Source organism: Syngnathoides biaculeatus, chromosome 4 (genome assembly GCF_019802595.1).
Source record: "Syngnathoides biaculeatus isolate LvHL_M chromosome 4, ASM1980259v1, whole genome shotgun sequence".
In the NCBI taxonomy this organism is placed as follows: Eukaryota; Metazoa; Chordata; class Actinopteri; order Syngnathiformes; family Syngnathidae; genus Syngnathoides; species Syngnathoides biaculeatus.
In genome coordinates this window covers 31,157,379-31,229,467 of record NC_084643.1, presented here as the reverse complement: position 1 = coordinate 31,229,467, position 72,089 = coordinate 31,157,379, and the positions used below count along the sequence as shown (strand labels likewise).

Genomic DNA, 72,089 nt, shown 5'->3' with positions numbered 1-72,089 from the left:
AAAAGAGGGAGGCAGGTTTGACACACTCTATGAAAAATGCTACCATCCTTTCAGCCAACTAAGGGCTTTTGACGAAATCGCTTTCATCATTCATCATAGAGCACGTCAGTCTTCTCAAGTAGGTCTGCCCCCGCCCTGATGATACAAGTGCTTTTTAACACAACAGCAGTGTGAATAGTGAAATGTGTCAGAAGCGCCGATAGTGATGGGACAAGCCCTTGCCAAGTACTGTATGTGGCCAGTGAAGATAGCTCACTGTAATTAAGCTCCACTTTCCCTCTGATCTCGTCTGTCTTTTATGATATAGTCCTTACCGTCTCCTTCATTCCTGTCATCCCGCTAAGGAGGTATCTTGAATAAATAAGCCACGGTTCTTAGTAAAGGGGCATTAATTGGCCTGTTTTTTTATGAAACCAGCGTGTTCTCCCTGACCTTTCACAGAGATAGCTAGTAGCCTGAAGGCAGACGCCTACAGAGAGACAAGAGTGAGAGTTTTAGCTGGGACAAGGTCTTTTCTGTGTCAAGACAAGTCTGACCACTTCACATCATCGCAAAACTAACTACCACATCACCGTCATCGAGTAGATTTTGTAAAGCCGAGCACAAATTAAATAATTAACCTTTTCTAAACACTGGGTGACCTCCACCAATCCATATAAATGACTCTGAACCAGATTGAATTGAATCGTGCACTATGCAGCTCAGTGACTGCTTTGTGTAAATTAAGAGAGACGAACATTTTCCAGAACCTTAATAGTGCCCTTGTTCTCTCAAGCTCCCAGATGTGTGAAGAGAATGCTAAATGAACACAGTCAAACAAACACGTCTCATAATTCTTTTGTCGACCGTGACGCAGGTGCCGCGTCATTCTAGCTGTGGTTACACAATGCCAAAACAACAAATCCAATGGTGGCATAAGAGTTTTGCCCATTCACGTAAGAGGTAGAAATGCCAATTCTAGTAACTAACAGAGAATACAGTATACGTCAGAATAGATCGCGCAAACCAGTTAGAAGTGTGCTGCTCTTTTTAACTTTGGATTCCCAAGAGTACAGGAATAAATGCCACAAGATTACAGAGGCTGAACATGACAATAATGCTATGAAACTGCTACATTATGATGTACAGTATGTCTGAAATTGCTTTGCTTTATTTCTCCATAACTGCATAATTCAAACCATGCTACATTGTGTTATTGAACAAAATAATTAATAGTGATCCACATTGAGTGGTACTGGGCACACTTTCTTCACAATTCTGAGGTTCAGGGTTTCAATTTCAGTTCTGGTCTTCCCATGGAGAGTTTGCATGTTCCCCCCGTGGTCGTTCGGGTTTTCTCCAGGTACTTGGGATTCCTTATATTTTACAAAAATATGTACTGTAGCTTTAATGCAGACACTAGATAGATATGAATGCAAGTATTTTTCTTCTGAATGTTCTCAGGCCCTTGAATCAATCGGCGCTGAACTGTTTTGGTTGTCTTAGAAGGTGTTTCGCCTCTCATCCGAGCAAAATATAGCACGCAGGCTGGATTGACCATTTTGAATGTCATCACTCTTATGAGATTTAAAATGACATTAAGATACATTGGGGGGAGCGCTCTGTCCACAAACATTTGGATGCAATCCCCCTCGGTGTTATTCCAATCTGTTGTAATAATGACTGCAGAGGCATCTAAAGGCCAAAAGTGTCTGTTTGTTTGTTTGTTATTTCTTGAAGGTTAAATGATTGAATTTCTTTGAAGGGATGAGAGGCAAGCATTGCAAGTGGAGGATTGCTGGTGATTTTAGTTGCTCAAACTTGGGCTCAAAGGAATGCTTTTTCCCTGTGCGTTGCAGGTAGACAGCTGAACTTTAACCCAATTGGCTGGCAACCAGTCCAGGGTTTACCCCGCCTCTCATCCAAAGTCAGTTCGAATAGGCTCAAACTTAATCATTACCCTTTATGAGGAGTATCAGCAAATAAAATAAATGGATTGCTATTTTGATGAGTTCTAAATTATTGCTTTTATTCTGAAGTTTTCTGTCATGTCACCAAATAATAACATTAACTTTAGTTGTTAGACTGTTTGGACAATGTTTTACAAAAGCTTTAGGCACATTTAATGATTCCCTTTTACTCATATTTTTGTTTGATATTCCTTTGGCTCTTGGAAGTCTTACATTCAATGTTATTAATTCATGAAGATGAGAAATTTATGAGTCCTTATTTAACAGTGCGTGGTCCGTCGCGTTTGAACACACTACCCCCAACGCATTAAGGCACATCTAGCAGAACAATTTGTGCATTTGTCAAATAAAAATGTCATTGTGCAGCTTCAGGTCGTGACAAAGCTCATGTTGACAACCGTAAAACTGGGTTGAGGAAGGCTCTTCCCGTTTCTTACATCATGACCATTCTCAAATATTTAGGGGGGTAATACGATCTCCGTGGTAGATAAAGCCGATTATACACTCTGAATGGAATTTGACAATATGCCTCGCTATAGGGTAATCTGCACCGCTAACCACAATTCAGCTAGCCTCCCCGTTTGAAAAAGCTTCTCCATTCCGACTAGAGCCTCAAAAACAAGTCCAAACTGTGGCTAGACGTACAGAGTAGTTTGGTTAAAAGCAGATGTCTCGATGCAGCTGCTACAAAGGAAACAGCTCGCTCAATTCCACCTGTGGAATTTACACAGTATTAAGGTGGTTTATGATTTACTGGTGAATTCCAGACTGCTCATTGTTCACACGCTGCGTGGAGGCAGATTTAACTGCAGTTCAGAATCAGATTGGATTACAGGTTTGTCTTTTTTTCCCCCCGTTCTCTTGTGATATTAATGTTGGCAAAACCTTCTCAAGGAGTGCAGTGATGCAGTCCTTTCTCCCCATACAATAAGATTTGTTTCATTTCTAGCAACAATTACTGGCTTGAGCAGGGGTGTCAAACATACGGCCCGCGGGCCGGATCCGGCCCGTCTGGTGGTTTGGTACGGCCCGGGGAAGAAAGCTGCATTGTATAAAAAAATATGAATTTTCTTTAAAATTTGTCGTTCTTGTATTATCCGCTAGGGGGCACAGTGTTTAAGTACGTGCAGACAACATGAAAGCAACACTGCGGCGGAACTAGGACCGCCTTGACCTGGTAAAATTGAACGTCTGTACAGCGTCTATTGGCGACAATTGCATTATCTACTTTTCCGTTTGCCTCGCACCCTCATCAGCAAAATGTCTTTGTCAAAAAGGAGAAAAGTAGACACAGAGAGTCGGACTTTTCAAGAAAAATGGGTGGTGAATGGGAAACCCGTGTGCCTGGTGTGCCAGCAGCAAGTTTCGGTGCTTAAAGAATACAATATTCGGCACCATTACGAAACTCAGCATGGTGAAAAATACAACAGTTTGCATGGAGACTTGAGAAAACAGAAGGTAAATGAAATGATGGCGCGTCTGAAGAAACAGCAATCTGTTTTCACCGAGAGCCGAGAAGCCAGTGATGCTGCGGTGAAAGCCAGCTACCTAATTGCGAGCCAAATAGCAATGGCATCAAAGCCGTACAGTGATGGAGAGTTCATCAAAAACTGCTTGCTGACGGCTGCTGAAATTGTGTGTCCTGAGAAGCGACATGCTTTCGCCAATATAAGCTCGACAAGAAATACCGTGGCAGACAGGATTTCGGAACTCTCTGCAGATTTGGACCACCAACTAAAACGCAAAGTGGGGTCATTTGTGGCATTTTCTGTTGCGATCGATGAGAGTACTGATATCACGGACGTCGCTCAACTGGCCATATTCATTCGTGGAGTTGACAAGACTTTGAATGTCACAGAGGAGTTTCTCGAGCTGGTGCCGACGATCGACACCACAACAGCTGAGGACATTTTCAGCTCCGTCGTCGGAGCGCTGGACAGAGTCGGAGCGGACTGGTCACGCGCCGTAAGCCTGGCTACTGATGGTGCGCCGTCAATGATCGGTAAAAAGGCAGGTGTTGTGACAAAGTTCAGAGATAACGTACAAGCCGCAAATGGGGGAGGTAATTTTTAGATATTTCATTTTTTTTGCATCAGGAGGCATTATGCAGCAAATCGCTAAGAATGGATCACGTCATGGAGGTGGTTGTCCGAACTGTTAATTTCATCCGAGCCAGAGGTCTCAATCATCGTCAATTTGACAGCTTTCTCAGTGACTGTAACATTATCCATGGTGTGGCTCATCACACGAACGTACGATGGTTAAGCAGAGGTGCTGTGCTAAAGCGCTTCTTTGATTTACGTGATGAAATCGGACAATTCATGGAGAAAAAAGGTAAACCTGTTAAGGAATTACAGCGCCATCTGTGGCCGCAGGACCTTGCGTTTATGGTTGACATCACTGAGCACTTGAATATTCTTAACAAAATGTTGCAGCGACGCAAAAAAAATCGTAACACAGTATTATGATAGCATACGTGCATTCAAGTTAAAGTTCGGGTTATGGGAGACGCAGGTGGCAAGCGGTGACCCTGCTCATTTTCCCTGTTTAAGAGATATGTGCGCAGCAAGCGTTAATTCTGACGTGAAACGGTACAAAGAGAAGATTTCAGGGCTGTTGATGGAGTTTGAGAAAAGATTTCAGGTTTTTAGCAAACTCGAAACAGATTTTGCAGTTTTTCGCTCACCATTCACAGTCACAGCTTCTGATTTGCCCGTCGCCATGCAACTTGAAATCATTGATTTGCAGTGTGATGTAGAACTGAAGGACAGATTTGCCTCTGTAAGCTTGGACACATTTTACAAGTACCTCCTACCAGGCTATCCCGCATTGACAGCACTAGCTGCTAAAACATTGTCCATGTTTGGGACAACCTCCCTTTGTGAGCAAGTTTTCTCACTAATGAACATTAATAAAACAAAGCTGCGCTCAAAGCTCACACGTAAGCATTTGAATGAGATTCTGAAATTGGCTGCTTCTCAGCACATGATGCCTCATATTGATGCACTTGTGCAGGATAAACGATGTCAAGTTTCAAGGGCAAATTCCAAGCAAGACGAATAATTGCTGTGAAAGTTATTCATTTGTTCAAATTGCTTTCCAGATGTTGAAAAACAGTGTTTTTAAGTTCCACAAGGCTGGTACTAAATGTTTTTGGAACATTGTTACTATTTCTGTGATCAGTTTTATGTACAACACACTTAAATATATGTTTAACTGTTTAAAAGTGTTGTTAAAATTGCACATACTTTATTTATGTTCTTATGTTATTTTCTTGTTCATAATATATTGTTCATAATGTAAAAGGAAAATTTTGTTTATAAACATTTTGATAATTTACTCATTCTTTGCACTAATTATTAGTATTAGTGACTAATACGAAGGAAAAAAGTGGGCTTATTGTTAGTTTTATGTAATTTTGCAATGAGTTTACTGGTCCGGCCCGCTTGATCTCAAATTAAGCTGTATTCGGCCCGCAGACCAAAGGGAGTTTGACACCCCTGGTCTAGAGTCATCAAGTCACAAGAGCTGTAATGTGATACTGTGGAGAGATGCTTACCTTACGAACTATCTGTCAATGGATCATTTATCATTTACTCGTATTTATTTTAAAAATGTAATTCCTAGCCACGTTACTGATTTTGGTATGTCAGATCATATAATGAGATCTGGATACTACCTGGATGTATATCCCGAATAGTATCAAGCTATGACATCAACTGTGTGTGACAGGCTCCATATGTATTGCACTGAGATATGCTGTCTGATGCAATGTTTTGTGTTAGAATTCAAATGCTGTCTGCTGCGGAATCTTACCAGAGAGATATTGAGATTGTGCGAAAATACACAAATCTATCTCGCTAAGATTTTTTTTCCCCCTTAAGCTTACCAAAGAGGATAAGACATTAAGATTGCGCTCCATGAGCATCAAGATTGCACTCTGACGGACAGTAAAGGAAGGCGGCTACATGACGATTAACCCACAAAAACATGGCATGTCTTGAAGACTAAAATTAATCTGCACGTCTGGTTTTTCGACAACTCTTCTTCTTCTTGGGAAATACTGTCTCACAGACAACATGAAGCAGTGTGCAACTATATCTTGAATTAAACTTGGATTTTTTTCTCCATCCATCACAGTCGGTTTTCTTTGTCATCTACCGGACATCAATGACCATTTCAATCAAAAACAACATTCTGAAGCACATATCCTGTTCTAGGAAGTAGGGTGCTAGAGACTCTCTCAACTGAGGTCGGCCAAAACGAGGACCACAAGTCGTCTACATCCTTTATTGGTTGCCAGTTACTCTCAGGGCACATACAATTGGCTATACATGCTGTATCAGGACTGGTGTCATAAAACACCCATCCATCCATCCATCCATTTCCTTTGCCGCTTATCTTCACGAGGGTCACTGGGAGTGGTGGAGCCTATCCCAGCTGTCAATGGGCAGGAGGCGGGGTACATCCTGAACTGGCTTCCAGCCAATCCCAGGGCAAATAGAGACAAACAGTCGCACTCGTAATCACACTTAGGGGGAATTTATAATGTTCAATTAATGTTGCATGTTTTGGGGATGTGGAAGGAAACCAGAGTGCCCGGAGAAAACCCACACAGCCACTGGGAGAACATGCAAACTCCACACAGGCAGGGCCGGGATCGTATCCAGGACCTCAGAACTGTGAGGCCAACGCTTTACCAGCTGAACCACCATGCTGCCAAAATCCATCCATCCATCCATTATCCAAACTGCTTATCCTCACAAGGGTCACGGGAGAGCCGCAGCCTATCCCAGCTAGCTTCGGGCGAAAGGCGTACAACACCCTGAACTGATCGCCAGTCAGACGCAGGGTAGATATCAACTGCATCACTGAGTGGGAATCGATCCCACGCTGCCCACACCAAAGTCAGGCGTGTGTACCGCTACACAATCAGTTATTTTGAAAGAAAACATGTAAACTAAAAAAAATTACTAGAAAACACTTGCGGGTTGATTTACTACTCATTTGACCTGTCCCCCGCCATGCTTTACCCAATGCAGTTTTTATCTCATGTCGCTCTACCAGAAACCTCTTTCATACTAGCCTAAACTGGCATTTGCGCAGCCCTTTCCTGGTGGCTGTTCTGTGTGTAGTGAACCAATGTGGTTCAGGGATTTCAGTCAACAGGTAATTTTACCGCCTTTCGAAACATGGAACACCCTCAGTGTGTAAGCGTAGTTTGAAGTTTAACACCCGAGATTCACCGCCCACGCCCAGCATCCTTGTGTGGAAAGCAACCCTCTCTGTCACTCTGACATCGGCAAACATAATTATTCAAGAGCGTGACAACAACTACTGTGTGAAAATGGCATTATCCAGTTTTGTCTGAAATCGACAGCTCTCAATAAATGTATACTATTAAGGCCTCTTAAACTCCCACAACCACACTGCCGACAGTGTCCGCATTGCATCACACAACCAATAATTGGGTCATTTGGCCCCTCTGGGTCACTTGACGTTCACCCGCTGCACTTAGAATCTTGTAGTGATCATCTTTTGCGATTGGTCCATTTTAGTCACACGTTGTGATGCAATACTCAGCCTTCCCCTTGGTTTCACATGCCACTAACCCCGCCGCCTCCCTGATCAACTTTGCAGCAAAGTTAGACATATCATCTGGTTATCTAGGTCCTTTTGTTCTAGCATACACTGTTCCAAGGTCGCCATTGTTGTTGCTTTGTTCCTTGTAAAAATGGCTTCTAAAAATGGCCCAAAAAGGTAGAGGAAATTGCACCCTCTGGTGTCGTCGCCATTGCCAGCCGTAGCGACACCCCTGATTTGGAAGGAAACTGCAGTAAATTTTCCAAACTCTGTGCGTAAGTTGTGCTCGAGTATAAAGGCAAACTGTCTGAGGGATAGCCACAGAGACCTCAGCGTGGTTGTTGCCCGAGCGAGTATAAGGAGGCCTTTACACCACACTTTCACACATTTTCTAGTGAAGGGTGTGTGAAAAAGGATAAGGTTTCCTACATTTTACGATATAAGTAATAGCAAATCTGAGCTTTGATTCACTGAGACAAAATTTTCAATTTTGTGTTGACATGTATATGTTATGATCCACAGTACTCAGAATAAAATTACAATAAATGAAACCAATGCCATAATTTCCCATGTATAATGTCTTTTTTTTCTTCCCATAAGATTTTAAAATTCAACAGTATGCATTTTACATAGGTATAGGAGATAATGAAAAAGACTCATTTTATAAATGTCTAATATGCCTCCACCCTCCTATAGGTTATGAAAACCATGTCACTTACACATTCATTCCAATATGACAGGGGTACATACGTATGGCTGCATATATGTGTAAACATGCTCATAAGTTTACATACAAAGGCAGAATCTGTGATTTTTTTTTTCCGTTTTAAATGTGACTGACTGGCAACCAGTCAGTCCGCTTTTCGTTCAAAGGCTGCTGGGACAAGCGATGTTGAAAATGGATGGATGGATGGACTAACCAACAACCATTATACATTTCTTTTTGGTTGTATTGTGTCTAACGATAATGCTTTTCTGAAACGCTTGATTTGATTCCTGTTAAAAGAGATTTAATTGTGTTTCATCTAGTTCTTGATGTTTTCTTAAAAGAAAAGCGAAAGGCGGAAATGAGTGATTTGTGATTGATGCCACCCCTTTCAAAAATGGGTACAGTCCATGAATCATGCCAAAACATATCACTGTATGTGTCCCTTAAACCTGCCATCTCTAGGCCTAAAAAAAAAACACCTACAACGATCACAATAGAACAGGGGTGCCCACTTTTTTACTCCAAGATCTACTTTTCAAGCAGCCAGACTCTCGCGATCTACTGAGATCATAAAAAGAAAGCCTGCTTGCTAAAACGCGAGTTTATGTGCGTGCGATTGAAGTATCTGCCACACCTGAATCAAGCGATGAGATGGATGATAGGCTAATGTCTTTTTTTTTTTTTTTGGCACACCATCACGCGATCGATCAAAACTGCCGCGTCGATCACAATCAACACATAGAGCACTCCTCCTATAGAAGATGCAACAGACAGGCATCTTTTGAAGTTTTTGCCTCAGCTAAAACTAGCTCTAGGCTATTACAAATTAAGTGGCAGTTGAGGGGCTGATCAAAAAATGAAATCATTATATTAATAAATAGGCCAGCACTGTGGATCAGCTAGTAAAGCGTTGGGCTCATAGTTCTGAAGACCTGGGTTCAATCCCGGCTGCCCCTGTGTGGAGTTTGTATGTTCTCCCTGTGCTTGCGTGGGTTTTCTCCAGGTACTCCAGTTTCCTCCCACATCCCAAAACCATGCAACATTAATTGGACACTCTAAATTGTCCCTTGGTGTAATTGTGAATGCGGCTGTTTGTCTCTATGTGCCCTACGATTGGCTGGCAACCAGTTCAGGATGTACCCTGCCTCCTGCCCGTTGACAGCTGGGATAGGTTCCAGCACTCCCTGCGACCCTCGTGAGGATAAGCGGCAAAGAAAATAGATTGATGGATATAAATAATCAGAATTATAGTAATAATTAAATTTTGAGGGGATTTCAGCCAATGCATTTGGACTCTTAGCACACAATTTTGCAGATTGTATAGCAGCCCAAATGTTGATCTATTTGTGAAATTACACCCAATTTCTGTTCCAAAACTTTAGAGCTTATGTCAGGAAAATATTTATTTAATAGTCCTCCTCATTATTTGCAAGACTTTTGTGAAACCTGTAGATTCACCCGATAACCTCAAGATCCATTTCCACAGATTAAGCCAAAAGGGTCATTCATCCCCTTCCTACCATCTCAAATTTGAGTAATATGTTTATTCAGCTTGAGCTGCTTTTCCATTACCTGAATTTCATTTTCTATGTATTATTTGCATCACTGTACTTGCATTGCACGCACGTACCTTCATTTTAGAAAAGTCAAAGGTAGATTTCTCTCCATCTATCACATTCGTCGGTGTTCTTTGTCATCTGTCAGACATAAATGACCATTTCAATGAAAAACAATTTTGTATAGCACGTATCCTGTTTTGGGAACGAGGGTGCCAGTGCCTATCTCAATTGAGCTCAGTCAAAACAGGGACGACTAGTCGTCTACAGCCTTTACTGGTTGTCAGTTACTCACAAGCCACATACAGTTGGATTTACATGCTGTGCCAGAAAGGTTCCAGGACCTCCACACATTAAGCCAAAAAGGGTCATTCATCCACTTCCTACCATCTCAAAATTTAGGGGTTAATATGAAACATTTAGGGGCCATCTGGAAGCCCACATTTGATTTCTAAAAGATTACTAGAGAATGAAATTGCCGTTTTTAGGAAGAGGCCCACCATATTAAGAATGCAGTTGTGTCGCGCCTCCCCCTACTCAACTAAAACAACTTCAAACGGAAAGAGACTTAAAGCCACTGTGACTCAAGCAGTGAAACCACCTCTATTCATTGTTCCGCAAATGTTACTTCTTGGCCTAAGCAAAACATTCAATACTTTTTTTTTTTTTTTTTTTAACATCCACAGTTGAATCATAAGTGTCACTCCTGCTATTTTTTTCCATCTCAAAATCACAACCCTGGCATATCGTGCTGCTGTTTTAACTAGACTAATTTACATTTTTATTTTCCAGTTTAGGATCCTTTATGATACTCTGGTAATGGGAAAACAGCAAGAAGTAGAAATGACATGAAAACAAAACAAATGAGAGATTACAATTGTCTGTTTGTGATTAAAGCCAATTATAGCTGAACAAACAAATATAATAACATCCTTATGTAATATGTTTATTCAGCTTGAGCTGCTTTTCCATTACCTGAATTTCATTTTCTATGCATTATTTGCATCATTGTACTTGTGTTGCACGCACGTGCCTTCATTTTAGATAAGTCACCATGGAAATTATCTTGAATTTCAATGCTACAGTTTGGAATCTAGACTCCAAATCATAAATATATCCCAAGTTTTAATGAGTTGATAATTGAAGTGATTTGCAATCATTCCACACGCTTCCGACGTAGCGAGCATGACGATAGTGTGCGCGCTGAAAAAGGCAGCAGCAGGGAAGTCGTGCTTGACATCTGCTATCGGCGCCCGTATCGCCTGATAGACAAGAACAAATCCTATCCGCGTGAGACAGATGCACAAAGCCACGTTCATCCGAGCATCACTCTTTGGCTTCCTCGCTCTCTCACTCTCTCTGTGTGCGGCTCTGACATGAAGAAGGAAGCGAGAGAATCAAGGTCAGCCCGTTGCACACGTGACTTTGCAGGAGAATGAATCTCCAAAGATTTTCGCTCAACTCAGTGACAGACTCAAGGAACGGAGCCTTGTCAAGCCAACTGATGTATGACTGTTGAAGATGCATGCTTTCATGGATCCTCCTGCCATCCCCTTGTCCCCCACCCCCCTGACACCGCCATCCTTAAAGCGAACGATGGGCGACTAGGTGTTTAATTCATGAGCCCAAAGTCTGCCGTCCATGTTGTTGCTGTTTGAGCGTAACGGAACCTCATCAAGACGTCAAATAAAATGAGGAGACAGAGCGTGAGGGAGTGTGGGGGGACCTGAGTGAATCACCATAATTACAGTCTTAATGCAAACAGGTCCACATTGTCTTTATTCCAATGAGTTAATGAGATGGCAGACTGGGGAAACTAACAATAAGTATAACAATTCCATCACGGCTGGTGTGGTTCTGCAGGCCACAGACAAAAACGACCTGTCACCCGATCCTAAGGCGACTGGTTTCCGACCCCGTGCAATAATTAATATCCGACTCTAATGAGCAAGAGGCGCCAACGCGGTGTGAACATTTTCTCCTGCACATTTCGAAATAGGGTGAGAATAAAAAAAAAAACTAAATCAGCAATAGGTGTTGCCCAGAGAGGACTGGAAGGCAGGGTTGTGATTGCCAGCTTCTAAACAAAGGGCTGCAAAAATGTGGCAGTTAGTGAATGAATTATTTCTTGAATGAGTTTTTATTGTATTTTTGCATAAGACAAATAAATCGGTTTTATTCTGCCGAGACTATTCTCCAGGTAGAAAAAAAGTGCAGAGGTTTTGCTGATATGAAAAGAATGAGAACTCATTTGAAATCACGACATGTTAAATGAGAGTCAGCACACAACTGCCACCATTTCGAGCGCTTCTGATTCACCATAAATGAAGTTCAGATGTTCAAGCAGACTGTTCCAGACTATTTTTACTCACCGCAGAAGCCTGGAATTTTTGTCTTCATCCTGGCTATTATTTCAAACTCCTAATATTTCCCTCCACCTTGTCTCTGGCCTCAGTTCCAGCAGAAGAAAGCGCTTTTGGTGATAATCAGTTGTGTTTAAGCCATTGGGCCAAACCGCCTCTTTAAATCACAGCCATAAGGTTCAACCTTGGATTCATCGGACCAAAATAATTTTTCCTAAAAACGTAGGAAAATGTGTTTGTAGACAATGAAGCTGGAACTGGGACCTTAGAGACCTTGGAGGGAAATATGAGCGGTTTGAAATAGTTATATCTATAGTATATAACTATAATAGTTATAGTCATTATGAACACTTCCAAATCCCAATCAGTGTTAGCACAAAACCTTCAGGCTTCTGCTAGGAAGAAAAAAAAAATGGAAGAAAAAGCCTTTACAGTAGCTAAAATGCAATTGGAGTTAAGTTATGCAATTCTTACCAATCTATTAAAAGTCTACAGTGACCTTTGGTGACATTTTTTTTGGGTGGTGTGCTGTGCGATTTTCTACACCAAATGTTGTGTTTGGCTTGGCTCGATCAATGTTGGGAAACGCTGCAGTGTGGCAATAATAGCTTGAATGTCAAAGTGTTTTTTTTTTTCTCCATGGAGCATAGCTGCAAGACTGAGTACTATAGAAGCAATTTGCTCAGTGTGAAAAAGCAGACCCGGAATACAACTCTTCTTCTGTGCCGTCTGTCGCCAAACATCACACGGATCCAACGTACATTACGCAAGCGCATATTGTAGGCCACGGCTGACGCACAACCCACTGAAAGGTGACAGCGCTTCATCCGCTCTCGGAGCGACCTTACCCCCATCCACCCTTCCGTTCGCCATCTGCCGGCCCCCCCGCCGTGAGCCGATCCAGCCAGGCCGAGCGGCTCGCCGACATATTTCTGACCTAGCCGTTTAACGTAAACTTGAGGGATTATCTCGCTGCGATTGATTTCTTCTGGGCCTAATCCCACCTGGCTGTCACTTCTGTCGACGACAGTAATCTCACCACCTGTACATCGTCCATACGATGACCCAATAGGATGCTGTGCCAGAGTGCATCATCCTACAAGAGATGTATGGCGAGTCAAGCTGGCACTGAGTAAAGGATTAAAATATTCATATGCATTCTACGACATGACGTCCCTTAATAGATTCAAGACAACACTGCTCTGTCTTTAAAAATATAAAAATGCTGAATTTCAATTTGCAGTCTGAGAGTCATTAAATACCTTCTCAAGACAGATACTGTGCACTGGTGACGCTGGTAAAATGTGTTTCTTTCATTTTTTTTCCACTTGGCTACACAGGCACCCCCCACCGCCTTGTGTTGACCAGTTGCCTCGATGTCCCAGAAAAGCACCCCATAAATGGAGTGTTGTGATAACACAAAATAGAATCCCCCCCACGCAGATGTGCCAGTGATGATTGTGCTTCAGAGGGCACCACAAATGATTGGCATGCCAGCTGTCTCTTTTTTGATTGATTTTCCTCGTGCGCGTTGGTTTCTTGAATATCAAAATAAAGCCACACAATGAGACCCGAGACTGCTGCCCCCTGTGGATCCTATTTACTATGCACTACTGTCAAGTCACAATGACTTTTATTAACAAATATGACAAAAAGTGACTGATTGAAAAAATTACAAACCCCTTTACATGATGTAATTTTATGTTTAAGATTTTTTAAGTTAAACTCATATTGTTGAACAAATATTTGACACTTTCCACTCTTTTTTTTTACATCCATTTGTTTATTTGACATTCATGCTCAGATTCACTTTCAACAAATTGTTAGGTAAGTGCATTTTCTTCCCTCTTCCATCCACTTCTGATCAAAACTGACAATCATTTTCTTTGCCGTGGACGTGATTAAATTGTGAACGTTTTCTAAACGTAGTTTGTGTCTCGCGGGTGCTGAACTGTGTTTTCCTGCACCGGTAGGGGGCGGCGAAGAGCTAAGGATTGGCCACTTGTGTTGACACCACATCAAACTCACTTCAGCTTCAGACCACTGCCGACCATATATCCAGATTCATCAGAATGAGTCTTTATGGTGCCGTAAGGCAAAGAACTATCATATAAAATGCATCCAACTATATATATTTTTACGTTATACGCTGACACAGCCCTAATACTAACAAGTGATAGAATATATACCTATTACATAGAAAAGAAGGAACACATATGAAGCCTCAGACTCAGCACGTGCTGCAGGTCCCAGCGTGCGTTGCCTGGCTGGCCGCTCGGCTCTTTGTGGGCTCCTCTCGCGTGCAGGTGCGTGCCTGCCTTGTGTCCGACCCACATCAATTCTCCTCACGTCAACTTCCCATGCAAGCCAGCCAGGCAGCCAAAGAGACCCACCCGGTGCACATAAAACATTCATCGGCGTGCATGCAGCACAGCGCAGCAAGACATGTCTGAGTGAATAAGCAATTAAGTATCACATCCAGTCCGAAAAAAAATCTACGTTGAAAAAAACAAATGAAAAGGGGGAAAAAAGTCTTCTTCCGTTAGGGATTATGGATCTATAAATAACTTTAGGGCTCATGCGAAGCCATGCAGGCAGAAATCGCAGTTCAGAATGCAACTTTTATGTTTCTTTGCCGTGGAAATTGTTTGAGATGATCGGATGGACATTTTAGTAGCGTGATGCGGACACATGAAACATTTATTTCGGAATTCTCTTCATCTTGCTCGCTCTCTTTTTCTCCTCCCACCTCCTACTTCGCAGCCGCCCCCCCCCCCCACCCACCACCATCACCACACACACTGGCGCGCACCATCCATGCGCATCCTAACACTTCTCCCATCTTTTTACTTGAGAACTCCAGACAGGATTGGACAAAAGGACGTGATTTAAAAAAAACAAAACAAAACATGGATTCAATCTTATTTTGCCTGACCCGCTGATTCCCCCCATCCCCCTCCTGTTTTTTTTTTTTTTTTTTTATGCGTGAGTGGACCCTCGGCTCTTCCTCGGAGCTGTTTTCCCGCCCTACATATTTCGGCGTCGACTGGTGTCTCGATCCGAGCGCGCCGATCCCAAAGTGGATGATTGTGACTGACTCACTGCCTTCAAGTCGCCCCCATGACTGAGCTCGGGTGCAGGCACGCACCGGGCTGCCCACTCGGGAAGACCCGCGGCTAAAGTTTGCAGGCGTCGCAGACTGGCCATCCCCTCGCATTTGTAACCTCCGGATTTGCCAATTATCTCCTCTTTGCGTGGATATCTGTGCGCAAACTGCTTGGAATTACCCGGCTTTTCTAACGCCGATAACGCCCCGTCTTAAACCATGAAGACCTTTATTGCTGATGGTAAGTAAGACACGGCAGAGAGTGGAAAGTTTGCACGTAATGCAGACTTGATTGATTATTGGGCACTGATCGAATCATTAAAAAATGTGCGATTCAGATGGATTTCGATCGATCCTGCGTGTTTCATCAGGAATGTGCGTATGTGCAAATGAAGATTCAAGGATAAACTTAGAATGCAGTGAAAACATTTGCTATTTGGAACGTTCTTTTTTTCCTTCTTTGTTTTAGTTGTGCATGCATTCTGAGTGATTGCGCAACTTAACCAGGGCAGGCACCTGGACGCTTTTGCCTCCTCCCTCCTTCCTCTCCCCCACCCACCCCTTGTTGAAGTTTGCAGACGCTCCACTTGGCGGCTCAGTAGTACCGCGCTCTGCACGAGCATCGACACCCCGCCCGATAATTGGTGATTTGTGAGCCAGCGTCCCACTGTCGAGTGCATCCAGTAGAGTGACAACAAATTGGGTCTTGCGAGCTTTCGCCAGGGCTGGACATGGAGCAATTCTAATGAGCACAGGATTGCTCTTCCCCAACTCAGTCCCACCGGAAATGGGCAAAAATCTCATTTCTTGGCAGACAGAAGCAGGGGTCATTGAAAAGAGGTGCATGCTGGGAGCACGATGCACCTGCGGTGTGTAGTTGTTGTCGTTTTTTCCTGTGCACTACAAAATGAATAACAACTCATTTTTGTTCCATAAACTGCACGTTGGTGCAAATAGAACTGCCCGTTGAGAAACAAGGAACCCAACTTTCAAGTCATTATTATTATTATCACCATTATTATTGACTTGCAAAAAATAATAATAATAATAATTGACATACAAGTACTCTATGGTAGGAAGGCACTCTACTCAATTAAATTCAAGTTTGGCAGAGAATCAAAATTTTCCCCTGCCAGTGAATATGCTGTCAAACTAGCATAACATAAACTTACAAGTTGTGTATTTATGTATGTGTATTAAACCGCATCACAAACCTTTGTTGCACAAAAGTTTGCACAAGATGTAAAATGCCATAGACAGGCTAACAAATAGCATTGATGTTGTAATGTCATAACCCTTGAGGCAACAGAGTATAAATGGTGGCGCAACACTTGTAGACAAAATAATGACAGGCATTTTTTGTTTTCCTCTGTGAAAAACAACTATCATTACTCAGCTGTTTACTGAGGAGCTGTGACCGTCTTCATCCCCCTACTATTCGAGGATGATAGGGACCAGGCTCCACCTCAAATTGTGAAATTCAGCGGATATTTGACAGTCATTGTAATTACAATGAAAAAAAAATCATTTTATACACATACACTGCCCTACCCACAGTCTCACAGACACAAACACACAAACACAAACATACACACACACACACACACACACACACACACAGAGCTACGACTTACGCAACATGCTCACACTCTTCTTCACGCCCCTCATTATGTGGTGAAAACTGCAGGATTACGGGAAGAAAGCAGCAGATTATGGCAGGTCCATCTTTGCATTTCCCATCGAGCTGAATCAAAGCGGCACACCTACTTGCGCATTCTCTTTGATATGTCACACCACGTCATACATATGCATGTGCAGACCGCTTCATTGGCACCACATTCCACGGACCCCCACTTCCCACGCCAATCCCCCCGTTTATCATTAGTTTGCCCGTGAGATGTACAGTTGCAGAAAGGACAAGCATTAGGGTCACAAGGACACTATGCCATATGAGGGGGAAAAAATGTAAATTTGGGAATGAAGCAGGCATTTGGTACATAAAAAGCTGTCTCTTAACAAGAAAAAAAATAACTAAAGCAAAAACAAAAGCAATAAATGGGTAGCTACTATGCATACTGTAGTATTTGTGTGTTGCATGTGTACCTTTGAGGCACTGCAGTTGGGATGGCCAGTTAGTTCAGTGTGAAGTTCTGGGTGTGAGTTGTGGTCTACAGCAGCTCCAAGCAAGGGTTGTCATTTCATTTTTGTCCTGCCAGTAAAAGGTTGATAGTTCATTGCCGACTGGCTCTCCTTGCCCACATGCGAGGGCATTAGAGTCCCATAACTGCTCCACGGCCTGTCAAAATTTCAAAATTGAGGCACTAATAAGTCAACGTACACTTGTATTACCAAATTAAAGTCGTACTACTATGAGGGGAAAAATAAGACACCATTGGAAGAAAAAAAACACGTGAGAATAAAGCCAGTATTTTAGAACAAGCAAGAAAGTTGTTATACTCCATCATGAGAAAAAAGTCTTACCATCAGAATTAATTCACAGATCTTAGTGACTTTCACTAAATAGCAATGGAATGTTGTCACATTAAAACCATCATTTGAACGTGACTGTGTAAACGTTTGAAATCCCCTCTTTTGTTGGCTTTGTGCCACCATAGACTTGAGTTGTTCACTCTATGATGTGTGTCTTTGCAAAGATCCGGATGATCACGTTTCTGTAAGAATTCAAACATTGACCAGTTAAAAAGATGAATCACGAAAAATGTTTTCTTTAAAAGAAGCCTATTTTGTCATTTTCTGCCTAGCCTTTCATCCCCCCCCCTAATTTTATCCCGTTATTTCTCATCTTTCATCACATCTGATATTTTAGGTTTTCTTTTCTTTTTTTAATGGAAAAAAAAGTTGTCCTTTCTTGTTTTTGTGAGAGATTGTTTTAGGACTTTAATTCACTTTTCTTTTCTTTTTTTTTACCTCGTTAGAATCAGATCAATGCATGCCTGCTTTTTCTTATGCTCACTCACAAACAAAGCAAAACAAAAACAAATGGGGGGGAAAAAAACCTAAATGAAAGGCTAAAACCATTATGGCGGAACAGCACACTTTCATTTTCAGGAATTATAAACCGCAACAAAGTCAGGATTATTATTTTTCTTTGATGAGTTAACTGTTTTTATTTTTTTTTTTTCAATTTATTTTCTTGGGCAGTGCCAAAAACCGCTGGCCTATTTTTAGGAAACAGGCCACAGGATGCAGCATCTGAGGTGGAGAGATAATTGTCTGGGACTTATCACGCCGCAAAGAAAACGAGGACACGCGCAGGGAAAAAAAAAAATAACAATGGCTGATTTGCATAGCTGCATTAGGTGGGATCAAACATTGTGCCTTAAACTGACAATGAAAGGCGACATCTTCTGCAACCCTGAGCAGATATCTGAAATTGAACCCTTTTTGTGCTCGTGTGGGCGTGCATCTAAAGAGCAGAAAAGGAGCGTTGTTTATTTGTTTTGTGACTGTTCATACCGACGGAGGTTTGAAGCGAGGGAAGAGGACGGAATGCTTGAAGGTTATGGGATTGCGTCTTAAAGTTTATGTCTTTCATATATGCCAGTTAGTGGCGCACAGTAACAGAGTGGACAATATTTTCTATTTCTCTTTCATAACAGTCTAATTTTGTTTCTACCATCACATTTAAGGCTTGCGACAAGAAGGCTGAACAGAGAAGGCATTGAATGGAGCATTTAGCAGATCTATAGAATTTATATATTGGAGCGAAATGACTCTAATATGTCTGTGGGTGGGAAAGTTGTTAATCAATGCCGCTGACTTATTGATCACAGTGCCAAGTGCTGAGATTTCTGGTTTTAATCTCAAGCTATTTGGCCGGCATTCTAATTTGCTCTATTCTCCACTTGCTGGAGCCTGATTTAGTGCCTCCGCTTCATTTTCACTTTATTGTCACCGAAGAACAAGACTTCTTCACGTTTCACTACAACGCACATGCTTTAGCAATGCATTAGGATCAGGGACAATAGGTGATTTCTCTTTCATCACGGCACTCGGGGATTAGTTTCATAGATGTTCATACGCACTGGAAAGGAGAGGATTGAAGATTAACCGAAGTAAATCAGAATATATGTGCATGAATGTGAGGGGCGGAGGAGGAAGAGTGAAGCTCTGGGGAGAAAAGATAGCGAGGGTGGAATGGTTGGCGGAAGGTGTCTGGTGGTCTATGTGACAGAAGAGTCTCTGCTATGAGGAAGGGCAAAGTTTATAAAACAGTGGTGAGGCTGGCCATGATGTACGGATTAGAGACGGTGGCACTGAAGAAACAACAGGAAGCAGAACTGGAGCTAGCAGAAATGAAGGTGCTGAGGTCTCTCAGTCCCTCAGAGTGAGCAGGTTGGATAGGATTTGAAATGAGCTCATTAGAGGGACAGCCAAAGTTGAATATTTTGGAGACAAGGTTAGAGAGCGCAGACTTCGATGGTTTGGACATGTCCAGAGGCGAGAGAGTGAGTATAGTGGGAGAAGGGTGCTGAGGATGGAGCTGCCAGGCAAAGAGCGAGAGGAAGACCAAAGAAAAGGCTGATGGATGTTGTGAGGGAGGACATGAGGACAAGTGGGTGTTAGAGAGGAAAATGCACGAGATAGGCGTTTCTCATTGATGTTTGTCCGCCACTGGAGTCATTTATGTGGGTATTCACAGAACACGGGTCAACATTTTATTTGAGTCACAGTCAAAAAGTCAAGTGTGAAACAGTACATGAGTTCTCATCATGGATAAAAATTGTTGCCACTTTTGTCAATTGTGATGACGTTTTCACTCCCTTCCTACCCAAGTTATTCAAGACCATTTTATTGGAACGTAATTGTTTGGTTAAATAATGTTTTCCCGATGGCCACATTAAAGGAAGGCAAGAAAATGACAGTTCAATTGGTTACATAATGATTCGGCTTTTGTCATCTACCTGTTGGCTCAATACAGAATGTCCAATTTGCTCTAAACCGTGACGAAGCAGCGTCGGTTCCATTTGTCTGCCAAGCACGTCAGGCCTGATTTACAAAAGGCTTGCATGAGCAAAAACGAATGCAAACTTGAAAGAGATGTGGAAGCTGCTCTCCTAAAATGTGCAACCAGGATTGTGTCTGGCAAACACACAAAATTGCTGTGGAGTTCTTTTTGTGTGTTCTGGGACAAGCATATGCAAACACACAAGTTGAGTAGCATTCTTAAAACCTGAAACTAATTGCACTGAATGATTATAATCTTAAAAACAGGTGCAGAACAGCATGCAAAGGGGTTCCAGCAAAATGTGAATGTCATGGTCTACATTTTGGTCGGGTTGGTTAACTTGGTTTTGTTTCATGTTTGTTGTGTTCCATGTTTCCAATCTCTCGTGTGCTCATTTTGGTAACTGTGTCGACCTGCTGTTGCTAACGTTCTCCCTTTTGTCGACCAATCAGCTTCCTCCAGCCACTCATGTCAAGTCCACGTGTTCCTCTTTGTCTCGTCCATTTTTGTGTATTTAACTCCCTGGTCAGTGCCCATGCCATTGTCTCTATGTGTCTTATCATTTTTGCAGTTTAGGTTTATTTAAGGTTTTCTTTGTTACTTTGATTATTTGGTAGTTGGACTGTTTGCCGTTTTTCACATTAAATATTTTTGGAAATACCAGGAGTCATGCCTTGCGTCCCTGCTTCACTGTACTTTGGTCCTCTGTGTGTTTGCCTTGCCTTCCTCTCCTTCAGTTGCCCCGACTGTGACAGTGAAAGCAAAAAGAGAGTGAGAGAGCGTTTCTGGTCATGTGACCATTTTGAAATGTTAGAACCCAAAATAATGTGGCACAGACTCCAGTCAAAATGCAGTTTTGGAGTTTCTGAATGATCAAAGTCTGAAATTGAGCCATGTCACACTGAATCATATCACCTACCATCCTTTCAATGGTTTTCCTGCTGGACTGTACAAATATTGAAACGTAGGATGGCCACATCTTTACATCAAATTGCTACACACTCTGGCCAAATTCAATTAAAGTATAGCTTCTATTGATGATTGATTACTGGCTTTCCCAAAAAATGTTTGCTTCTTCCACTTACACTTCCAAGTCCATCACTTGATGGATGAGCTGCAACCATTAATCACGAAGTTAGAAAATGCTAAATTTACTAAGCCCAAAAGGTAAGATTTCGAGTAACCAAGAAACAAGGGATGAACACGTTAAAAATAACATGACTTAGGAAACTATTTGCAGGAACAGACAATAATGCAGCTGTGCAAATTGAAGGAAAGCAGGAAAGTAAATACAAACAGATTGATAAGACGACCAAGAACACCTGGACAAGACATGAGTCTATGGAGGGAGGTGATTGGTTAACGCAAAGTTGAAGCTTGATGAGAAAAGGTGGACGCAATGACTAAAAGAACACGGGACACAGGAAAATAAGAAAAAAACAATTTACATTGAAGCACAAACCATGTCAATTCTGCACAAAAGAAGTGAAGCTGTTGATTTACTTTTGGAAAATACAATCCGTTTTAGGTATTCATTACATGTGTGTGGAAGTCATTGCGTTTTTAATGAAAAAAAAAAATTAGGATGAAGACGTCAATGCTTTGTGCAGCAGAGGCATGGCGCAATTAAGTCCTCAGTCACTTTGATAGACTGCGGCAGGTGGAGGTGTTTCTGAGATGTTTCACTGCATCGTGTTGAGTGTAGTCAATCAGGGAATTCTGTTAATTGGCTGCATCCTTCATATAGTGCCGGTGCACTACACACATGTACACGGCGAGCGAGTCACACGCCAAAGTCATCGTCATTTTTAGTCTGAGCCGCATCAGCATTACAGTTGCCCTCAGTGGGCCAGTTTCGAATGGAAAACCGTGCAAATGTATCTTAATTCTACACTGCACTAGATTGTAATTGATTCTCTTAACAAATTGATAAATACTGTACTCTGGGTACTTTTCAAAGAATAAAAAATAGTACATATTCCCAAATACCCACTGTCTTTTATCTTGAATCTCTGCAATTGCTCACACAAAATCAGATGGGATCAACAAGCGGTATAGAAAATCAATGGATGGATGAATAATCTCAATTCCAGTAGATTAGTACAAAGAACCAAGCAAAAATACCGCAGAGCAAAAAAAGTGCTTCCGTGCAAATGTATTTTCTCCATTGGTCTACGTGCTGAGGTGGTTTAATTACAGGTGTAGCATTTATGATAATGAAATGGCCACACTACAATGGCCTAGTAAAGGACTGTAATGAAAGTGCATAGCTTCCAGTTTGCTTTTCTGGGCTGCTGATCAAATGTTCTTTTGATTGTTTGGTTGTTCAGGTTTCAAAGTGCAAATGCATATATTAAATGTAATGAGAATAATTGCTAAGAAAGCTGTTCGCTACTTTATCATGAGTTTATCATAAGTTGGTTATACACTTTTCATTTTCACCTTTTTTTGATATTTTGGAATTATCCCGAAGTGCATGCAAGTGATATTAAATGGTGTGCCACATCCGCTAATATTACTGTCACTTCGACAAGAAATGAGAGAAACGGGAAACTGCCCCTCAATGAACACATTTAGCATGTAGATGTTAGCTATGATGAAGTACTTAATATTCAAAAGGTACTGGAGGGTAAGCAGCGCAGTAGAATATTGGTTTTCATGTCTACCTTCAGACAATCCGATTTTCGTTCACCTTTAGCATCTCTGGGTGGAGTTTGAATGTTCTCCTGTTTGCATTTATGTTCTTTGGGTACATTGCTTGCTAAATCTCATGACACACTTCCATACAAAAATGTCAAAATATGAATCCTGAAATAATGATCTCATCTCTTTTTACTCACAGATTTGTGATGGTTGGCTTCAGCCGTCAAGTGAATCTCGAAGCAGATGCGACAACTGCTGAGCAATTAAGTAGATTTTAATCAACATGACATGCGAACCAAATGAAAATACACACAGAGACAATGACAAAGAGATGTCACAAACAAAAACTACAAACTATAAATGTCACAGAATTCAGGTTTGCGTGAATTTCAATTGGTGGTAAAAGGTAGACCTAAATGCAGAAAAGCAGGCGTATTTTCAAAAACAGACAAGGTTTATTTAAGAAATTACTCTGAAAGAAAAATTAAAGTTTCCCCAAAAAAGTAAAACGACAAAACAAAACAAGCGCAGAGGCTGGGGTTTTTGGGTACACTCACGACTACAGCTGTAGAAGACGTACATAAGTAGCTGGAGGGAACTGATTGGTAAACACAAAGAACATGACTGACAAGAAAAGATGGAAATGAGAACCGAACGAGCATGAGAAGACAGGAACATGGGACACAGTAAAAGAAAACATAACGAGAAGTAAAACTAAATATGATCTAAAGGAGGCACACGGCACCACAAGGAAAGAAGGAAGGAGATAAAACACAAAACAAATACAAAAACATAAAATACAGAATACAAAGACGAAAGACTGATGAACACAAAAGTACTCACTCGGAATACCGTAAAATGTAAGCAAGAGACGAAATAAGACAGTCGCGACAATTGCGAAAAGCAGTCCGATGCAATATTCCGGCACCTTCCTTCAACCAAAACTGCCTTTTATTTAAATACAAACTGGCAGGTAAGGCGACAAGGTGTTGCCCATTAGTGCAAAATTCAGAGGAGGCAAAGCAAAAATATGAACAGTAGACAGGAATCAGGAACACAACAAAATTGACCATCTCAGTGTGAAATATGGGCCTCTTTAATTTAAGCTACGTGATAAGTGATATACTATATTCGCTGATCTCACAGTACGCTAATGTGCCACGGCACCCTGGTTAAAGAATCACTGCTCTGTTAATTTCAGACACGGTCTTTAACGGATTTGGAATTGTTTTGTTTTTTTTTTTCTTACAAAGAAAGTAAAGCTAATCCTTTCCGAGTTGATGGAATGTTTGTAGTAACAAGATGCAGCCTTTCTTATGACTCTCGACTCGAGGATGGCGCCCTCTGTGATTGAATGTGATGCATCTTCACCACGGTGGGGCGGATGGCGTCTCACGGCGGATTTCTTCACGTCTATTTACAAAAATCCACTGTGACACTGTATCATAATCCTTTTAAAGGTGCTTACGCATGACAGAGTGGGTCAAGCCTCTCAGTGTGCCTGAGCGCAGTCTTCAAAGTACAAGCATAAAATATGCGGCTGCGACAGAAGCGAGGTACGCATTACTCTGAGCCAGCTCGTGGCACCAAAGCAGCCTCGCTGCGGTGAGAAAAGGCCTTCTCTCGTATTGCTGCTCTGCTATATGGCGACAGTTTATCTCATTCTGTCATTTCGATTAATTTTGTGCTCACTGTGACTTCATGGCCACTTTTCTGCCACTGTATTCCATGTAAGTTGTGGACCCGTTGGACTCCAGTTGAAAATATGTGCCTTACTGCCTGCACGCTGATGAGACTGATTACGGCGCCATGGAGGAGGCTGACTGACGGCCTGGTAAATTGTTAATCAGACAGAAGCTGAAGCGGCTCTTAAAATTAGATGCACGAATGGAACTCATGTCAACATGGAGCCCAACAGATGCAGTGCAACATCGGTAGAGAAATGAACAGAATGATGACGAGGAAGGAGATCAACCTTACTAACAAGTCAGTCACATATTTGCATGGAGCAAGAATTCAAAGGCTTGCGAGCATTTGTTCGCTGGTACTTCCCCCAAGAAAACCCCATAAGTCATGTTCGCTCTGCTGCTTTCCTGCAAAAATGGGGTAAGAGGGTTTCACACAGCTGAGAAAGGTCAATGGGAGATGGAAGATATGAGTTGATGGATGGGTGTATAAATGGAAAGATAGATAATGGATAAACTTGCAGAGAAAGATGGATAGACAGACGACGACAGCTGGATGGGTAGATGATGGATAGATGAATAGACAATAGACAGACAGATGGATCACTGTAACACATACGTTAGATGTAATTTTTCTTGTATTTGCCTTTATTTAAGGCCACATTCTTAGGGGCCGTTTTTTGCCTTGCTTGTAACAGCACTGTGCGTTTTATGTGAAAGACGAACACTGCATACTTGATTCTAGAGGCTTCATATTGTATGGTGAGCTTTTAAAAGGTGCTCTATAGGATAAATGGGCTGGGAAGTACTTTGGGAGGAAGTAAGGATACAACGGTGAGCTGTAGATTGGCCAGAATCTGAAAGATTTGAAAAGAAAATTGATCATTTTTGCTCTAACCCAAATTGGTAAATGTACCGAATAATGTTTTTTTAATTTTTTTCATTTTCGAAAGCAGCTCTGACTTAAATTATCCAGACTGCAAATTTGTGCTTATATTTTTAGACAAATCGATGGATGTAAGTAAAAATGATTTTCCATTAATATATTGTGAATTATATCGGTAAAATTTAGTCTAGTGCTGCACAATTGCCTTGTGCGGGTTAGACGCACTTTTTTTTTTTATTAGCGTTTATCACTACATCAAGACATAAAATGCACATGAAAGGCTTCAGTGGGTAAAGAATCTTAAAACTTTTTGTGACTGTGGTTTAATTGACACAATTGGGATTCAGTTCCATATACCGCAAGACGACAGTTCCTGTATGTCCATTTTCTTTTCTTCCGCTGCAGTCTGTGGTATTTCATCACTTCTGTCTAGTGTGAAATGAGAAACTGACTTGACTTGAAGCGGGAGATCATCATTCTTCATGAGCCAACTTGTATTTCCTACACCATTTTTTTTGCTTTACTCTGCAATGGCTGCAACTGAGACTTGTAGCAAAGTAAAATCTCTCCAAATAAAATAATTAAAAGTGAAAGTCAAATATTTATACGCTCAAAAATAAAACTTCCTTGTTGAGTCAGTTATATCTCTACTGAGATGGATAGCTAAAAAGCAAAAACGGGAAGTAATTTACAGGAAATAGGTTGTCTAAATGCATAATGCTTCAACTGCTGTACTGTTTCAGCGACAGGACATTGCGCTTCGGCACTGTGAAATCTGCCATGTTCGGGAGCTTTGACGTGCTTCTAGTTTCGCTCTGCGTAATCTCAGTGGGTTATTACTATTAAAATGCAAATCTGACTCGTGAACTCTGCTCTTCTTCCATACCTGCGGATTGTCTGACAAATACATTCCTCATGATTTTTCACAGTTGTCGCTCTCTACCTCAGAGAGCTCTCTCTTTCTAAAGCTGTCGTTCCCTTCATGGCGTAAAGCCCTGTCGCTCATCTCCTCTTCAACACTAGTAGGTGTAAAATGCTGATTCCCTTGTGTAGATCCCAGGCCGTGGCAAATTAGATGTGACCGAATCTTGCCTACCACGACGTCCATTTAATATCTGTAATCTGGTGGACTCAAGGGAGGACAAGATGGAAGCGAATTTAGTCCTTATCTGGAGGTTGGCAAAAAGGGTTGACCATGGACTTTTCTACTCTGAGTTGCAAGACCTTGTGGCAAGGTTGAAAAACTTGGAAGAGAGCTCAACCAACAAGGACTCTCTTAAATCTTGGATTTAGGTGGGTTAACGTTGAGATAATTTGCTTAACCTAAAGGTAGAAACCACTGGCCAACCCAAGGGTACAGAACTGAACCACTGTGACCCAACTGTTCAATATTTGTTTCGATGTGTCCAAAGATTTTGTTGTTGAGCCAGGAATTGTAATGACATATTTGCTTTTTTATCCCCCAAAGTGTGTGTGTGTGTGTGTGTGTGTGTGTGTGTGTGTGTGTGTAGACTTAGCTATTGTACATTTGAATTGTTGCCATCATTTAACTGCCGGAAACAGACTCAATAATTTTGTCTGTGTTTTTGAAGTGCTAATCAAATTCTATTCACTTCATTTACAAACAAGTTTCCCAAACTTAGTGTCAATTGTAATTAGTCGGTCCATTCACAACAAGACAGCTAATTCGTGAATGTTCAGCTGAATATGTAAAGCCAAGCAGTGCAGAGAATATGAAAGCATGATCTAAAAGTGTTTTTGTGAGTTCTCTCCTTTGCTCACCTTTTCCCCTGAAGAGCAATGTGTAGAAAATGGAGAGATGAACACACTAGGATATCGTTTAGGTATATCACTGGAGTCTCAAATGTAGCAGTCTATCCAGCGATCTCTTCCAGCTCCATGAGGAGGGTTGGCACCCCCTGCAGAGCAGTGCCATGCATATTTTTCAAATTCATTGCAGGAGAAATCAGTTCTGCAGCCAAGACCTCTTTCTAGCTAAACATATCCGTCATTAGATCTCAAAAATGGGAACCTAGCCATGTAAATGTGTTGATGATTGCATCATAAAGCAAACACTGAGATTTTCCCTGCTGCGTACATTTGATGCAGGACTCCTGGTGCCAAATAACGATTCCCGTAGGCCGCCTTTGGCATTCAGTATCAGCACGCTTGAAGAAATAATTGAGCTGATGAGGAAGAAGGAAGGAAGGGAAGTGTTGCACAGCAGTGTTACCCTCCCCAAATGGTCTCGTTTTCTCATGCCTGTACATGTTGCCTGGTAAAATCTCCTCAATCATTACAGCATTTATTCCAGAAGGGAGATGAGCGTAGTAGGCACTCCATCTCTGATCTGTAAACAAATTATGATGAAAGTTCCTTTGTGATGCCTGCATGAGAAAAAACAGTTCTTGAGGGTCTCACTGTGGTGTCCCGGGACCTCTGCCAGAAATGGAGTATCTGACAGACATTAGAGCTTTGACAGATCCGGCCCCCCCTCCCCCTCATCAAAGGTGCTGAGGTTTAGTGACATGATTTTTTAATGAGTCAAACAACCGGTGGCTCATTTCGATTCATTACATCTTTCAACTCATTTGTCGGTGGTAAATATCCAGTGGTTTTCCATTAATCCTTTAGCGGTTTCAGTGTGAGTAAATGACAGGTTATGTTTTCTCTCCAGCTATCAATCCTTGGGAAGACATTGGCATGTTAAGTCTCGAGCTTGACCATGAAGTGGGTCCCACCATGCCTTTAAAGGGCATCACATGAATGTATATTATACTAAGTAGGGCTGGGGGAAAATCTAATAACTGATCAATGTACTTCAAAAATAGGTCGACGTAGAATCTCTGCCTTGGAGCACCACCAGGACCCATAAAAAGTTTTTTCCCGGAACAATGTTTGGTGCCGCCGGAACCAATATTTCACATTGACATTTATTACAGATTGGGCCACTGACAAGCATGATAAAAAACAACACAGGAGCATTCTTAAATGATTTTTGAGACACTATTAGGTGTGCAATGTACATATAACATGACATATGAGTGAGCTGAATAAAAGCTTTTTTTTTTTTTTTTAAACGTAAAATGGTAATTGCTAGGCGCTAATGAATCTTGAATGTAAACTGTTTTGCAAAGGTTGATCTTTTTTGTTTCAAATTCTGTAGAGTTCAGACAATAGACTACCAACATAGGCAGTTTCAGGATATAAGTTCAGTACTCATAATGGAGGATAAAACATCTTTTTTCGTAAAAATACTTCTAATAATAATCTATTTATTAGGTAAGGCTGGGGGGAGGAGCAATAACTCAAGTACTTAAACTATCCATCCATCAATCCATCCATCCATTTTCTTCACCGCTTATCCTCACAAGGGTCGCAGGGAGTGCTGGAGCATATCCCAGCTGTCAAAGGGCAGGAGGCGGGGTACACCCTGAACTGGTTGTCAGCCAATCCCGGGGTACATAGAGACAGACAGCCACACTCACAATCACACCTAGGGGCAATTTAGAGTGTCCAATTAATGTCGCATGCTTTTGGCATGTGGGAGGGAAACGGAGTACCCAGAGAAAACCCACGCAGGCATGGGGAGAACATGCAAACTCCACACAAGTGGGGCCAGGATCGAACCCGGGTCCTCCAAACTGTGAGGCCAACACTTTTCCAGCTGAGTCACCGTGCCGCCTTTAGAAAATAACATTAGTATAATCAATTTTAAAAAGCTTCGATCGTGACAGGCCTAATACTGAAAACTATGTGACAGGAGGAAGAAGGCACATCATCCACTTTCATCTCAGCTTGTGGAAACTTCATTTGTGAAGAAGCGTGACACATTTCGCTTGAACCCCCTGCTGATTGCCGACTCACGCGTGCTATAGGAGGCAGACAGGAGAATCTGCACAGCACCTGGAGTTAACTTTGGAGAAAGTGTCTGGAGATTGGTACACACTCCCTTCTGATTTGAAGACACTTCCTTCCACGGGAATTACAGCTGAAGAGTGCTACGAAATATCATTACATTTCAGTATCATAGATACAAATGAATAAAAGACACCAAGACCATTTAATATGTTTCGTCTGTAAAAGCAGCTATTACCAAGTAATAGCCTTCTAAACAAGCCAATAGATTCAATATAAACCACTGCTTGTCACTTATTGGTCGAGTAGATCCTTAACTCATTCAATACTCTCTTCTTTCACCAGAAAAAAACTTTACTGTCAAATACAATAAATACAAAGTGCCTCCTTACCCTGACCAACATCCACATGCTGAAAAAACTAAATCGCTCTCCTTTGTTGTTGTTTAACTTCTCCATTGAATCTAAATTCTATTTTTGCAGTTATTCACTTGTGTATTGGAAAGCATAAAATCCACAAAATATTCAGTGGGATGCAATGTAGTCCTTTTATCTGATGACTCTTTTTTTTTTTTTCACCTTGCCCTTGCACTTGCATTGTAGACACAAATTGTAACTTTATTTCCTAAACCATGCCTGCCTTAGACAATTTAGCTCTTATGGAGCCACCTGTCTGAAACAACAAACTCCAAAGCGCGCTTGGATGTATTTCCACGAGAGTTGACAGAAATCCCGATGCAACTAAAGTAAATAACAAAAGTTCCTTGTTAGCTGATCTCAGGCACTGAGGGGTTTTAACAAAACATTGGCATTAGACTCAGAACAAAGAAGCTGGAAGTGCAGTCTTCAGACCTCTGCCATGGGCAACGTAAATTGAAAAAAAGAAACCCCTTTCCCTAAGTTATTTTGCATTGTATTATATCTAAAATCGCAACTTACCAGATCAGGTCACTCCTTTTGACATACAATTTTGACAACATATTTGCTACGTGGACAAAGACAACTATGTGTCCAGGCTTTTAAAAGACTTCCTGTCTGTGGGGCCTGCATAAAGGTCTCTGTGTGTATAAGCCAATCAATGACACCAATCACCTGCCACGAAAGCATTAAACTGTCTGATTGATAATCATTAAACTTGCATGAGTTATGAGCCTCTCTTGCTGATAACCACATTTCACAGGGGAGGTAATTTCCATTAAAAGCGAGCGGCTATGTCGGTCAAGACGTATGCATTTGGAAATTTTAGGAGGTCACTTGTGCTCCAAAGGTTTCCCGTCAATGGAGTCCATCCGCACACACGCCCGTAATAGAAAGCTTTTATTTCAAAAGCATAGTGCATTAGGAACATGGGCATTAGTTGCACATGGTCTGAGAACCCTGCAAGTCACCAGTGAATGCCAAAGGATTACTCAGCAAAGAAAATGTTACTGAGGATAAACAGATGACGTGTTTTACTGGCGTACTCGTGACAGCGGTGGAGGAATCATTGAGCAGTTATTGTTAGCGTAGGTTTAATGTGATTCTGCTTCTGGCCTGGTCCTGGAGCGGCTCCACGGGAATTCTTCTTCCTGACCTGTCGGTCACAGAAGCTATTAATTTGTTCACCCATTAGTGATCCCACCATCTTTCCTTAACTTTTAAGACTTTGCGCCGTAGATTAGTCGAAAAACAGGCAGGACCACAGAAGTTCCCCAGGCTTTTTTATTTTTAATGATTTTCAATCAATACAGTGAAACATTACACAGAATCCCTACTGGCACAAAAAGAGAACTGTTCTCTGGAAAAGTTCAAAAATCAAGCTCTTTCATTCCCTTGTCCTTTAACCTTGGACAATACAGATGTGAAATCTCCAAAATCCATTCTGTCATTTGCCTGACCAATTTGTAACCTTTTAGGAACAAATTCAAGCCGTGAACAATATATAACTCATGCAATGCCATCTGGACAAAAATCTTTCAATACCTCAAAAAAGCAAATGACTGTCACTGCATTATCTTTGCAAACTATTTCTCAAAAGGTGTTAGCGCCAATAATCACATTATAAAATAAAATAGAGGTGACTTAGCAGTTTAAGTGAAGGGGAAGAATCCGCATGCAAACTTTATGCTTCATTCTGCATCAAAGCATTAATTGCACTTTCAATTTTTGACAAAACAGGCTCAAGTGTATGGAATGTAACTATTTTCACCGTTATTGTCTTAGAAAAAAAAATCTAGACTTGCAATCTGGTGTTGATTCAATTACGGAAATGTTTTACAAGTGTGGAGCATTGAAGAGTGTGAATAGATTTGCTCCATCTTTTCAAAACTTTTCTAAATTTGTTAAAAAAGGTGAAAATAACAGACAATGTGGGGACAGACCAAGAGTAAGGATTTGTCAACAAATATTTAATCAACCATATTTGGAGATATGGGGTTTATGCCTGATAGTGTTGATGTACGTATGTGTTCATTAAAATTGTCGGCTTAGCATATGTTAGGCTCTCAGCCCCAATTTTGGTGAAAACAAATGTGTAAGAAGTGCAAAAACAGTCAGTGTTGCATAGCAGAGCCAAGGTAATGAAATCATTTGTTCTATTTTAATCCTGTAAAATTTAAATATTAAAAAAACCCTTACGTATATGCATTTTCCCCCAATTCTTCATTTACACATCTCACCATGTGTTGATTATGGCTGGATTTCCGTTATCATCACACCAAGTTATGAATTATTCTAAGATGCCCGCTTCTATTAGAGAATGGCAAAGTTTCTGTCTCTTCAAGATAAATGTGCCCCCATGACAAGTGTTTTTTTTTCTGCATTGAAAGGAGGTGGCTCAATGTGGTTCATTTTCTTCTCACTTATTCTTGTGGAAAAAGAATGTTCATCGGTTCTCGTCGGCGCTTCATTCTCCTGTGGATCATTTCTTCTTTAGTTCCTTTCTCTTCCTTTTTTTTCCCCATAATTGAGTCCTTCCAAAAGAGAGTGTCTGTCAATAGTACAGCAATGTAATTATGCTCTCCACATATTAATGACGCAAATGCATAGAGCCTGATACATGATACCCTCTTTATTAGTGAATAGGCTCATCAAACTCACCATGTGCCATTGGCAGATAAACCTCCTCCCCCCGATGCACCACCTTCCAGAGTAGATAGACGTCGGACGTGCGTATCTTTGGCCTGTGTTATGGTATTGACTCTTCAAGCAGTTAACAGGAAAATCTGATCAATTTACAGCTAATTAATGTCATTAAAGGGGGCACATGCTAATGCGTTTATGCGCAGATAACAGAAACAAGAGGCAGTGGCGGCAAGGCTCATTTTACCAGCAGGCCAAGATGAGTAATTAACTGGGTATTAAAGCTGCTGTGTTATGTGATTTCCAGTTTATCAACTATGCAATTCAGGTGTTCGGCACTGATATGGAGATTTGTGTTGTCGTCCAAATGTTGTGAAAAGTGAAAGTTACACTTAATGTAGATCTTTATTCTATTTTCCATGGTTTAAGTGCAAAGATGGTGTGCCGGAATGCAGAAAAATTGGATATTTGGTGACTTCATGACATGTTATTGTGAATTCGACTTAAATCAGTTTTCCCAAATGTAATGCTACAAAACAAAAACAAAAAAAAGAGGTATTTGCATAAAATTATCTCATAATTTACTGATTTATGCAATTCAATATAGCAAAAGGTTTCCATTTGATAACATCGCCTTTATTTCTAAATGAGGCTTATGCAAGTTAATCTCTCCGGACTGCACACACGTGCAGTACACTCCACATTCCTGAACAGCCATTATCCCAGTTTCACAATCCAGATTTGAAACATCACACACACACACACAGTGTATTATGAAACTGATGGGAGTTATTGGGCTCATTCCTTAGAAAAAGCTGAGGCAGGAGGATTTTATGATTGTTCATCAAAAAGGCAAAATTGCTTGATTTTGCCACAAATAACTGGTTGAAAGCAGTGGTATTTGTATCCCTGTGGCGAGCTTTGCAGCTGTTTCCAGATTGACTCTCATCGGAAAAAGCTATGTTAGGATTCCTCCAGTTTTTAATCTTACTTTTCTCCCACGGATGCAAGCTGAAATCAAAGTGAAGTAACACTACAATGAACCTAAACCCAGGTGATTAAAACAGAAAATGTGGCTGTAAATCAAATTTTTGCATGTAATTGAACATTTGTCATTCCCAATGCCTAACATCATAACTGAAGATAAGTGTCAATCATTAAGTTTCATATATCTGGCTCATTCATCTTGGTAAAGCCTCAAATATACGTGCATCCATTTTAGAAAATAATATGCTTGAAGAAAAGTTGTGAATGCATCAGGCTGCAAACCCTAACAAGCGCCAATAGTTTCCATATTTATTGGGATAAGCTGGTTTGTGTTATTACCAGGATTCCCAGGGGTCATTGCTCTTTCATTGGCATGCCAAATAATGCTCCAAACAAGCACTTCAAATACCTGCTTTCATGATGTTTTTCCCCACACGTGAAAAACAAAAACTCCAGCTGTGCGGCTGTTACTTTCTTTGTTTGTTAAAACTAGCTGCTGGAGAGGTGACACGGGATCCCAAATGCTACGTGGGAATTAAAAAAAATAATAATCATTGCACCATATGTAACTTCATCTGAATTCTACCAGCGAAAGATTGTAATAAACTCCATATGGGCCAGCTATCAAAGTAATAGCCCAGACAAAACATCCCATCACTCTCTGTCACTCTGGTCCACTCCATATTTTATCAGCCCTGCATTTCTTTGAAAGTTTCTCCACTCTACTCAGTTTGCGCTCAAACTTGGTCGATTGTAATCGCGGCCCCTTTTCCGGGCGTAAACATCATCCTGCTCTGCTGCGCGAGTTATGTTTGAAATCGCGTGTCAAAACTTCTCCGAATACATTTACCGCTGTTCTTTCGCCATGTGACACTGCTGTCGCCGGCAGAGCAGACAAAAACGGGAAGAAAAATAAATAAAATCAGGTGATGATCTCAGGCTGGTGACAGCACAGCTGTTCACACATGTGCAGTGGCACGGCGTGGGTGGGCACAAATTTTATGGGGCCCCACAACGAGCAACGCCACCAAGCACAACTAAATAAATAGATATTTTCAAAATGTTTTAATACGATAAGAATACTAGGGTCGCACTTCTATCATATTTCATTGCAGTGCGTCAGTTGAAGTACCGGTAGAGAGGAGACAATCATTGATTTATTGGCAACAGTTCAGTTCATTTGCTTTTGGTCACGTCGCTCGGTGCGTGACATTCCGGAGCAAATAATAGTGGAACTCAAGGATGTTGTTTCTTCAGCAGGCCGGCTCCCCCTTATTTCAATAATTAACAGTTTATGCCCATATTCAGATATGAGGTCTGGACCATGGTTGTTTTCTCAGATCAAATCTTTGCAGCAAACAAATATAGCATAAAGCAAGAAATGAACATAATATGGCCTATTACACATACACACATTGTCTGACTGTCTTTAAAGGACTATGGTAGCACCAAAGAATCAAAAGGGTCATTTCTTGCCCACACGTAAGGTTGACTGAATGACTAACCAGTAGAAAAAAAAACAAGAAAGTGGCAGGTGAACCACGATACACCAGGGAAGATTGTCGCTATCCATTTCCCTAGGCTGTTGCTCAATTTTTTTTTTTCCCTGTGGGATCATTCTCTTAAAGTAGCTAATGTGTCATGCTAACTGGTTTATTTGACATAGTCTACACTGTAGAAGTAAACAGGCAACCCCATCATCACCAAAGTAAAGTGACTTTGACTGCAGCTACTAGGTTGATTTAGGGTTTACAAAATGATTGGGATCATAGGATGGGTGGATTTTCAGATTTTTCATTGTTTGAAACACCAAAAATAAGTCAATAATTGCACTGCAGTTATCAGGTCTATATACCCATTGCAGTACATGCACATAGTCAAGATCACAGAGAATATTTCCAGTGGCAATATGTTTTACAGACAAGTTCCAATGTTTGTTCTGCAGGATCCGATGCCATGTACATTTGAACTAAAACATGCTCAGTACTGGGCTAGTCGAGGAGACCTTTGAGGTTTTCACGCAAGGCTCAAGAAAATTAATATTTGACCCTCCTTTGCCCTGACATCACAAACTACGCCGCTGCTTAAGTGGAAAGACAGACAGATGAGAACCTTGCATACTAATGTTACCCTCTGCATCCTTATGCCCAGTCTTCTATTTTGCATATTCCTCTATTTCAACTTTGCCAATTCCCTGTCTTCCTGGAACAATGCCACATACACATTATTCTTGTTTGTATGTAAAGTCTTTTGGCCTGAGGCATCTATGAATCACCAAGCCGGAGATTTGCCATCTATCTGTCATCCGGATTGCAAGCCAACTACTCGCCCCTTGGTGTCACACTGAGGCAGTCTACGCCACTTAGAGTAATTTACCGGTGTCATAATGTTGGTAATAACAGAGATGCTATATTGACTTAGCTAATTGGCTTAAAAAACGTGTTGCTAAGATTATAAATGATTGTGTGGCTGCGTGATATGTGTCATTCACCCCACACATAGAAGAGGAGGTGTTGAAATATTTAGTGAGGATAGTGATTCGTGCTGGCGAAGATGAAGCTTTTTAAAAAGGTGTGACACATACTGTATATGCATATATTTTTGGCTCGATGTTGCGATAGAACTTGTCACAGTGCTGTGAGCGTGAGTACAATTTGGGTTGTGTGGTAAAAATGTAATGACAGTGACGACCATACAATTTTTAAAATGGCTGCCAGGTTTCACGGAACTTATTTTGACGGTTAAACAAAGACATGAGTGAAATTATTTAGAAGCACATCTGTTACCAGCCTTTGTTCTGCTTTAACCTTTGACTGTACTTTATGAGTCCTTCTGTGTTATTTCCACTCACTTTCTGTATTCACAAGAAGGAGGTTGTGTGTTTTTTTTTTTTTTTTTTTTTTAGTAAGTGGGATTGTGCAAAAGCAGCATAAGTGTTTTGAAGAATTTTCCATTCCGCTGTGCCACAAAATGGTGTGGTGGAGCATACAAATAACCATTATTAGAAAGCTTTCACATCACCGTCATCACACATTGTTATATGTCCACTTTTGCTATTCAAGCAAACTTGATTGCAACAATGTATAAATGTAAATATGATAACTGCTTTCTTTGAAAATGTGTGATTATTGTCTGTTCAAGCTTCAAACTGGTCAATGTCATGATACATTTTCACCTGGATGCGTATATCAGCCTCCAATAAGTAGAGCAGTGGCAGTTGTAGGCCTGGACGAAGAGGCAAAATTAGTAACCCTCCACCGTCCCTGTTGACGGCTGGAGTCCACCCTCCATGAAAATACGCTTGAAGCCAGTCTGGCCACCCCACTAAAACCGAACTAGAACTGCTATTGGAGTGGATACATTCACGCTTTGGTAAATATCAGCTCAAAATATTCACTTGATTTGTACATAGTTGTTAACGCTGGCTAAACAAATGAAGGGGAATTGGTTCTTGTGTTCACTTGTTTTCAACATGGTGAATAGTTGTTATACAATTGACTACTTTTAACACAAGCTATTCTAAAATACACTTGTTTTTTTTAGCACTACAAGCGAAAGAACACATCAGTATGTTGAAGAAAATTTTCAGGAAATTCACGTTTAATCAGGTAGTGAATTTTTTATCTATGAAGTGATACAATATGGTTGTAATACATAATATTATTCTGAAAAGTTCCAGGACTGGTGTCATAAAAGATATGCAGTATTTCAAAAGCTCTATCGCTAAACTACAACCCCCAAGTTTTCCTCTTTCACATAATCTTTGAGTCTCATGCACTTTTCTTAGCCTTCGCTGGCCTGCCTTGATGCACTGCTACAAAGATCCTCCCAGGATTCACCGCAGCTCCATTGTCGCGCCCATCTTGAGGTCGTCCTCGTCTTCAAAATGTGCATCATTGAGGAACCTCTTGAGTTTTGGGAAAGAGGAAAAAGATGGAGCTCGGTCTGGTGACTAGGGAGGCTGCTCTAGCATGGCGATGTTCTCGTCAGGATCTGCCCGTTGCTTATGGCATTGTACGCAGGCGCATTGTCATAGTCCAGCAGCCACAACTGGTCCTGCTCGCGCACTGAATGAAGTCAACGGCAAAGGATGTTTGTCGATGTGCTGGTTAACTGTGTGGCCCACATTGAAACCGCATTGAAGGGCCTAAATCTTAGTTTGGGTGTGAAGTATATCTTCTATACAGGAACATTTTTGACATACCTCATAGGCAGGCACATTTAAAAAAAAAAAGGGTATACAGGCTGCCTGTCACATGGATTACAGTCTAATCACTAATGCAACCCCAAAATCAAAGTAAAATATCCTTCATGACATGACCATGACAAAATCGCTGTAATGGTGTTTCACAATTCTGCTCAATTAAGTCTGATGAGAAAATTTGTTGAGTGCACTAAAAAGCCTGACATTCCGGGAAATGTTTTCACCTGAAACATTCTTGCTTTTATTGTAACAACATTCTTGGTTTTATTGAAACCTGCAAAAAAAAAAAAAGTCACGTTGAATGTGGAAGCGGCCACAAAGGGTTGAAGCTGACATGCATTAAGCAGCAAAGCGTAATGTTTAACTCCAGGGTTCATTGTTGGGTAGAAAATCTCCGAATAACTGTGAGAGAAAGGTCAAAATAATTACACTGTCAAGTCATTCACAGTTAGAAGACAAGTCCGTAAAACAAATCTAGGATTCCCTGCAATATGAAGATGACATGCTTCGAAATGGCAACATGGAAAAGATGTTCAGGATTTGGATGACATCGGTGCTTAAACATGAACCACGGCGCAACATCTGCCGCTCTTTAGTCGCCTTGGGGGGAACGGTGCCCGAGCTGGTTTGGCTTCATACTATTTACGTTCCAGCTTGATTTGCTATGGCAGGAATGAGACATAACTAAAATAGAGAACAGGAGGTGGAAATTAACAGATGGAGGGATATCTTCAAGAATCATTATTTTCCTTCAGGTTGTACTTGGCAATGGATTATTATCCAGGCAAAAAAAGAACATATTTATGATTCTGCAATAGAGATTCAGGTTTTCATTTGTGTGTGAGCAATCTGTGATAAATAGAATCAGTGTTTGCCAGAAGTGGGTTTTGGGCCAAGGAGAATTCCATTAGATGTTGAAGATCCTGTTTTCTCAACATTTCTGGACAGAAGATAATCCAACAGTTTATTTTTTGTTCTTCTTATTCTCAATAGTGTGATCTGGAGGGCATCTCAGCTGACTGGGGAAAGGTGGGGTAAATCTTGGAATGGTTAATAGTCAATTGCAGGGCACCCAAACATTCACACTCGAGTTCATGTTTGTGGGCAATTTATGGTCTTCAGTGTCCTTATCGGGCATTTTTTTTTTTTATTGTGGGATGAGCGAGGAAGCCAAAGTACCCAGAGAAAATCCACACAAGCACACAGGCTGCCCTCAGATGACAAACTCAAAAGAAAGGACCAATTTTACCAATAAAAATTCTGATGGAAAATACATTATGTACTATGTGTATGAATTTAAATTAATGTATCAGATTGAAGCATGCTTCTGGTGTTTTTTTTTTTTTTTTTTTTTTAATAGAAATTACGATTCAGGTGTAGTCCACGTGTCATAGTATTCAGTTGTATTTATATGGCATATGCACATCTTGGCCATTACTTACATATAGCTGCACATTCTAACAACATTTCATTTAGAAATGTAATGCTCAATTTTAGTTGGTCCTGTAACTCTCCAAGGTATTACTTTAAAGGTAATTTTTGCAGTTTTAAAAGAGCGTGCAAGATTAAAATGGTGCCTCCGTTTACTAATCTCTGTTAAAGTCTCTAAAGCCACGCATTCGAGTCATGCATGGTACCTAATGTGCACTGTAAACAGAGTATGTTAGTAGCATGACTTATGGTATTAGAATTAGAAGCAGGTCTTCTCTCCATTGTAGTGCAGTTGTGAAACAATCCACATTCTCACCAAAATAGTAACTATATTTTAAATTAAAACCTTTGACAGTGTTAAATGTGGACATTTTTTATCGTTCAGCTTTTGTACTGGCTTTTACTAGCTTGTGTTGTGGCGCAACTATATTTTTAGTAGTAGTACTGAAGCCTGGCTTATTGAAGTTAGTGGCGCCATGAATGAAAACACTAAAATATTTACGAGTCTAATGGCCTCTTGACCTGGCTGCATAATACATCGTGAAGGTCTTCAGTTTGGTGCCAGTGTGCCCTCCATGTTTTATCTAAGCAGCTAGTCGGGTCCACATGATTGATGCAGTTTCATCTTACGGGCTGTCACGCTCCCCTGATGAGCAGATACTTTATCGACCTCTGTCCCGACGAGTGTCTCTTGTCTCAGCACGGGCGAGGAACTATAAGCTCTTTAAGCGAATAGACTCCAAATGGCGCATCAAGCTCAGATTTTATGTCGATTTCAGTGCAAGGTCCAATCAGATAAGATCCCCTGGTGGGACATTAGTCTCTGGGAGAAAGCCGGGAAGCAACAGACTTACTCACTTTCTGCCAGATCCGATTGGCTGAGGAGCAATTTGTTGATGTGTTGTTTTGTTTTGTTTTGTATTTTCCACACCAAAGTGTTGCCCTGTTGCCGCTGACAATAATGTTTCTACTCTCGGCATTTAAAAAGTGCCATGGGTCTCTTAGTTTATTTAGAATTATGATGATTGCTTATCCTGGTGGTGTGCTGTGATATTCTGTTGAGGGGGAAATGCATTAAAAACTGTAATCCACAAAGCCCCCCCTGCTGATAAAAAGATTACTTTGCATTTCCCCTCCAAAGCTCTGCAGGCTGGATCAGAAAGGAGACAATGTACACCCCTGCGTAATTTGCTTCCACAGCAAAAGGCCAGCTACTTATCTTGTCAATGCAGGATTTATTTTTTAATCTGACCGATGTGATGTTGAAACCTAAGACCAGGAACTCATCTCCTGCTCTAGGTGAACTGACCATCGCCAGAGAAAAACGAGACACTGACGACAAAGCCACTGAATTGAAGACATTGTTTCGTACCTTTGACTTCACCTGACCCCTTTTCAGTGTACAGTGCTCTTTGCAAGGGAGTCATTCTTAAGACAACCAATTTGTTTTATTAAGGAAAGGAGATATGCTGAGATAATAAGTAGCAGGATATCAAGGGGCATGTCAGAATTGTTTTCCATGCACTGTTGCCCCTTAATCAAAAGAGAAGCAAACTGAAGGTGAAAATAACAAGTTCACTGATTAGAAGTAATCACTTGTTCTGATTGTTCTCATGTTGCAAAGGCTGACAGCTTTATTTGTATTTTGAATATGCATGGGTGTTTTTTTTTTTTTAAACCAACAAAATAAGACGTGTTTCAAAGCCTACATGTGGCAATTTTTTTTAATCTCCTAAAATCAGACCTCAGTACAAAAAACTAAAAATAAAATTCATAGATTCATCATAGATCAGATTTTTAAGACAATACAGGCAGAGACTGTCAGAGTGGAACACTATAATGACTAACATAGGTTCAAATTGTGGTGACTTTTGAATAGGATTAAAAAAGGCTTCAGAGATTTCAAAATTGTCTAAACTCTTTCATGTCATGAGCAAGACTTGGCCACTACCAAGAGCGGCATGGCCACGCCACTGCTCACGGCTGTTTCATATTCATATATTAATTAGACAGACATATAAGTTGGAGTTTTTGTCAGTGGCATTTGCCAGTTTGTTGTTTTGTGTTAGTGAGTTGCATTCACTGCCTGTTGGACTCTTCACTCTACGCGTGAATTAGATTAACCCTACTCACAGCGATTCTTTGCCCGTTAGTTTGATCCAGTCCTGGTGAGTTTGTTTATTTGCCGCAGAGTCATCAGACCCTGCTCTACGTCTTTTGGATCCCGCCTAGCCTAGCGTTTCCGTGCATCTGCTTTGTTGGACGTGTATGACCCAGTTTCTGGAATAAACTACATTGAACCTTATGCCTCTGCCTCAAAGTCCTGCATTTGGGTCCCCCCACCAGATGAGGTGAACGAAGGTATTCTGATGAAGTGCGGGAACAGGACACTCATGCTGGGAGCTGAGGTACGTCACTGGAGCCTCTTTTAGCCACCAAAAGGCGGCTGCTCCCTGCAACGTTGAATAATACAAATGCAATAAAAAAAAAATGATGCATCTTTACATTATATTCATAAATTCCTAATCCAACTCACACCAAGAAATTGGCAGGTTTGCCTGTTTGTGTTGCTATAGAGATCACAGTTTATGCCATTATTTGATCAGGATTATGTCCCCAGCTACCTGGAGGATTTAGTCCCCCTTTTTTTTTTTTTTTTTTTCTTATAAGCTGTATATTACTCTTGGATGTAAACCATTCAGGGCAGTTGACCCATCTACTGAGCTACTAAAAACACAATCGATGTCTGTGTCAGGCTGAAAAGCGGCGGCCAACGTGACTGCAACATGACTTTCAATAGTGACAAATTTCCCTCCATGTAATTATAAATCATAATAGGCGTAGCAATAATGTGTTTCCAATTGACATTCCATGTTGTTTTTGTTGAATACATTTATACAATGTCCTCTGTGAAAGCATATTGGCTTTTGTGTGTTTTCTTGGTTCAGATTCTCTCGTGCTATTTTACAACGCTGCAACATTGCAAATTATTTAATCCTAAATGCTGCTGGCAAACACAAAATGGAGAAGAGGATGAGGAATGTTAATGGGTCAAATTGTTTTTCTCCCTCAAATCTCTTTTTCTGATAGCACTGACTTTGGCATTGTCAACTCTTCAACTACCTACCTACAAACTAACCTCTAATCTACTGCATCTAATGTTTCATCCATCTGTCCATCTGGTTTTCAAACACTTTCATCTGCATTTATCAAGGTTTCCTCAAGAAATCGATACAGCAAGTTCTGATGTTAATGCACAAGATATTTATCTTCCATTACTTATAAATAAGAGCAACTAACCAGAAAAAAGAAGACCTAAATGAATCATGTGAAGCCATCTCAGCAAAAAGAAATCCATTTAAAACTAGATGTACAAAGACTTTTTGAGCATAAGATGAATAATATTCATCAAATATGTAGCTCAATAATTCCAGAGGCATGAATGAGTTTGGCAAAGTAAAAAAGGGCTTGTATGATAAAAGAAAGGAGGAAAAAAAAGTGTTGACTTAGATCTCATCGCATAATTGAAAAAAAGTTATTCAATGTCTTGTGCTCAACTCCTTTTGCACAATTAGCTTGCTTTAAACATCAGATAAAAATTCATATGTACACAAATCTAAAATTTTAAAGTCATGTACAAAATACATGGAAGATACTGCACTCATGTTATTGTGTGTATGCTGCTTTTTTTTTTTTAACATTTACAGAGGGGTTACGTCAGGAAGGGCATCCAGCGTAAAACTGTGCTAAACAAATGTGCGTTCATCTGAGATGGCATGCTGTGGTGACCCCTAATGGGACGAGCCGAAAGGAAAAGATGACATTGTAATCATAAAATACCTTAAATGCAGCTATTAAGTGCATGATTCTGCACACACCCCTTGACGAAGGAAACAATCTGATACCTTTATGTGTCCTGTGTATATTTTGCCCTCATTAGTAGGCTCCAGCTGACCAAGCACTCTAATGAAGACAAGCGTGATTGAAAACGGATGGATGGGTGATGTATAAAAACGCTGACGGGGGCAAACTAAAACCTTCTTCACAGGTCTTTATCATAGTCAGCAGAATTTATTTTTTTTACGTGTTTTTGCTTTGCTGTCTGTGCTTTCTTCACGGTGGAATTCGCCTGCGACGGACTGTAAGCTAACACGCTTGGTTCGTGTTTGTTTAACCCACACACATAATATTCATCCAAAAATAGCATTCAAGTGGGCCACTTAGCATCCTGATTAAGGCATCTGCAGACACTGTGGTTTAAAAATGTCTCGAACCCTAAAATTTCTTCCTTCCCTTCCCATTTTTTTTTTTGTCCATCCTATACTGAATTGGAAGCCCTCTTAAAATATACAACCCATCACGCTTTCCCCTCATTGGCTACATTCCCAAATCCATCATTTGGCTTTTTCCCCCGCTGCCTCACTTCGTACACGCTTATTGCTCTGTCTGCTTAAATTTGCATCATTCCTCGGTGTGCAATGTCAACTCTGGCCTGCTGATCAAATCCTAACAAGCTGATGGCAGCTCTCATCCTGCATTTAGCCGCCGTACTTCCATGTCGCTGCCTCCGTGTTTCCCACAATTCATTGCTGGTACGGGACTAGTGCCCGGGCCCCGAGTCTGCTGGTCTGTCTGTTGTTTGTTGCCGGGGATCAGTGAACAGATGGTGTTTTACGTTTTCCCCCGCAGAGGATGAGTACAGCATCATGTGAGATGTGGTGTAGTGCGCACGACTTCCTCAGTGGATCCCTCTGTGCGCAGATGAACACTGCTGCTATTTTTATATACCTGCATATTTTTACTTTGCATATCACCATTTGTACTCTTACAGATATATTTAACCTATAGACCTTACACCCCACAGGAATAAATTTGGTGTATAAAGGGATTATTCCACACTCAATTCAATTATTCGATTATTATAATTTCAATAATTTTATCTGCACAAGATGTACATGGTGTTAGGTTCTTAGGGTACATGAGTTAAATGGTTATTTTGATTTTTATAAGCCGTGTTGGTCATGGAGTTAGGTTATATTGTAAGGTTCCTAAATTTTTTGGCATGCTTTTCAAAAGGTCATTTTTTAAAATTTTTTATTGTTTCAGAGTAAATCTTTTTCTTTCTTGTTGCAGTAAATGTATGTAGTGTTCTTGTTATTTGTATTTTCATAGCATTACGAAGTTTGGTCTCGTAAGCAACACGATTTCTTATTTGGGTCGCAATGTGATCAGGGAAACCCAGTCTTTGGCAATGATGGTGCCATGGATTTCCCTACTTGCAGCAAACGGCAGAAGGTTCAATTAATCCGGGCTAAACGAGATCGCCGCTTAAGGGGCAGCTAGAAATCGAAACAGAAAATAAACAGAGCAAGTTGTTATGTGAACCTTTGTAAACTACAACTACAAAACTGTTTTGTTTTCAATCTTTCAACACAATGCAGGTGTATACTTGTGGAAAGTAAATAAAGTGAGGTTTCCAAAACTGACAAGGTTAGTGTATCAAGGATGCTTCCCTCTGGCACTTTTGAAATGTGCGTTTTCACCTGCTGAACTGACTGTGACAAAATTGTCTGTCCAAGATGAAATGATCATATTTCTCTACAAGAATTCGAAGAATGCATTTTTGGGGGGGGGGGTATCGTTTCATTGAGGCATTTAAACTTTGAGAAATGGATTGTGGAAATGAGAGGAGGAAAGGAGAGGAAAACTGGAAGGAAGTGAAAATAAACAGAGACAAAGTGGTTGCACAATTTTACACACTCTTACAATGTGTTCAGAATGAATCAATCCCATTCAAAGGCATGTTAAATGGGAGTCTGCGCATACCTGCCACATTTAAAGTGCCTCAGAGTAACCTAAATTAAAGTTTAGGTGTTCCAGCAGGCTTTTTCTGACATTTTCCATTCTTTGCTTTAAAATAGGAGCCTGGACATTTTGTTTAAACATTTTTGAACTGTTCATAATTCCTTCAGCCTGGTCTTAGAACCTTGGTTCATCTGAAAAGAAATAGGTTCAAAGCATAATGGCGCCACCATCACCTTTAACTGTCGTCAAGGTGTTCATTTGTTGTTCACCAGTGTTGTGTTGGATCTAAACAGGGGTTTTGGAATTATAGCCAAACAGTTTTAGCCCTTTTTTTTTTTTTTTTTTTCCAAAGACCATCACAAAACCTCCTAAACACATTGGAAAACTTATTATGGTCCAATGAAGCAAATTTGGAAACTTCAGAACAATTTCAAAAGGTGTGTTTGACGGAAAGGCAACACTGTGATTTGATGGGCGAGTACGGGCCCGCACGCCATCGCACTCGCAAATCTTCACAGTTGAGCACGAAAAAAAAACAAACAAAAAAAAAACGTAAAATTTGTTGCAAGTAGAAATACATAGATATTGAAATACGTTGCTTATTTTGTGTAGTCTTGACCAATGTTCCCTCTAAGATGCACCACCACGCAATTGCGCACGTCACAGACTTTCAGCACACATGAAAACCGCAGTGAACCACAGTCTCACGTCTTTTTCTCTTTAACATGGAAGCACACGGTCTCTCACAATGAGCTGCTGCTCAGCCTACTTCTTCTTCCTAGGTTACCTGACACCGCCACCCTCCGCTCTTCAAGTACACTCATAATTACAAACAGAATACACACCCGCAACTCTATATCTGCGGGCATGACTGGTGGACCACACCCGTAACTTTATATCTATGGGCATGACTGACCACACATGCACAATTTTCAAATGTGAGTGACTACCGCTCATGACCAAAAACAACTCATTTGTCGAATGAAGCATGTGTGTAAATTGTAGAAACTGTGAAAGGAATTATGAATTCTCCGAGTAGCTATTGGAGTTAGAAGAAAACCTTTTGCTGACAGCAAAAAAATATATAAAAAAATATTGTGGAAAATCCAATGTAATTGGTTAATTCTGATGACAGCCATGTTTGTAACAAAGTAACTGTAACCAAGTAGCTCTTCCTAAGTAAGTTAACAAGGTAACCGTACCCAAGTGTCAGAAACAAAGAAAAAAAAAAAAAAAAGGTAAAATGTCAGTAAAACTGAACTACAACATTGAAAACAGAGGAGTACACTAAATTTTGTCATTTATATTAGTCTAATTTTTTAAAGCTGCATCACAAAAACCTGGCATTCGAACAGGTGTGTTTTCACTTTTGGAATCCACTTTTACATGTATTTTATTTGCGATGCGCTGTGAAGCTAAGTTTAAAGCTCACTTGCTCTTGCTAATGACAACAAAAGCCACAGGATTAGTTGTGGAAGATTGAGTCAGGGTCCTTCGCTCCACACTGCTAATTAAGCTCTTATCTTGAGCCAGTCTGAAGTGCCATTCAGCATAAATACCATGTGATGTTCATGAGCAAATTCTCTAAGCTATTGATGAGTTCTCTGGGGAATGCAATTCACAAAACTTCACAAACATTGGTAAATATATTTGCCTCTCAAACATTATGTTAGTCATTGGCCCCTGCCAGAGAGTGATTGTCCATGGAAGCATGAAAATATTTTTAGAGCAAAAAATAGTGGCTCCATTTTCATGTTTATTTTACCAGGGGGAGTTTACCATAGATATAACAAACAAGTGTAAACAGAATCCATCGTTAACATCTGCAGTTTTACTATTTTCAGATGTCCTGTAGAAATGTTCTCATACCTGTGAAGCTTCTGCTATAATGTTGCCTTGAAGCCGATTTCATCCTCAGACCCTTTTGATGAAAGGCTTTTTGCCTCAAAAAAAAAAAAAAAAAAGAAAAATAAGGTCATTTCTTCACCCTCTGTCTTCCTTTTGTCTCATGCATGATTAAAGCATGGGCTCTTTCTGAGAATAGTCTAAAACACAGGCGCACATCGCTATGTGCAAAGAAATTCATCACTATGTGCTAGTAAATTAGAGCTGTGGTGAGACTTAAGCAGTGGCAATTTTTTTTTTTATAAACATTTTACAAGCTCAGCGGAATGATTGAAATCCCTGCTGTCAGGTGATACGGCAACACAAATGCCTCACCACGCAAAATGAACAGGGTGGTTTGAAATATAAAAGGTTATATACCTATTAAAAATCAAATAGTATAGTACATGTCAAACCCAGTACACTCCAAAATATAGAATGCAATTGCCTTCTCGTAAATTTTCAGAAGCACAGACCTGAGTGGGTGATAGCAATAAGTTTAATTCATGTACAACAATAAAACCATAATTTCTTAGAATAATGTATTTTACGTAACATGGAATTCATTCATAACCTGGTACATACGCTATTGACTGGGTCACACATTCTGCTATATTATATGAAGTGTTGAGTGCATGCACAAAGGAAGTTCAAGGAATTGTTTTTTTACCCAGTGCTTTTTTGAACAAATAATTATATATTAAATGGTAGCGAAAAATAACCCCGATTGTGACTTTTAATATTAGTGAATGAAGTACAGCACGGAGGGCTACAGGTATATCCCAATCAATAGGGTACAAAATATGTGTAGTATTCCAACGTTAATACTAATTAGCTCATTAGCGGTGACATTGTCAACGCGATTGCAAGCCAACGAGGTCTTCCAAGATGGAGCTTGAGGGACAAAAAAACAAAAAGCAAAAACAAAAACAAAAAAAAAAAAACAGCTGAAGGAGGTAGTTTAAAAATACCAGATTGCTTTCCTCTGGGGCTGGAATGACTCATTACCCAGGCAGCAAAGCAAGAAGTGCTGTCAGAGAGGTCATCCCGCTATATAGCCACACTCCAACTGCGCCATTGTGCATCACGCTTGAAACACTGAAGTTGTTTTGGCACTGCTAAAAACAGAGAATTTGGATGAAAAGTGGTTGGTACACACCTCTTCTTCAATCCAGTAATAAATAATGGATTGGGCAAGACCCCTTGAATCTCATGTCGGAGTTTTACTAAGAGATTTTGGACAAGTCTATGCTTTCAACTTTGTGGGAGCAGTCTGAGCCAACACGAGGCTGCCGACTGCACAAAGCAAGTTCCATTAACGCATGCTTGGATGAGTTTGGTAAAGAAGACCGGAGGCTACAACTGTTACCTCAACCCTAAAAAACTAAACAGACCTGTAACCTGGCTTTCTTGCCCAACAAGCACTCATTAAAGGACCAAAATAATCCCAGGGACACACTTCTTACGAAAGTCTTACATAAAACGATGGATGCTGTTTTCATTTCTTGTACAATGCATCAGACACGTTTCCCAAAACATATGTCCATATAGTGCAAGATTAAATCCAGCAAAGTCATCATTTTTCTCAGTGTGATTGCTATATGTTGCCGTGTGTCCTCAGGGGCGCTATAAAAGTAGATAACCTGGCCACTACTTTGCTCAGATACTGCGGCAGCAAGGTGACTTGCCACTATTGGATCTTTACTCTTGGCTTATCTGATGGCTTCCATGCCGTGAATCGTGAAATAGGAAACCCAAATGCCACCCCCTATCTCAACGTACGCAAGCCAGGTTGGGGTGGGGTGTGGGTGGGGTGGGGCGAGGGGTATGTGGGTACTCAGCCTTGGATCATCCCTCATGTGGGAATTAAGGAGCAGGAGCGATGACTTCTTGCATGAGCTGAGCTTTGGGCCTGTGTGCGACCTTTGCAGTAACAAAGGTGACTGATTTGTGGAGGTCTTTGATGTAAAGAACTGCCCTTATCAGACCAAGAGAGAGGAGGAATCACGAGAGATAGCAAAGAGGTTTATAGAAGGAAATGCAGCTGATTCTTTAGCCAGGTGGAGATGTTCAGAATCTCTCTTTCCCTTTGTCCCCACTTTTTCCACTCGCCTTTATTCCTCTTATAAGAGATCCTCTGCACGGGGGGGGGGAATCTATTTTCCTGCAGTGGAATGTTTTGTCTGCACAGGGTGCTGGGATACTGAGGCAACTGGTAAATAATGCACAGGTTTTTTTCTCCTTTCATTCTTCTAAAGGAGGGAACACTCACTGTTAGGCAATCTGTGAAGCGGGATTATTAAACCAAGAAGACCACGGCTGTTTTTATTCCCATTTGCAAGGTGAGAGAAAGCATGAATATGGCTAAAAACGCCTACTGCCGCAGAGTATTACTTTCTTCCTTATCATTATAGCCAACAAAAGTGAAGTAAAGAATCTTAGGAGGAGCAAAGAATTACCAAATTGAACAAACCTGCTTTTGTTGGAAAAATTTTAGTCTCATATTGGGACTTATTGGGTCTTCTCTTCCAGCTTTTCAAGTTTTGCTAACTCCAGTGTTGTGGTTGATGTTAAAGAACAAATGTCTGTGATGAATAAGACTCATGCAGATGTGGCACAATGGTACAATTTACACACCAACATGAAAATCCATCAACTTAGAGCAGCACAAACATTTCTTTTTTAGAAAGACTAAGGGGTTTTAACTGTAGCACAGACCAAACATTACGAAACACTGTTAGAGTGGCCGAGCAGAAGTAGGCCTCCTATCAACATGAATACATTGATTAAAGGGGATTTTGATTATAGTTTTTTTTTTTGGTCAACGTGCCTCCCGGGCTGCACACACCTCCTAAATAGATTTAAGAATTGATTTGAGTTAAACTTCCACACAGTAAAAATATAATAATTGTATCTATCATCGTTGGTTTTTTAGGGGGCAAGGGCACAGTGTTCCCAGTGTATGTCTGATAAGTGGCGCTACCAAAGAGATGAATGGCAACTAACGACATCAGTGACCAAGTGGCACATGAATTCAAACCCTATACATGCTGTGATGTTCTGACACATGCAAGGGGAAGAATGTATTCCCATTTTTACCCATACGCAACCAGTGAGATAATAAACAGGCTTCTCAGTTATCTCTGCATTCACTTCCTTTTGCGACTTCATGGATAGAAACTGACTCACACCATATTAAAATGTCCCAGTCTCAAGGAAGAAAAGCTACAGCATCCCATCCAGTGCCATTGCATTTGGCACAAGGATTGTACATAAGAGCTTTCAGTCTCTGCACTAAGGGTCTTACAGAAACATGAAACCATATGTGGTCCAACATAATATTTTCTGACTGATTTCACATTCGGTATTAGCAATAAAACTGCTTCTGTTTTCTATGCGAAGCTGCTTTCATGTGTCCCGCTATAAATCTCATTCATATCTGTAGTGTTGAGTCTGTCTGTAGTGACTGCATGAGACTCGGTATTTTGCATAGTCAGCGGGCAAGTCCAGCAGGGTGGAATATTGCCCAAGTGAAGACGAGACAGGTTGGATATATTATGATAATAAAAAGTGTGACAACCGTGGTTTGTCTTCTTGAGCTTCATCCCCACGTCTCTTCTTCAGTGGTTACATTTACATAGACAACAAAATCTTAAATGACAAATGGATTGATACATGAGCCCTGCACTTTTATGTGTTTTATTGGATTCGTGGAAAATGGTGCAAAAATTCTGAGCGAGCATTTGAGAGTTATGGTGTTTCGTACAATGGTACAACGATTGGAAGATGCCACGTTTTAATTCATTTAACTTCTAATTTGTGTATAAAGTTTTTATTCACTGACTTTTTCAAGGAACATCATCATTTGAGATTTGTCTTAGTGAAAAATATTCACTGATAGTTTTCTTTTTCAGGGTAATGTAATCAGTTATCTCTTTATAGGGCAGCGTTGCAAGTGACATAATTCTTAATTTGTCTGTCATATTATGGCACAAACTTTTTTTTTTTTTTTTTAAATGCTACACCATCAAACTCATGAGGTGACCTAATCAGACAGTGACCTATTCAAAAAAATGAAAAAGAGAAATACATTGGCCATATCTGGTAAAAGTCACAGGTTGTAAAATAAGGTTTTGGCAACTGAGAAACAAAAGGTCACCAAATGAAAAGGGTTTAAATTTCCAAAAGGTTATCTTTTCAAGCAAAACAGGAACATCTAGGAAGTCGTACATCAGAATACAAAAGGAGACGCTGCCAACTGCCAACCTGAATAGTCTCGGTAAAACCAAAAAGGACAGCTTTGATATCTCACATGGACGTTCTGCGAATTGGAAACTGTGAGCCATTGCTCATATTTTGCCCGTCTTTTGTAGCCTAACAAGGTCATCAGAGCGCAATGGTCCAATGAGATTGAAACACCACAAGTTCGAGGAAGCTCTTTGATTTTAGTTAGTAAATAACCCATTTCCATTAGAAATGAAAAGATAATTTCTCCTTTGCAGGGTTTGAACTTTTGGCATCACAATTTTTAATGTGAGGGCAGTGCAAAGTTATAGACTTGACTGTTTTTACTTTTGAATAATAAACTGTGTAGCAACTTGTACTAAGTTTTTTTTTTTTTGTGTATTTCCATGGTCATCATTGGCACTTTGGCTCATCATTACTGTTACCCTTGTGAAAAGGTTGACACACAAATACACAAAACAAATAACAGATTGGCATCCTGGGAGGGCAGTGCATATGTACATAGGAGATTTTTTTATTTTCTATAAGTCAAAGGTTGCAGTGACATAGCTAAACACAGGAGTCACTTGTTTTACCTTCAATGCACCGTTTGTTCCTCATGGATAAACACAAAAACAACGACTGCCAAATTGGGGGATTTGTAAGACTGACCCTGCCAAAACATGTTGTGACATCCACCTTCTCCTCCACCGCCTGGAGTCTGTAGCTCACAGTCGAGAGTGCAGTTTTTGCCTTCAGCAAAGACACGCTACAATGCAATTCCAAAATGTTTCAACACTGATTGAAGTGTGCCTTCCGGTCAGACCACCTCTACTTGTGTTATCATCAACAAGTCTAAAACTGCCTTGGTTTCATTTAAGGAAGCATTATCCGAAGCTGTAGTATAATGTGATTTTTACTGGTGCTTTCGTGCTTTTTAAAATGTCTTTCATCAGGGATCCTTTTGGTTCATGTGTTATCTTTGCTCACAGTCCTTACTGGTAATGGCTGCTGCACAAAATGTGCGCGTATTACATCACACAGAAGCTTGCTTCTTCTCGATTCAACTCTAGTAAATTGTATGTCAATAATCTGATTGTGAAGATGTATGACAGTATGAAGTATATGTGCAAATGCATTTCTAAAATTGTTTATCCTTGAAGCCTGGTCTCCATTCATACAATTAATTAATTTTTGAGAACCTTCTGCAGAGAAATACCACAATTCTATCAAAAAGTTGGGGAAGGCCTTATAATAATAATTATTATTATTGTATCAATGATTATAAGATCTTTTCACTACATAGAAAATACACAAATGATTGAAATGCAATTACTAGCCATGCTAAGGCTGGGTAGATGCAGTGAGACACTGAGCCTGATGTCTTTTCTAAGCATCCATGTGCAGATAAGAGAAAGCCTGAAACACGGTGTGAGCCAAAGTTGCTTTATAGCCAGCACAAAAAAGGACATTCAACATTTTTGCTCCAGCCAATCCATCTGGACACCTTCACATCCATGGGAAATATTGTAACTGTCATCAACCCATATATAGTGCATGGCTTGACAAAATCGAAATACTGTAGGTAATTCAGATAGCAATACACCACTTTCACACTTTGTCACAATTGTTGTGTAACAACTAATCTGCAGTTCATCTGTACCATCTTGTAGGTTGTAAGTACACCATTAAGATTTTTCTCAAAAAGTAACCTCTACTATAATAAATGCCTACATCTAAATTATTTGCCAGAGATCTAACACACTAGAAAAAAATAAGCACATCATCCCAAATAGATGTTTCCTTTTTTCCCCCCAGGAAAGGCCATTTGAACACTATTGCTAAGCATGACCTGGTTTCTCAAATGAAAGTATGAAATCTTGGAGGCTGCCAATCAGATGTCGTAAAGAAATTTCCAATAAGATGCTAAAGTTTGAGTTTGTCCACAGGAATCGTCCTCATCACTCATTTTAAAAAGACTGAACCAAGAAGCAAATTTGTTTTATTACCATGATTTATTTTGGCTTTGAAGTTTGAAATCCAAACAACTGGGAAGTTGGCAAGTGTCCCAGAACTAATTGTGTTCGACCTTTTTGCCATCCCAACTGTACTTGCACAGTTAAAAAAATATCTATATCCAGAAACTGTATATTCCCAGACTGTTTAATAATATGCTGGCTGCATCATCAGGCAATATTATACTGTTATTGCTAATGAAGGAAAAGTAGAAGCAGCATCTTCAGGTTGAGTTGGAAATACAAAGTGAGATAACAACTTTGGCTAACTTGGGAGGGCAGCAAATCACTCAGGGTCTTGATGATAATTTGATGGTATTTGCTGGAAGGCCAGAACTCTTCACTTCCACTTTCCCATTCAATTTTTCACCAGCCAGGGGGAGATTCAATCCGACAGCCCCTTGATTGCGAGTGCATTCTCTCGGTGTCAAGACCATCCCACTGCCTATTTTTTAACCAAGTGACAGGATGTGCCTGCCAATGTTATCGTAAAGCATTTAATATGCTTTATTGATTTCCATCTTTTCTGTGGAACATTCGCATATGCATGTGTGTGCGTGTCTACGTGGCCCCTCTGTGGACATGGGCACGCACACACAAAACCACCGTTGCCTAGTCCTGCCAACCAGCGCTTCCCTCAGTTATTCATGAGCCATCTGCTTGGGCCAGTGCTGTGTCACAAGTGTGTCAAACAGGACCTCATCTGTCTCCTCCCCTTATCTCCAACCCGGCTATCTAATTGTGTCCTCATCTGCATTCCAAGAGTGCCACTCACGCCCCCGCAAATCTTTGTCGTGCCCCTCTCCTCCATCATGTCCTAAATAACCTGTTTGATCTGAGTTGTGCATCTTCATTTAAAATCAGAGCATCTGCTTCATCTATGTCGTTAGGACATGCAAAGTTTTGTAATGTATTTTTCTGCGTGTGTGTGTGTGTGTTTGCACTGCGTGCTAAGATATAGCTGAATCCTATCCAGACAAAATACAAAGGCACCAACAGCATCTCCAAATGAAACACAATACATCAAAGTATATTGTTACAATGACTAGTTTGATGCTAAAACCAGCTGGAAAAATAAGTGAAAAAAAGGTCCAAGTGCCTTTATCTCCAATGACATTTTGTGATGACATTTCCTATGACACAGTAAATAACACCATAAAAGGTAAAACACGTCATTCTGATCACTATTTCCACAATCGGAATATGAACTTCCTAACACCCCAGACACTTTCTAGAATAGTCCATTTCTTCCTATGGTGTGACATTTTTCACAGCTTTATTGCCAAAGAAGAGTTCTTCCTTCAAATACATGTCCAGTTCTTCCATGGCCTCCGTGCTTAATCCTCACCCAAACATTGTATTTTGGAGATCAGCATTGACCATTTTAAGCAATTAGCAATTTTTTGGCAACTCAAATTAGTGATTAAACATGATATTGAAATGATGGAGTGTTGATGATGGTTTGCAATGTAAGATGCCAGTATAAATATATACATATATGCACAGCATTACCCTCTTCAACGATGTGGTGTTCAGCAACCATATATGAGTTGAACATTCATGAAAAGCAAGTGTGGGTGTATAATACAAAAGGGGTTATATCTCAATCTACATGTATTCTTCTGTGACATTGTGGCTTTCTGTTCTTACCCTCCTGCTTGGCACATCTTGCTTGGACAGGTTTTCAGTCACTCTTCATGCACTTTATTGGACTGTGGAAATCATGAAAGCACTACTCTTTGGTTGCGATGTCAACCATGGCGTGTACATGATAGTTGTTATTGTCATTATGATGTGCAGCAATACCAGATTCAAATTCTCTAAATTGTGTGTCTATTCCCTGCATTTGCCAACAAAGGATATTGATTACAATAAGGGCCAAATATAATTTAAAAAAATAATTATTTGACCAAAAATGGCAGTATTAGACCTTTCAGCAATGTTGTGAGTTTTTAATTCATTGAGCAACAACATATGTACATTTAACAGCTTGTTGAGGCATATTGACTGCACGCAAGGTTTGTCTGCAATGAACACCAGAAGGCAATGAGCCCCTGTTGATATGCCTCAGAGCATAAAAAAAATGTGCCTAGATAAACAAAAAAAATTATGTGAAGCAATAACTGATGACAACAAAGGTTCTGGAGTCCTTGTAACATTCTTGTTTAATCGAGGCATAAATGCACAAATTTAAAATGGTAAAAATGACCCTTACAACTGCGGGCCAAAGCTCCATTCAGAGTAGTCAGCGATAGCCTAATCAGAAATTTGGGCTCCTGTTGTTTTGATCCGAAATGGTTTCTCAAAGTTATGCAAATAATGACAATTTATGGATGCTTAAACGGAGTCACACACAGCTGAAGCCTTACAGGAAGACATCACAACTACAGTATATTAAATGCAGGGCTGGCTTCAAACAACACAAAACTGTGTGGTTCCGTCAAGAGGCCAGAAGGTCCCAGTGGAGAAGAATGTGCTTCATCTCTGACAGATACGTCGCTTCCACTCGGGCGTTAGGGTGATGAGACTGTCATGTTAGCCACCCTTGCCCAATCCCCGGAGTCTCTTAGTAAATGATGGATTGGAGTCTCCCTATGTTGTCCTGGTATGACCTTTGTCTACTTTGGGGGTGCTTGTTGTGTTTTTTTGGTTGTTGTTTTTTTTTTTGCACTGTGACAAATTTGTGTTTGCCCAAGGTTCAAAACTTAACAGGGCTTCATAAGGGACGAATGCTGCCTCGCTGCACCAGCATATACATGCTGATTCCTGTGAGTGTCTGTTTTCCACGATGTCCATACATCCAAGGATACTTTTGTAGACTCGTTTGCACGATCTAGGGTAAAATTAAACTGTGTCCACACAAAAAAATCTCTTAAAAAAGCGTACGTTTGCATCAAACAGTACGTCAACTCAAGACGTTGCACTCTAACATCAATCCCTGAGATTTTGCAGCAATTAGAAGCATTCAAGGAAAAGAAAACAATGGCAAATCAAGGAATAATGTGAAGAGTTAGTTGAGTTACACCTCTACAGTACGTCAGAATTATACATATTTTTCAACTGTTTGGGCATTGGGGATCATTTACACACATTTCTTCGTTAGGATTATGGATATTGGATGTTTGTGGTTGGGCTTGATCCCTATCCCCCACGAATAGCGGGAGTCAAGTGTATATTATAACAGGTTTCCCAGGCTGTCACATTTGAAACCAACAAACCGAAATCTTATCCTTATCTTCATGACACTACCCACTCTTTCATGCTGCAGGGCTGGTGTCAGTGTGAGTTTAAGTGTTTCCATGCGTACACTAACAATACCCCTGTAGCAAATACTGTATTGTGTTGCATTCATGCAATATTGGTCAGGACAGATGAAACTCATGAATAACATTAAGCTTCAGAAACCTTTTCGATTAGGTGGACTTATGTTATACTAATAGATTGTCTGAAAAGGGACAACCACATATTTATGTACACTAGAAAATCAACTGTACAGAACCTGTGCGATTCTCCACCGTACGTTATTTCATGTTTCAAAATTGATTTTCCATCTTTTTTGATCATGTTAGCGAGTTGGCAGTGTACTGGTTCACGTAGTTGTGTGCCATGCAGCTTGTATGAGATCAATTTTCACTCTGCACTGTTCAAAATGACCCTATGATTGAGTGGCGACCAGCCCAGGGAATCGTCTGCTGGCGTAAGCTCCAACCTCTTTTGTGACCCCAAACTTGATAAGTGCTCGAGAAAATGGATGTTAGATGAAGACCGCATCATGACCAGTTTTAGGATCTTTGCTTTGATGGAGACATTTTTCTGTCAATCAAATGGAGTGGCGAAGTATAGCAGTTCTAGCCAAACCTGTCCTCAACTGCCCAATAGCTACTGTAATTTGTATAAAGGTTGCAAAGCGATGTACTTTAAGTTTAATGGCCCACGGTGTCTGTCAAGAGGAAACAAAAGAGGCTCATTTGCTCGTACTGAGTTATGATTGCTGTTGTACAAAGCTACAGCTCTGAAGATATGCAACTGGCAGGGCCTTGAAACAGGGAGCCGAGCTCAGAAACATGTTTTGACATAGCAGATACGGCGAGATTAAGTGCTGAAAACCAAACTGGCAGAAGACGATAAGGAATACATTTTATTTCCCACCTCCTGCAACCTGGGTGTTGTATTTTTAGATTGAGCATCAACAGCAACAGTAAGAACAAAATGACAAGCATCGGAAGAAAAATAATGGTGCGCTAAATGCCTTAGGATAGACTGACAGTAAAGATAAATGACAAATTTTGATTTTGTTGTCCAAACACAACACTGATGAACATCTCTACATAGTTCTCTGTCCCCCAAACAGGTATGGGTCCAGACCCAAGTCACCATTGACACACTGTAGTTTCACCAAATGATACCGTTTTGTGTGTTTCTACATGACCTTGTGGTTCAGAATAATCAGCCCCGATCTGGCTTGTTTCTGTACCATAGATAATATATGCATTAAGCTCGAGTGAACCTGACCAGATCACAGTGGTTGCTAAAAACTCTGCACTGGCTTAATAAATATGAATAAATGATGTTTATGTTTTTTTCCATCTCCAATTATAACACAAAAGTGACAATTTTATGCTAACCAAAGAAAATGGATTGCAGTGTGTCTAGGTCCACAGTTTTAAAGTAAAACTTAAAAATTCGGATCTTCCCATTACTCAAACATATTTATAAAAAAAAAAAAAAAAAAGAAGAAGCCATTTAGCGCTATTTCAATCTGAGCAGTTTTAGTTTGGGTAAGGCTACTTTACAATGTAAACACACCATACCAAAGAAAATCGACCACTATCGTTAGGTGGGAACGGAGCTACAACAACACTTAGTTATTGTTTGTAGCAGTTCAATCACCGTTGTGAATGTTGTTACTGTGCTGATCGATTTGACGACAATGTCAGTCGAACATTGTCATTCTAGCAGATTCTACCAAAGACAGGACATAATACCCATAGAGCAGAGGAAAGATGACTTTGACATGTGACGCAGAGGTGGAAATAGTCTGTTAATGAATAGACAGCAGAGAGTGCTTGGAAAAAAAAATGACAGCGGAGATACATAGTGTGCGCTGTGCAATAAATTATTGCTATTGTTAGGAACTGCTGGGAGAAAAAGTGCTACGATGCAGAAAGAATGTAAACTCTTGACAGCTTTCCGGTGGCAGGGTGATTGCAGGGAAAATGCACTAGAGGCCCTCTGTCGGGGCACACTCGGGCTCGCTTTAACAAGTTCACAAATGAGTTGCACCCACAATGCATTGGAGGGAAATGAGAAGACATGGATGGAAGACAGACAAAGTCATACTTTTTTTCCACGTCTTAGCACCTGCCTTGGCTTTGAGGTTGGGATTCAAATGCGCACATGGCAGCGGAGAATAGAACATCTCAGCTCCTTGGGCAGGAACTAGAGGAGATATATAGATGTGAATGTTGGTTCTGAAGGTTTGAAGACTAAAATAAATGCTAAAAGCCATCAGTACAAGAGTGCAACCCACCGTTTGATTTGTTATCTGCCTCAATGTTGGCATAAACCTGCTTTATTGTTTCATCCACCTAATTTCACTTGACTGAAGTTCAGTGGGGTGTATGCTGGGGCTTGGAGTGGGAGGGAGCACTTGTGGAACTGTGGAGCGTCTGCCTCAGAGGTCTGACGACAGGGGTTCAAATCTGTGTGGAGTTTGCATGTTCTCCCTGTGCCTGTGTAGATTTTCTCCGGGTACTCCGGTTCCCACCCATATCTCAAAAACATTCATTAATTGGAGACTCTAAAATTTCACTTAGGTTCGATTGTAAGTGTGAACGGTTGCTTGTTTCTATGTGCCCTGTGATTGGCTGGCAACCAGTCCAGGGTGTACCCCTCCTACTGCCTGTAGACAGTTGGGATAGGCTCCAGCACTCACGTGTTCCTTGTGAGGAGAAGTGGCTCAGATAGATAGATGGTGGACTTTGTTCGCCACCACTGTTGGGCACGAGCAAGTCTTTGTGTGACTTCTTTTTCCTTGGTTTCCGCTGCTACTCTGTTGGTTTTGCTACTTTCTTCTTCGGTGTTAGTCGACTCTTGGCATAAAAACTTGGAACGTGTTTTTTTTTTTTCTTTATTTGACCAATTCTGGGATTCAATGTCAAACCCTAAATGTTTTGATTTTGACGGTTTACATCTGCTGGTTCGGTCCTCATCACACAAGGGAGCTGAGAAGGAAGTGGAATTGTGGCCACAATATATCTTTTCAAATAGAGCATCACTGCGAATGTATGGAAGTTGATTTATCCTTGGTGTGGAACTTGAAGGAAATCATGTTCTTTGAACCGTTCTGCACACTATGTTCATTGAAATATATTTAAGTCAAGCCATATTTGCTAATGGGTTTTCTATGTTTGTTTGTGTCTTTTTAGTTCGGAGACTCCTGGTTCTGGTTGTGTGGCTGAACTTTGCACCTCAAAGCAACAGCTGCCCTGCTAAGTGTGTGTGCTACAGTGAACCCCGGCCTACTGTGGCATGCCAGCAACAAGGACTCTTTTCCATCCCTACTGAGATTCCTGTGCGGAGCCAGCGAATCTTCCTCCAGAGCAATAAACTGACAGTAGTGAGGTCCACAAGCTTCAGCTCTTGCCAAAATCTCACCGTACTGTGGCTCTACTCAAACAACATTAGCTACATAGAGTCCGGTGCCTTCTATGGTTTGGAGAAACTGGAGGAACTGGACATTGGGGACAACAGCAATCTTCGTACAATCAGCCCAACAGCCTTCAGAGGTTTAACTAAGCTGCACACACTCCACCTGCACAGTTGCGGTCTGTCAGAGCTGCCCGTTGGGGTTTTCAGAGGAATGTTCTCCCTACAGTATCTTTACTTGCAGGATAATAACATTCTAACCCTGCATGACGACACATTTCTGGACCTTGCCAACCTTACCTATCTCTACCTGCACAATAACAAGATCAAGATAGTAACCGACAACATGTTCCATGGTTTAATCAATCTCGACCGCCTGCTGCTACACCAGAACCGTGTAATGTTTGTCCAACCAAGGGCTTTTAGTGATCTGGCTAAGCTGAAATCCCTCTTTTTGTTTTTCAACAACCTCACAGTCTTGACGGGAGAAACAATGGATCCGCTCATCACACTCCAGTACTTGCGCCTAAATGGTAACCAGTGGATTTGTGACTGCCGAGCCAAGACCTTGTGGGAGTGGTTCAAACGTTTCAAGGGTTCCAGCTCTGAGTTGGAGTGCGATGTTCCTGAATTCCTCGCAGGAAAGGATCTGAAACGGCTGAAGAGCGAAGACTTGGAGGGATGTGTGGAAACGCCTCAAATCCAAACAAATCTCTTCACCTCTAAGGCCCAGTCTGGGAAGTTCCCATCCACTGAAAATCCACTTGGGGACGCAATTCCCAGGTGTTGTCTAGGAGATAACGACAAGTCATCTATCCTGTCTGGCAAGAGTCGCCAAATTACCAATAACCCCCTGAAGGAAAAGGAGAACATGTCTAAAACAAAATTTAAAGATCCAGAAAGAATGAAAAATGACACCCAGAACAAGCAGAATGATGGACCTCTTGGTACCTTATCCAACAACCTGGACAAGTCTTTGGAAAATATGAACCCTAACCTTATAAACAGTCTAGAATCTTCTACAACCTCAAACAAAAAGAAAAAGAAATGCTCCAAGAAGCCCAGACCAGACACCCACTGCATTAAAGGTCGGGGTACTACATTGCAAATACTGCGTTTCCTCCTCATTCCCACGATCTGGATCTCTCTAGCCATGTCTTAGGACTCCTGATATGATTCTAAATCCAGGACTGAAGATTGTGGATGCCCATGACAATGATAAATGATGTATACGGTGACATCTGCAACAGACAGTGACTGAAATGTGAGTTGCTACAGTCGGCCGGCAAGGGTGAGGACAGATGAGGATGATGATAGAGTACGTTTAACAAAATGGATGCCTTTACAGAACACTACAGATTTGATGTACATAATGAATCAGTGCCCAAAAATTGTTTGTTCTCTCTGTACTGAACTGTACTGTGTCTGAGCTACATTTTGGAGATTTCATCCCGTTTCCTGCTAAAAAGCTTCGACTGCTTATAAGACCACCAAGATGCGGAGTTTAAAAAAAGTGAAAGAAATGTGACACAGTAAGCACACGACGAATGTTGGGTCTATTTTATGGAAAAAAAAAAAAAAAAAAAAAAAAAAGAATTAACTCCCTCCCCACTCCACCCCCATTTATTTATTAAAAGTGATGCATCTGTTGGGTAATATGTTTTTTGTTAAAAAAAAGGTTTATTTTATCCCATTTTTACTTATATTTTCATGAGAGAAAGGATATAGGGGTAGCATTTTGCCAAAAGAATGCTGTCAATTTGTTTATTGCAATGGAACCATAGATATGCATTTTATTTTACTTGTGTACAAGTATGAATATATTATGAATAAAAGTTCTTTTTTCATAGATCTCTTTTAGTGTGGTCTTCTTTTTAGGACTGTAGCGTTCCACCATTTCCTCTAATGTCGCCATATATGGTCAAATGCTATTATCCTCATTTAGTATTATATGTGCTTGTACAGACACTGCCCACATTAAATAAATGTTGTGCTCTTAATGTCGAATATTCTTGTCGGTTCAAGTAAAAGGCTTCCAGCCACTATAAGTATACTTTAATCCAATGGATGCTAGTTAATGTACAAACCATGATTAATTATCTTTATTTTTATCTTGTGTTCCTAATATTTAGTCCACACTAACATGGTAATGACATTGCCTATCAATCTGAGTGAATGATTTCTTTCAATGATTGGTCCTCAGGCAAGCTGGAACAAATCATTGATTGTGGTAGAATACTGTGTGTAATTTTAAACAAGGGGTCCGGTGGTAAGATGAAACAACCCACTGATTTTGCTATAATACAGTGTGTAATTTTAAACAAGGTCATCATCTATCCACGTAGCATATTGAGAGGCCGTTATTGGCTGTTTCCACAGGCAGCATCACAGAATTTAGCATTTCATTAGAACTCGTTATTCATATTGCAAACACTGCTGCATTTCTTATCAGTTGGGATAAATTAACAAAAAACTTTTTAATGATAATCGTGATGCAGTATTTTTTTTAATGAGAAAAAAAATGTAAATTATAACCCTGGCTTTAAAAGAAGAAATACTCCAGGCATCACAAATGTTTGCATATTAAAGATCAGATACAATGATTTACCCTGAACCTCCCCTCCCCCCAAAAAAAACCAAAAGTATCCAATGCGGCTTCCTCTGCCCAATTCAAGACTTAAACAAATGAACACATCCCTCTAATACTGTAAACTACAGGTGTCAAAATTAAGGCCCGGGGCCAGATCTGGTCCGCCACATGATCTGCTGTGGCCCGACTAGCCAAATCTCAGGTTTCCATTTCCATGATTCTTATAAAAATCTATACCAACATTTTTAATTGACATGTATCATAAATGATCAAATTGAGATATTACAAGCACTTTTATCAAACATGATTTGTTGAAAAACACGCTGCTCTTGATTTCTGACTCGGAGTCTGGTTCATAAATTATGTAACCATGAAGACACGATCAAAAATCTTTGTTTCACAATCAAAACGGCCCCTCTGAGGGAAACCCGAAGTTTGTTTGATACCCCTTGCTGTAAACCTTGCTCCTAAATTCAGAAAAAATAAAAAAGCATGGTACGGTATAGTGTTCTGTGTTGTAGACAAGACACGCAAATTCTTTCCTGCCATTTTGTCCCTTCACCAAGTTGCATACAAAACAGCTTTCTTCAGAAAAACAATATTATTGAGAGTTACGTAAACAAACCGTACAACCTACAAAACGCACCAAATCTATATGCCCTCGAGACTGTGCAGCAAGTGCATACCTAAGTGGTCACTGTTGATCCATGTGACATGCTCAAACTAGAGTAATTAATCCCACAAGCAATTTGACTGTCTTATTGATCGAAACTAATAAAAGAAACTGCTACAGTGAAGTACATTCCTTAACCATTAGAAGAATTAATTCATTCCTCCCAATCAGACGGCGTTGTTTTTATTGCATACCTTAATGAATGAATTTATTAAATTATGTCGACCACTATTAGAAAAAATACAGCACTGTACAAAATCAATATTGTTGGAGTTAGTATGATAGTATGATGACATAATGCACAGTTTTAAGTGAAAAGTTTAATGACTGGACGTGAGGTCTCAACGAATTCCTGGAGTGTTCTGCTGTCCTCGATTAACGTTGAAAAAGGTAAGCGTTTTAAAGGAAACCTGAGATGGTATCATTGATCAGGACTGATACTTCAGTGGGTAAATCAACAAGGTCCCTCCAAATCAACTGTAACTATTGTCCACTGATGGGGACTGACAAGGTCAAAGCATTTACAGCCTGGGTGGATCTAAGTAATTAGGTGTCATTTGCTAGAGTCAAAAACATTCTACCACTTGTTAATACAGTCTCGCTGACTATGTTATATTCCCACATGAACTTTACTATATGGCCTGACATTTTCCAAAAAAAAAAAAAAAAGGCAATTATTTAAATCTTGTCAGGATTGCCAAGCACATCACTTTTTTCTGTACTGACCCACTTGCATAAATCAGACTCATATACTAGAGTCAAAAAGAAAATATTTCTATAAAGCATATGAGCAATCACAAGGTCTGTGAATTTGAAACTTTCCTAGAGACATTTTGACTAAAAAGCAGTTATTATTTGGCCAAGCAGGAATAATATTTTGAACATTTGGCAAAAAAATTGAATTGGCGATTTGATTTCTCACAAGCTGCAGCACACAGTGTTCTTGTTACTTTTCTTTCACACATTTTTTCATTCCCTTGTGTCACTTAAACTTCCTATATTCATATCTGTCTCTTCTTGGTGCCACCCTTTTGTATTCATTTTTTATAACTCGCACATATTTTTGAAAATCTAGATTTAAAGCACTTTTTTTCCTGAAAATCGAGTTTTTAAAGCAACTAGTTAGTGTCAATCAAAGCTAGAAATGCTGTCTGAAGGGATCTAATTTATGCATCAAGTATGTTGCATATTAGAACTAAAACTGAGACCAATCTCCCACTAAAAACTCCATGTGCAATCAATTGAGATTCATAAACTATGTTGGAGCCACACAATGCTATTACAAAAATGAATTTGGAATAATAAGCGAATAAATCATCATGAAAACCATCATTAGGGTGATAAGTAATCTGGATCTTACCATAGCTGACTGGTTCATTGTTGTGGTGCCTGGCCTTGACTGGTCAATTGCAGGGCATATGAAGACAAAGAAATATTCACAATAGGCAGTTTGGAGTCTTCAATAAACCTATGATGCATGCTTCTGCAATGTAAAAGAACAATGGAGGACCCAGAGTGTGAAAAAAATATAAAACAAGTAAGCACAGGAAGAACATGTAAATCCAAACAATTGCCATCAAAGATACAAAAATTGACTGTGAAATAAGTTTGATAAGCATTATTGAAAAAAAAAAAAAATCCTAAAACATTCCAAAAACATGGTTCTTCGCTTGAGTGAAGACTTGAGAATGTCCGATGGGTGTGAATGAGAGTGTTAATGGTCTATATTTAGATTGCGATTGACCAAAGGGACCAATCTATCGTGTAATTTGGCTCTTACAGAAAGTCATTTGAGATTTGCTCAAATTCATCTGTGAACCTAAATGGAAAAAAAAAGAAAAAATATTCTGTATATACATCACTCATCTATGCTACGATAAGGTAACCCTTCAATCTTAACATTGTGGAAATTTTGTTGTGCTTATTTCGGCTTTTACATCCGATAAGAGAGAAAGTTGAACCTTGACTAAATTCTTCGAGTGAAGTTAATGACAGGCTCTCCCTCTGCTATGAGGTTCTGGATGCAATATGGATTTTCTTCTTGGCAGGAAATCGGCGACTGAGGTAAAGAGGATTCCCACTTTCATACCTGGAAGCTGCCCAATACAACCACAGTTTGATCAGCTGGCCAGTGCGAAGCTCCATTGGAGCATTTATAGTTAATGGTTTTATTCAAGTGAGGTTGTACTAAAAGGGAAGGGAAGTGTACACTCTTTACCTAACCTGATTCATACTGCCAGTTAAGGGAGTCAACCTACAATATAATCTCCCATTCATTTCCTCCCTAAGGGTACGATATGGTAAGAATTTAAACAAAAAAAAAAAACTACTGCAATACAAAGTCTATAAAGATTATGAACTACAACAAATGTGAACATTGCTTGTCTTGACAGTTTATTATTGATTCAAAAATGCTCATATTCACATCAAGTGTTAGTGTTAATTTACTTTTCACTTTGTGACTTGCTTTGAAAGCTCAGTCCCCGCAACAGTGTGAATTGCCAAAATGGGAAAAAAAAAAAAAAAAACATCCCTAAAAGCTATACATCTCCGCACATATCTCCACAACCTGAACCATACTGAAAAATTAACTCTCCATGAGTCAAATCTTATTTATCATGCCCACGTGACACTATTGGGCTTCTGTTTGTCGTTGTGAAATATCAGAACAAGATAAACAGAAACCTATCATCGATTCATTTTGTACTTTTTATCTTGATGCGAAATGTTGGGAGCTGGAGCCTATCCCAGCTAACTTTCGGCAAAAGGCAGACGATATTGTTCCTGTAGTAGTCACCTTTCAATTCTCGGGCTTTTGAGACAGACAAGTCAAACTCATCCACACAATCACTGAGTGGGAACCAATCCTTGGCTGCCTGAATGAACATCAGCTGGGTAAACTACTACTCCAGTAGTTTTCAAACTGGGGGGCGTGGGGCACAGGGCTACCCTGAACACTTTCATTGTTATCTTACCCCAAGCTGTTTGTCATGTTTTTATTGATTCCCAAGGAATAACGTTTGCAAGTTGGCGGGTTAGCGCTGAAAAGTTCATCACCAAAAAGGAGGGAGCACTAACAATGACCCAATGGATATTGCAGGCAGATTTTCTATGTTTGTAGATTCTTGATGGTCCTCCGTCTTAAAATCTTTCTTGAAGTTTCACACATCTAACATCTATTGCAGACTCTTAATGACTCATGTCATGCAAGCTGATATTTTAAAAACAGAATACATGTGTATTTCTTTGGCAATGCTCCAAAAGACAGATTTCACTGAAGGAGCTTTTTAGGAGCCATTTGTAGTGTAGTGGTTCACATACCTAACTGTCACGTCTCTGGTGTGGGATCAATTGAATTGAGATTTTGAGGAGAAGCAGTATACAGTACTACAAACTTTCATGGATTTTTGTCATGTCAGAGAATTTGAGATTTTACATCCAAGGGAGCTTTAAAAATGTCGGGATTATTTCTCCACAGGATAGCAGAGGTTTTCATTAGTTTACTGGCAGTGCGATCAGTTACAACTTTCAACTGATTCCTCTGACTTACTGAAGAAATTAAGGCCAATCTTATGGGTGGATTACTGTGTAAAATGTGCCAGGTTTAAAGTTCACAAGGAGGGCAATAAGACTCATATTTAGAATTCATCATAATGTGTGAAATCTGTCTTCCGGTTATAAGAAGCGTATAAGAAGACACACAATGATTCCACGTCTGTGTCTATGTTTTCCTTGTCACTAAAATGACCGGCCTTTAACTCCGAATGCAAATTCTAACAGATGCTCCATTTCTCCTACAGTAAACACCAACCTTTGATCATCAAATAATAAGGCATATCCCTGGAAGCTTCAGTGAAACTGACTCAAATATTTCAGCTTGTACCTTTAGGCGCAGGCTTACAAGAAAGTTTCACTCCGGACAAAAGTCAGACTTTGACAACGTTTGCCTTTATTTCTGCCAACTACAGCATCCCCCTTCATTTCTAAGCAATCCCTCAGCCAAAAGGTGCAGACATGACATTAATTCGTTTGGAAAGGTTTCACCAAAAAAAATCCAGGATAGAAAGAAAGTTTCCGTATGATCATAATCACAGTCAAAGATAATATAAGATGGAACCCCATGGTTTGACCTCAGCTACCACAACTAAAGCACTTTGCTTGACTGACGAAGAAAACAAAGAACCGGTGAATTTGTATTGTTTTAAGGAGCTGTCATAGCATGTACACTTTTGAGCGCTTCTCATACCTAATTATTTTTTATGTCAACTATTTGAGAAGCAACAGTCATCAACAGCATGCCTGTTGTGTTAAGACAATCATAAACCGTTTCAAAACATGATTAACCGCATTTTAATGATCAATTAGTTGATTCATGAATATGCCCATCAAAAACAATAGAACAGAGCAATACCCCCTGATAGGCTCATTCAATATGACGTACTCATAATTTCTTTGACTAGATAGAAATTAAATCAGGTGATTTTACTGCCTTACAGGGAACTTGAAGCAGAGACTCAAGTCACCAAACACAACAGTAAAAATACTGTTATACTTCATTTTTTTTAATGTCAACTGCACCATAACTACACTGTTGATGCTTTTCTAGTGGAAAAGAAGCAGTTACTATTTGCAGTACTTGGTACGTTAGGGTTCCAAGCATGCTCAGCCAATACCATATGGGTGATATAAACCACAGTGGTCCCCTAATTGGGGTGCACAAATACAATGTTTTAAGTGTGTTAGCTTTTGACACTGCAATATTCTAGTTTTTAGTTCACAGTCTTATCTTTGCTGCAGTGCCTGGTTTTATTGCTGCCCTTGAATAAAACAAATGTCCTGACTGTGATGAACAGCCACATGTTGCGCTGTATAGTAAATACAAATCCTTAACCGGTACTTTTAATACCATATTTTTTTTCTGCGAGGTCTGTAGAGTTGAGCGAATTCAAGCTGTGACTCTGCAGTGGAGAAGCATCATTTGATACAATGTGATCCAACTGTGGGCAGAAGTGAGGTGTGTGGTGTAATATAGAAGGGGATAATCTCTTGAACCATTTATGAGGATTGAGCCGCTCATTATTTTCCAATCCTGCAGGATTTGTTAATACAGAGTGGTAATTTGTTCCCAGTCCTGAGTCTCCCAAATTAATGCTGTACATATGTTCACAGTCATGCCTCCACTAGGCGACACAGTCCCTATAAAAGACACAAGAGGAAGCAGCTGAGCTTTAGATGCAGATTAGGCTGATAGCCAATAGGGCACGGTCCTGTCCACTTTGTGAAAGCATGGTGGAAATGGGTTCATCTAATGATCCAACTTGATATGATATGAGGACAAAGTTAGCCGTATATAAATGTTCTCTGCGGCTCTCACATGCCCTCAGCTTTAATAAACCGGGTCCGCATTACCACATTTATGTGTCCACTCATGCAATCCTCATTGCTGATGTTTGATTATCCCCAAAAGACCAAAAACGCACGCAGTGGCTTAATCGTCTCTAAAACAAATGTCTAGTATGAGAGAGCACGGCTCACACAGACATACTGTACGTACTACTGGATTAAAAACTTGAAAAAAGGTAGCCTGAGCAGATAAGCCTCTGACGCAACACACAAACCCACTTTAGCTATGGAGGACAAATTAAATTTGTTATTATTAGCATTTATTTCATCATATCATTTCCTGCAGTTTTTTTTTAAGCTTTTGATGATTTGGTGGTGTAAAGTAGTTGTAAACTATTTGAGTTGAGTTGAATTTAATGTCTGCTCATAAACACATGATCATGAAATGCATCTTTAGATACACTTTCTGGGGGAAAAGACACCTTAGCTCCCCGGAATTTTATTTTTGTCCCAGTCAAGACATTTGAGGTAAATGTAGAAGGAAGGCCATTTTTTTGTTGTAGCATGACTGTATTGCACTGCAAAAAGAAAAGTCTACAAAGCCATGTATCCATTTGTTGTGGAAAATCTTGATCTTAAGTTTATCATATCTTTAAGATGATGTCCAACAGGGAGTGCTAACCAGGCTCTCTCTTGGATCCAACACTGATGACGTTCCCCAGACAGTCTAAGGGGTTTTGTAAATGTTATAGCTTCAAAATGGAGTCCAACTTAAATTTTCAATTGCCATTAGTGTTTAGTACAGACGTCGCAAGACCTTTCTCCACGGAGTAAAGTTCTGTATTTCATAAAATTCTGATAAAACAGCACCCGAAAGCCTAATGTGAATATTTGTCAAGCCACATGCCCATCCATCCAATGGATAGGTTTCCAATGACAACACCATCGACCCTTAGACCAATTGGATTAATTAACAATACAAAAAAAATTCACGCTTCACTTATCACCTGTGTTCTCTGACCTCTATGACACACAAGATGGTGTATTGGAAACCTATCCATAGTATGGAAATTCCAATTATGAAGACTTTTGTAGGAATTCCTGGCATATCCCTTTATCCTATGCCTCTCGTGTACCTCCATACCATCAAAATATTTTTCCATCTGCAATTCCGCTATTGTTTCATCAAAGCAATTATTGTACTGCCTACGCTCTGTGTGTCTATTAGTCTCTGGTCCATTAAATGCCACGCCATCTCTTCTAATCTTCACTGTCAGATAGTGTGATGATTCAAACCACCTGCTCCCCCACTCTGCCTGGATCAGGATTTCAATCAGAGAGATCAACCTTATCAAACCCAAAACCACTTGTTTCCAGATGTTGGATCTCTGTGTTTCCAGATGTTGGATCTCTGCTCAATACTGATTCATTGGACTTGCTGCAAAAGGAGGATGACATATTGAATCTTCTCAAACAGAAAATAAACAACTGTTGTAATAAATCAAACATGTTTGCTTAGTATTTATTCACTACTCATGATTTAATGGGGACAAATGGGTAAGGATAAAATCGACAATTTTTCGATTTTGTGGTTCAGTTGAAACCCCAAGCCATTTTAATTCTTTAAACCAAATTTCAAACTTTGTTTTGGATAATATCATAGTCATTAAAACATGCATGGGATGAACCAAATCATAATTATAGGTAAAGAAATGCAATACCCACTCATACAGTTTATCACGTGATGCGAAGGAACGCTAAAATACCCTTCTCGCAAAAACTTTGGTGTCTCCCGAACCAGGGGCGCAGTCACATGGTTACAGCGAAAACATTGATCGTTCACATGGTGTGGACCTTAACCTTAATTATAACATTTAAAATACTTGGACTCAAACCTCCCTATCCCTGCACCAACTCGAAGCATAACCCCTTAACCATAACCCTATCCTAGCCTCTAATCCTGACACTAACCTTATCCGAGGCTCAATTGTAAAACTACCTACAAATCTACCCCAAACCATGTAATTCTAATTCGTACCTAGCTGCTAGCCTGGACGAGCTGAACAACACCATCTTTTTATCAATGTGAAGTGATTCTTCTTCACAAATTATATCTGAATGTTACCACAACACTGGCAGACGGTAGAAAGACTGAACAGCAAAGCACTCACTGTTATTTAGTGTTGATTTTCTCATGAGTTTTCCAATGTAAATAATTTGTTAATTTTGTGTGTCAGTCCCATAATACTTTGGCAGTTTCAGTTAGGGTTTGTCTTCGTAGTCAATATTTTTCATTACTTTTGACATCAAGGGTGGTAGTGACTCTGAGTCACTGAGTAACTGCGTGAGGTGAGCTCAAGATTACCTAAGTGTAGGCAAGCGTTATAAAAACATGTTTGTCATCATCAGAGTTGAATAACGGGAACGGCTGCTCTTACTGTTTCAGGAAAGTAAGACCTTCCCTTCCCTCCCTTCCCCCGGCGATGTCACTGGTATTGGGCCGAAACCCTATTTCAGCAAACAAGTAGCCCGCCTCACTCATAGGCAAAACACGTCTGTATGTGTGACCATTCCTAACACAGAACAACCTATAACCCTATTCATAACCCTGATATTAAACCCAAACCTCATGCTTTCCCTAACACCAACCATAATCCCTGACACTGACCTTACAATAAAACAACTCCCTAGTCCTTAAAGGGAACAGAAGCCAAACACTAACATCAAACCATTAATTTTATCCTCATCTGAAAAGTAATTTCTAATCTTAACCTTTCTCCTAAGGGTGAGCTGTTTCATTACATATAACCGTGGTGCAAAATAGGTTGAACTACACCTACAGAAATAAAATGACATGGAGACAACATGGCCATGACATGTTGCATTATTGCACACTCTACACAACCGCAAAGTTGTCTTCAAAAGCATGAGATGCTCTTTACTGGCAGTGCTTGGCAAGGCAGCATTTGTGGATCCTCTTCTGGGTCTTTTGGGGACTGATGTCCAATTCTTTACACTTCTGTGGGTCCAATATATGTTCTCTAATGGAGGATAACATGTTTCAATGCTATGTAGTGAAGAAATATGCAGCCTCCATTCATCAGAACACTTCATGGCTATCGATTCACACTGAAGTAAAAAAGAAAAATATTTACAATGCAACATGCTATGAATAAATTACAATGTTATTCTTGACAGATTTTTTTCCCCTCCAATTTACTTTTAAACACTGTACTCTAATCTGTGTTTGTCAGGAATACTTCTACCCCTGTCATGAGGGATTATTCTTTAAATCTAGTAACCTACCTAAGATAGTAACCTACAGATAGATTGCCACATGCCTTGCCACATTGGACTCAGTCCTCCTGCTCACACCTCAAAATATAATCATTTATTTTCATCCAAACTGTCCCCTCATTTTTTTCTGTCATTTTTCTCCTGAATCTCCTCACTTGTGAGTGTAGACTGTGAAGCTAAATAAGAATGAAAGAGAGTCGGAGACGCTGGACAATAACAGTGACCCAACTTATGTCAGTAATCGGTTAATGATTAAAGTTATTGCCAAGCTAACCACACAAGCATACAGTGCACTCCCAATAGGGCTACAGAAAGCTGCACAAAGAGGTGACCTTGTGCGTGGGCTATATTTCCACCCGATTTAATCACACTCAGAATTACATGCGATTTGCAGCTAGGGCCAATACAAAACAAGAGCAGCCGGACCTGCACCAAGGCAAAATTATTTGTTACATATAAACTCAAAGTCCCAGGTATGTACACACACATATGAGGATACATCTTTATTTTCTTTTTTTGCAATCCATTGATAAGTAGTAGTATTAGAGTATAAGATTAAAAAAAGAACACCCATATCCAGGAAGTAGACACAATCACATAAGCTTCCATTTCAATGAATATG

At 40.2% G+C, this 72,089-nt stretch overlaps 1 protein-coding gene across 1 annotated transcript; it reads left to right on the top strand.

Annotated features, from left to right (window-relative positions):
* Positions 1-15,162: 15,162 nt before the first annotated feature.
* Positions 15,163-61,415, top strand: rtn4r (reticulon 4 receptor). The gene is made up of 2 exons (XM_061817943.1): positions 15,163-15,507; positions 59,345-61,415. The coding sequence occupies exons 1-2, from the start codon at positions 15,486-15,488 to the stop codon at positions 60,724-60,726; spliced, it is 1,404 nt and encodes a 467-aa protein (XP_061673927.1). The 5' UTR covers positions 15,163-15,485; the 3' UTR covers positions 60,727-61,415.
* Positions 61,416-72,089: the final 10,674 nt, after the last annotated feature.

Coding starts and splice junctions, on each gene's coding strand:
- rtn4r (XM_061817943.1), top strand. CDS start 15,486: ATGAAGACCTTTATTGCTGATG. Junction 15,508..59,344: donor GAAGACCTTTATTGCTGATG/GTAAGTAAGACA, acceptor GTGTCTTTTTAG/TTCGGAGACTCCTGGTTCTG.